Below are 70,906 nucleotides of genomic sequence, written 5' to 3'. Positions count from 1 at the left end.
GGGTTTCGGGGAAGGAGTGGGACCCCTTGGAGAGAAGAAGCCGAGGGTGTTCCTGGTATAATCCATTGGGGAAAATAAGAAGGTAAAAAGGGGGGGGGCCTTTAAAATTTTTTTGCTAGGTTGAATTGAATGGGCTGGGTTGAGGGATTAATATTCAAGAGCACCCAGGGTTGAATGAAAGTCTGCTGGGTTGAGATATTAATCTTCAAGAGCACCCAGGGTTGTTGCTGGGTTGAGATATTAATATTCAAGAGCACCCAGGGTTGAATAAAAGTCTGCTGGGTTGAGATATTAATCTTCGAGAGCACCCAGGACTGAGTAAAATTTTGCTGGAGTGAGGGTACACCCGAGAGAATCTGGGGTTGGTAACAATGCAGCCGGATTGAGGGGTATCCAAGAACACCGGGACTGGCCAGGGACACCTAAACGTGTAATAGGTGTTAAAATTAGAAGGTACCTTGTTGTTGTGATTGTTTTGTTGTGTGTGAGAGTAGGTGAAAAATAAAGTTGAGTAAATGTGGACGAATGAAAGTATATGTAATGTAGATTGTTTATTTTAGGCTTTATTATAGTTCCTTGGAGGAAAGTGTATTGTATTGAAAAGGAGTGTGAGAAAAAGGAGGTTTTTTTAATATAGTTGAAAGAAAAGTGGTATTTAGGTAGTGAGAGGAAAGTGAAAAACAGAGGCAGGGGGTGAATAGATAAGATCTTGAAAAATGGGACAGAAATCCAGTAAAGAGAATACAGGAAAGAAAAAAAGGAGTAAGAAATTATCAACAGAAATACCACAAGATAGTCCTCTGGGAGTTATGATAGCCAACTGGGAAAAAAACCCATGTACAAAAAAAAAAAGACAAAGTCAAGATGATACAATTTTGTACGCTTGAATGGCCAACAAAGGAAATAAGATCCGACCACGTTTATTGGCCTAGATATGGTTCTTTTGAGAAATGGATTTCTCAGGCTTTAAATGTATTTGTAAACTCAAAGGAACCGTTTAATTCAGAAGAGAGAGAATATGCCACGTGTTGGACAGGGGATTTTAGAAAAGTAAAAATCTTTAAGGTATCAGAAATCCCCGAAACAAAACAAGAAAGGAAAAAAGGGAAAGAGAAGGGAGGGGAGCAAGAGGAAAAAAGAGGAAAAGAAAAAGAATGGGATCCTTTAGAAATGTTACCTCCTCCCTTCCCATTCGCGCCTGCACCGCCTGCGGCCCCAGCACCGGTTTCGGGTCCCAGCGAGCCGCTCCCCTCAGCTCCGCCGGCCCCGGTGCCGGTGCCTGTCCCGGTGCCTGCGCCCACCCCGGGCTCTGGCTCGCCGCGTGTTCCTGCCCCGGTTCCCGTGCCCGCGGCGGCGGCTCTGCGGGTTCCCGCCCCGCTGCCTGCGGCGGCCCTCCCGGTCCCTGTTTCGCCGCCTGCCGCTTCGGTACCGGCCCCCGCCTCGCTGCTCGCGGCTGCCCGGCCGGCCCCCTCCCCATCCTGCCCGGTTTGTCCGCGGCTGGTCCGCTGGCCGCGCCCGGCGGGCTCCCGTTAGTCCCGGCTGTCCCGTCTCTGGCCGCTTCTCCCGCAGCGGTTTTCTCGGCCCCATCCCCCGCGGCTTTGCCCATTCCTGCTACACTGGGCGCTGCCGCCGCTGCCCTGCCTCTGCCGGGAGCGGCCGGCTCAGCCGCCGTGAGCCACGTGGAGGCTGACCGCACTCCCATCCGCTATCCCCCGGACATGCTCCCCCCTTCAGCAGCTCCGGCAGCAAACCCCGCCCGTGCTCCGCCTCTGGAGGACCTGGCCTCTATGGTCTGTCCTCCTCACACCGCCCTTCCTGCCCGGAGCTCCGTTCCCTTGGAAACCGCAGCTCCGGCTCCAAGGAACTCCCTGTCCCTGGAAGATGCTCCTTATAAAAATACTAGAGGTGCAGTTAGGAGGCAGCTTTCTCCTGATTTTTCCTCACCACACGAAAATAAGGCTACAGAAAAATACGGGGAGAAAGAAATTGGTCTATTTCCACTGAGAGGGCTCCCGATAGGAGGGGGTTGGACTGGATTTGTGAATGCTCCCCTGACTTCTTCCGAAGTCAGAAATTTTAAAAAGGAAATCAAAGGGATTTTAGAAGATCCCATTGGCACAGCTGAACAACTGGACCAATTTTTAGGTCCAAACGTTTATACCTGGGAAGAAATGCAGTCTATAATGAAGATACTATTTTCTCAGGAAGAAAGGGAAAATATAAGAGTTGCAGGCATAAAAGCCTGGAATAAAGAACATCCACAGGGGCCCTCTGGAGAAGACATAATGCCAACGGAACCTCCGGGGTGGGGTCAGAATAGTGAGCAGGGGAGAAAACTTATGAATGACTATCGCAATACAATAATCCAGGGAATAAAACGGGTGGCACCTCGAGGGCAAAATGCTAAAAAGGCTTTTGAGACACAGCAGGGGAAAGAAGAGACTCCAACTGAATGGTTAGACAGACTTAGGAAAAATATAAAACAATATTCAGGAATAGATCCTGAAACTGATGTGGGAAAATCTTTGTTAAGGATTAACTTTGTAACGAATGCTTGGCCAGATATTAGAAAGAAATTAGAAAAAATTGAGGATTGGCATGATAAACCATTAAATGACTTATTAAAGGAAGCTCAGAAAGTTTATGTCCGGAGGGATGAAGAAAAAGCTAAACTGAAGGCAAAAATTATGGCAGTCACCATGAGAGAAAACAAGTACAAGAAAAATCAAAAACACACAGACTCTACTCCTAACGGTCGTAGAGACAGAGGAACAGAAAAGAATAAAACCCCAATACAAACCAAACCTCAGGAGCATTCTAGGAATGTCTGTTTTTACTGTCAGGGCGAAGGACATTTTAAGAGGGACTGTCCTAAGCGGGCAAAAGATCTGAAAATCTTCAAAGAGATGAGCACAGAAGAAGAATAGGGGTGTCAAAGGCTCTATTTTCTAGGGGACAGATACCATCTGGAGCCTGTGATAACTTTAAAAGTAGGTCCCCAAGAAGAAGAATTGGAATTTGTGGTAGATACAGGAGCAGAAAGAACCTGTTTGTTAAATATTCCAAAAGGTTATAGTGTAAGTAAAGATACTGTAAAAGTAACAGGAGCAAAAGGAGAGAGTTTCACTGTTCCTGTCATCAAAAATGTGGTAATGGAGGGAGAAACTAGATTTTGGATGGGGGATGTCTTGTTAGTTCCAGGAGCAGGTAGTAATTTATTGGGACGAGATTTTCAAGTGAAATTAGGGATAGGAGTTATACCAGAAGATGGGAGGATGACAGCTAAAGTGCTAAAATTAGACCAGGAGGATGAAAAGAAAATTAAAAAGGAAGTTTGGGCTGGTGAAGGAAATAGGGGAGGATTAAATATAGATCCTATAAAAGTTACAATTGAGAGAGAAGATTGTCCCATACGTGTGCGTCAGTATCCTATCTCATTAGAAGGACGGGAAGGTTTGAAGCCAGTAATAGAAGGGCTAATAGAGGATGGGACATTGGAACCTTGTATGTCTCCTCACAATACCCCTATGCTCCCAGTAAAGAAGTCTGATGGGAGTTACAGACTGGTACAAGATTTAAGGGAGGTAAACAAAAGAACTCGGACTCGCTACCCAGTGGTACCAAATCCCTATACTCTCCTAAGTAAGGTCCCTCCCCAGCATCAATGGTTTAGTGTGGTGGATCTTAAAGATGCTTTTTGGGCTTGCCCATTAGCCAAAGAGAGCCGAGATATCTTTGCCTTTGAATGGGAGGACCTACAAACTGGGAGAAAGCAGCAAGATGGACGAAATTACCACAAGGATTTACAGAGTCCCCGAACTTATTTGGGCAAGCCTTAGAAACGATATTACAAACTTTCTCCACTCCCCCTGGGATACAAATTATCCAATATGCGGATGATCTTTTACTATCGGGGGAAATTGAAGTGGAAGTCAGAGAGGCTACTATAAAACTCTTGAATTTTCTTGGGGAAAAAGGATTAAGGGTATCAAAAGGGAAGCTGCAATTTGTGGAACCAGAGGTAAAATATCTTGGACACTTAATAAGTAAAGGTAGTCGGAAGCTTAACCCAGAAAGAATTGCTGGAATTTTATCCCTTCCCCCTCCCTCTTCCAAAAGGGAGATCAGAAAACTACTTGGGTTATTGGGATATTGTAGATTATGGATTGAGGGATACACACAGGCAGTAAAATTTTTGTATGAAAAATTAACAGAGGGAGATGATATAAAATGGACCAAGGAAGATGATGATAAATTAGGAGAACTAAAGTTAAAACTGGCCTCAATACCTGCTTTAAGCTTACCTTCACTAGAAAAACCCTTTCATCTGTATGTGAATGCAGAAAAGGGGGTGGCTCATGGAGTTCTGGTTCAGGAGTGGGGGGGAGTAAAGAGACCAGTGGCTTATTTATCAAAGATGTTGGATCCAGTGAGTCATGGCTGGCCAGTATGTATTCAAGCTATAGCAGCTACTGCAATTCTGGTGGAAGAAAGTCGTAAACTGACTTTTGGGGGCAAACTAATTGTGTGCACACCTCATGCAGTACGAAATGTGTTAAATCAAAAGGCTGAAAAATGGTTGACAGACTCTAGGATGTTAAAATATGAAGCAATCTTGATAGACAGTGATGACTTAACACTAGAAGTAAACAGAAGTTTAAATCCAGCTCAATTTTTATATGGGGAACCAACAGATAATCTAATACATGATTGTCTAGAAATTATTCAATACCAAACAAAGGTTCGAGAAGATCTTGAAGAACAAGCCCTTTCAGAAGGGGAGATAATTTTTGTGGATGGTTCCTCCAGGTGTCTACAAGGAAAAAGAATGTCAGGGTATGCAGTAGTGGATGGGAAAAACATGCAAACTATTGAAAAGGGGAAATTACCTTCAAACTGGTCAGCTCAAACCTGTGAATTATATGCTCTAAAAAGGGCACTAGAATATTTAGCACACAAAAAGGGAACTATATATACTGATTCAAAGTATGCCTTTGGAGTAGTACATACCTTTGGGAAAATTTGGGAAGAAAGAGGATTGCTTAATTCAAGGGGAAAAGGATTAGTACATGAGGGGCTCATTTTAGAGGTTTTAGAAGCATTAAAATTACCAGAAGAGATAGCTGTAGTACACATTAAGGGTCACCAAAAGGGAGTGACTCCAGAAGTAAGAGGAAATAACTTGGCGGACCAGGAAGCTAAGGATGCAGCAGAAAACGGAGCTGAAAGAGTTATGCTAATATTAACTCCAAATGAGGAGAAACTGGAAATTCCAAAATTTAGTGAAGCAGAGGAAAAAGAATTAAAGGAGATAGGAGGTGAACAAGATGAATCAGGGAAATGGAAACTTCCTGATGGAAGACAATTACTTAATAAAATATTTACTAGAAGAATATTAGAAAACATGCATCAGAAAACTCACTGGGGCACTCAGGCTTTGTGTGATCATTTTCTAAGGAACTATGGGTATATTGGGATTTTTGGGATAGCAAAGAAGGTTACTGAAAAATGTATAACTTGCCAAAGAATAAATAAAAAGGTAATGAGAAAAACCACATTGGGAGGTCGGGAATTAGCTCTTAGGCCATTTCAAAGTATTCAAGTAGATTTTACTGAACTCCCCCAAGTTCAAAGATGGAAGTATTTATTAGTAATAACAGACCATCTAACTCATTGGGTGGAAGCGGTTCCCACTGCCAAGGCCACAGCCAACGTGGTAAGTAAAACCCTTTTGGAACAAATTATTCCAAGATATGGAATGGTTAATAGGATAGACTCAGACAGAGGAACACATTTTACGTCAAAAGTGTTACAACAATTAATTCAGACCTTGGGGATAAAATGGGAATTACACACCCCATGGCATCCACAGAGTTCTGGCCGAGTAGAGAGAATGAACCAGACTTTAAAAAGAACCTTAACTAAATTAATAGTTGAAACCCGAATGTCATGGGTACAATGCCTACCTTTAGCCTTACTGAGGATTCGAACACAACCCAGGTCAGACCTGGGAGTGTCACCTTATGAAATTATGTTTGGATTACCTTTTTTGACTACTCTACATGAAAATGCTACCCATGAGGTAGGGGAAGAAAATGTTAAAAAATATGTGAACACTTTTGCAAAAACTCTTGAAAATTTAAGGTTAAAAGGAATAATCCCCCAAACCACACCTTTAGACTTTAAAATCCATAATATTCATCCAGGGGAATGGGTGTTGGTAAAAACATGGAAAGAACAATCTTTAACTCCACAATGGGAAGGTCCTTTTCAGGTATTGCTGACGACCGAGGCTACGATCCGGACCAGGGAACGAGGGTGGATCCACGCCAGCAGAATCAAAGGACCTGTGGAAGAACCTAAGGAGTGGACGATAACATCTTAACCGGGTGATATAAAATTGACTCTTAAACGGGGAATGGGTGGTAATGAACTGAGAAGACCCAAATGATCCAAGAAATATACACAGGATCACACCTGACTGGGGAGTAAGACCAAGTTTACATCAGTGGTTTCAAATACCGCGTGGACAAACTTTGAGGCCCCTCCGGTACCCTCCTTGGGAAGGAATACTGCCACCACAGACAGGAGGGTCGGGACTGTTTCGGACAGAAAACTCCTGTATTTTGGCCTTAGCCTGTGATTTATACAAAGAGGAGGGTGAATTACAATCTCAATCAGTGCCACGTAATATATCCTGTTTGATTCATCCAAATGCTGGACACGTTAGTTGGGTTAAATGCAAATGTTTGAATTGTGGGAAAAACTGGTATTGTAGTTCACACAAGCTACACCCTTGTTGCAGGAAGTGTCGAGTGCCAACTAGATCCCCTATCCAAGTAGAGCTCGAAGCAACTGAAATAATAACTTTGTTTTGTGGATGGGAATTATTAGTGCCTGTTGAATGGGAAATAGCTGAGGAACAGTGGGAGACCACCATTAAGGAGTGTCAAAAACGATTTGCCTGGAAATTAGCTAAAAGAAAGTGACAAAAGAAGAGAGGGCAAGACCAGACTGGCCTCTATAATCGCCACCAAGAAGATCACATACACCTGCTGTGGGTTGCAACCCCATAGGCATGGGAGGTGGGAGTATAAGCCATACTGGACCTCTCCTTTTTCTGTCACTCATTTTCTGTCTTTTCCCTTTTGGGATATTGGCAAAGCCATGCTACAGGTGTTACCAGAAGCTGTATATGGAAAGACACCGAGGTTCCTTCTTTATCTCTCACACTCATGTCAACAGTCACTGTTATAACCCATCCAAATTAGGAAACTGCATGCACAATGGACAAAAGTACTGGATAACTGAGAACCTAAGAATAAGTGGTAACAGGGCGGGAAGTGAATGCCCAAAAGGGGAGAAATGGATTTGTTTCACATACGCTATTGGGAATAAAGCCCAGGATTTGGTAAAAGAGCAATTGATAAACAAAAAAGCTAAACCGGCACCACCACCTAAACCTGTACCAATCTCACTTGACAATTTGTATACAAAACTGGAACAACAATTAGAAAAAGAGATAGATATTTCAAGGATGGGTAAAAATCAGTTTGTAGAATTGGGGGAAAGAATAAGTAAGGAACTTAACATAACCAATTGTTGGGTCTGTGGAGGGGCTCTGATGTCAGAAGAATGGCCATGGAAAGGCAGCAGCTTAGGCCCAATTGAGCTCCTTAAGTGGAACCAGACAAGTATAAAGGGAGAAATCCGACCAGAGGGGTGGGTTTTGAGTTCAGTAGTCATAGGGGAAGAATGTCTTTGGTGAAATGGGAAAAAGTTCCTTCATGAAGTAGGAAAAACTCCCTGTAAAAGATATAAAGTCAGTAATGGAACTTCTGTATGGTGGCTCCCAGAAGAACCCACCATGTATTGGACCCAAGAAAAAGTAAAAAAAGGAAATTGTAAGTATAATAATAAAATCAGACTTTTTCAGTGTAATGACACAGGAAAAAATCCTTACGTTGGCATCCCAGAGATTTCTAAATTTTGGGAGAATATAGATGAGCAAAAATTTGATTATTGGAAAGCCCCAGATGGCTTATTCTGGATATGTGGAAAAAAGGCATACCCAAAACTTCCCTCTCAGTGGAAAGGGAGTTGTACTCTGGGAGTCATACAGCCAGGATTTTTTCTTTTGCCAGGGCCTGAAGGGGATCACTTAGGGATACCAGTTTATGAAGATCTAAAAAGAAACAAGAGAGACTTAATTGGAGGATTCCAAACATGGGGAGACGAGGAATGGCCCCCTGAACGTATATTGGAAACATATGGGCCAGCCACCTGGGCACAAGATGGGAGTTGGGGATATCGAACCCCAATTTACATGTTAAATCGCATTATAAGACTCCAAGCCGCTGTAGAAATAATAACAAACAAAACTGGTCGGGCAATGGCATTAATGTCAAGACAACAGACCCAAATCAGAGCAGCCGTGTATCAGAATAGGTTGGCTTTGGATTATCTATTAGCGGAAGAAGGGGGTGTTTGTGGAAAATTCAGTACATCAGATTGCTGTTTGAAAATAGATGATAACGGGGATGCTGTCCTAGATATAGTCAATGATATCAGAAAAATAGCCCATGTACCAGTTCAAAAGTGGGAATCAATGCTGAATACTAGCTGGTGGGATAACATGTTAGGAATAGAGTGGTGGAAAAAGCTAGGCTTCTTCCTGTTATGCGCTACAGCTGGTCTAATATTCCTTCCTTGTTTGATCCCCTGTTTCATTCGACTCATCACCAGTGTAGTTCAAAGCATGCAAATAGTGACCATGGATCAAAAATTGGATACAACAAAAACAGTGCAAAGGATTATGGTATTAAAGAAACAAAATAAAGAAGACCCCTTTCAGGAAGCTAGATTAATTTATGAAGAAAATGAACGAAAAATGAAGGCTAGAAAGCAGTAAATATTGCTCGAGCCAAAGTAATTATAAAAAGAAAGAGGAAGGATTGTGAAAAATACATATTATATGGCTCTACACAGATATTTACTATATGTATTATGCTAGGTTGGAAAGTTATGTTGTATTAACATTTTAATAATATAGTAAATGTAGTTTTGTAAGCTTTAGCAGTTAAAATAGAAATTATGTGTGTATTCTTTTAATTAGCTCAAGAAAAGGAGAAGATAATAAAAAATTCTTTGCACAGAGATAACAATTACAGAAACCCATAAATTTTCCAAAGGAGAGGAGTTTATGGTTTTCCTTATCAATGGAAACGAACTTTTTCAAGCTGGACTTAGACTGGAAGGCACCTGGGGATTATAGAAAATTTTTGACACGTACCAGATGGATTTCTTGTTTTAAATAAAATATATGCATATTCATAAAGTGTTTTGTATATGCAACAGATTACCCTTTTTAAGAAGTAAAATTTCTTTTAACAGGGTCCCCCCTTTTCCTGGCTTACTTTTGTCCAGAGAGGGGTACCCAGCCCGGGCTGTAACTCTTTGCTGTTATTGTCTCATTAATTGTCCTAACTCTAATTGTGTAACCTTTATTACTACATTTGTATTATTTTTTTATAACTATTTTATTTTTATTAAACTTTCTAAATTTTTGAAACAAGTGATTGGCGTTTATAACAGTTATAAAAATAGCAATACAATTAGAGTAATGAAAATTTAGAGTTAGGACAATTACAAGACAATAAAAAGCAAAGAATTACGGACGTCCGGATGCTCTCGGGCACTTAAGCCCGATAAGCATGCCTTGCGAACAAAGGAATAATCTTTAAAAGCAGTAGCCCGTTGCATATTCATACATCTCATACATGATGCATAAATTCCTTGCAAATTAAGAACTTTTCTGGTTTTTGTCAACTTCTTCCCCTTAATCCTGGTAGTTCCATAAAGACGGAGAGAAGGTGGAAGAATGTTTGTCTTTTCCGATAAGGAGGCAGTAATTCTTTATGGGCCCCCATCATTGTCATCTCTGTGTGAAGAGTTTCTTCATTATCTCATCTCTTGCTTGAGTTAGTAAAAATAACCCCCACATACATAGGTTCTATTTTAACTACAAAACTACATTTACCATACTATTAAAATGTTAATACAGCACTTCTAATCAATATAACATAATACATATAGTATTCAATTTAATATTTGCGAAAAGCCAATCATAAAAACATGCATTTTTCACAGTTTCCACTGATCAAATTTTACCTGCAAAGTCAACAATTCGTTTTCGTATCCCTGAACATGTTTGTGGCCTATACCCTTCCCTGTCTCTTGGTCTCTTTTTCATTTAAAGAAAAATAGTTTTCTTTGCAGTCATCATGTGGCCAGATGAAAAAACCAAAACCGTGCCTGTATAGTACAGCTGCTTCATTTCCTTTGGTATCTTTGCCACCCTACTCACTATCTAATTAAGTTTTGTTCAGTGCTTTTTTTTCTTATTCCTGTGAAAAGAAGTGATACAGCACCAGCACCAATCTGTTTTATCTCTAACTGGAAACAGGTATTCTGAAACGGTCTACAACAGCATTTCAGTTTACATAACACATTATGTTTCTTACTCCATCACGTCACATGATTAATTTGGGTGAACTAAGTTTTTTCCTAACCTATTTCTTTTGAAAAAAAAGACCTTGTTATTAAGGACATGCATTTCCCTCATAGCATCAGGTATTATTCCTTTCCTATTAATTAAGTCTTTGAAGATACCCAGTTCACACTACAAAACATTTTGATCTTCCTTGTTGCTGTCAGGGATTAATGAATATATAAATCCAGCAAAGTTATCACACTTGTTGCACAGTGCCTTTAAAGTACATTAACTGATGGCAAGAGTTCTAATTGTTAATATTTATTGTACCTTGATTACATAAGTCATTACAAGGTAAAGAGTTCCTCTGGCATTTTATTAACTAAAACTGCTTGCAAGTGTAAGCATGCATACACTCACTCTCATATGGTCTCGGTCTCTGCAGATTTCCAAATTACATCGCTCACATTAGTTCTTGCTGGATGACCAGGGCACTGGTAGTATGGAGGCAACACACTTCCATACTCTTTCAAGGCATTTAAACCAGAAAATATTCCAACTACCCTTTCAGATGTTCCATCTCCTGACCTACAGTGGTCTGACTCTAAGTCTTTTGGATCCAAAATACAGCAATGAGAATCTCCAAGAACACTCTCCATCCTGATGCTATCTGCCAAGCCTCACAGTTGGCCAGTTCTCAAAATTTTTAAACTAATCTCCCACTTCTCGTCTAATCTAGATAACACTTTATCTTTTGTTCACATCTTAGACGCATGCTTCACACACCAGCTTTCTTTGTGGATCAGAAATTCACCCATTCCTTATCTTCTCCCTGCTCATTGTGAACAATTTTTGGGTTGGTTGAACTGAATTTTTCCTGCTATCTCTTCCTTCTGGGGATCAGCTGTAGTTAACTTTTTTAACTACATTTGTAGTTAAAAAATTTGTACCAGTCCCAAGATTGGGACTTTCCCTGATAACAAAGCAAAAAATGTGAATTTCAGATGGCAAAACCCCCACACTTAAAACACAAACTATGCTGTGCAACAGAAAGTACAATTCTGCCTGAAGCATCCCTGGTGTGAGAGGTATGTGGTGCCTAGAAAGCTGTGAAGAGAACAAGGAAGGAGGGCAAGGAGTGAGAGTTCTGAACTGCTGTGAGTAGCAAAATAGGTTTGATATTTCTCAAAAGAAATATTTTAAAAGTTTGTATGTTTTCTGCTTAAGACTGTGGGTTTTAACTGTCAATCCGTTGGGTATTTATCTTCTTATGTAAGTTAAATAAATCTTTCATTTTTCAATATAATTTATACTGTACAATATAAATTTTCCATAATGCCCTGATTTCTAAATTCAAATAAGCATATACAAGACAGTCAATGCAAATGTTAATAACAATGCTGTAGCACTACTAGCTGCACTTAATCACCAACATTTTTATACCCAAAATCAGACATCTCTGAAAGATGAGAAGGAGACACTTGATTTCCAGAGATGCTGGACTTTTCAGAGTTTTCACCAAATCAACAGGACACCTAACTTCATGTGATCCCTGAAAGTCAAGTCTACCTCAAATCAGATGTTGAACAATAGAAAAAGAAAAGCACTGTAAACCTCTCCAAATTTACCTATAAGTGGTTTTGCAGTAGAAAACAGCTTAAGTCACTGCATAAAAAGCTGCCAAATGACCAAAATCAACTGACAAAAAAAGATAAGAACTTCCTTCTAGATAACATTCAGCCATAGCATTTTCAATTAACCTCTTTCAAAACCCACTAACAAAACATTAAGTTAATTTGCAAGCAGGAAGTTTTAATTTAGTAATATTCCTTTGAGAAAGGTAGCCAGGGTGTGCAATGCAGAACTTTCTCAGCACCCAGAGTACAACTGTCCAGAAGACCATCTCTTTCAATCTCCTAAATACTACATCCAGCCCTTTTCACACACTTGCTAAAAAGTTCCCTGTTGCTCCATGAGGTTCTCGGTTAATAGACATGTCAGGGTTATCCAAGTGACACTGTCACCCACAACACAGGTGGGCTCTCTTGGGGATATTGGCAGAGTGAGGATGGCACTAAACCATAGGTACAATTAAAACTTTGTTTTCTTAACAGGATGTTATGGTTGATATAGAAGAGAATTTATTATTAGAATGGCATAGGATTTCTACAAGTAGAGTTAACCTAGTACAATCTGTAACTAGCATGGTAGGGAATTTATAATACAATTTAACTTATAATTTCTCATCACCTGAATCTCTGCAGCTCAGGTCAGATCACAATCCATGGTTTGTTGTATCAGTATTACAATCAAAATCTCGAGGGGCTGGGGAGCCAGAAGTTGCAGGGGCTGCCTGGGAAGGCACAACAGGGCCTGGCAGCCAGGACCACCCAGCCATCACAGCCAGGTCAGCCCAGGGTATCAGACAATTCCCTGGAACAACAAAGGGCAGGCTGGGACATGGGACCAGGGTGGAGCTGGCTTGGCCACCAGGCACTCACATAATGTGACTATGCACATGTATACCAAGCTACTAAGATGTAAGTATGCTCAGATCTAAATCTGTGCCTAGCCTAAATAAACCATGCCCAGGTAATATAAGGGCTAAATAGAAGTAATTTCCTATGTAAACCTACCTTTTTTTTTTTTTTTAAGGGAAATGAAATTAAAAACATAATTTATTTTCTATAATGTAACTTACAAAATGCATATTTTTGATGTTGCTGTAAGATAGATGGGAGAGTTAGCTATTCTAATTGCTGCCAATGCTTAGGTATTCAGACTGAAAATTTTTATGTACACTATGATCAAAAGCAATACCTAGTGGTGTCAAAGGAGAGATTATACCATGTTTCAGTCGGCTTCAGATAAAGACCATCTTTGTTTACTGACTTTCACTGTAAAAAGATTTTAAATAACAGACATATAATGTGAGTTCAAATTAATGTTATTTAAAACATCATTGTGTACAGCAAACTGCATCTGCTGCTAGCAGAGCAATGGTTTAGCTAGGAAATTGCTAAGTTAAAGTCTCATCAAAATCTTGTGTCTGAAGTTACTGTATTACCTTCTTTGTTTAGATCCACTTCTCATCACAGACCTATGCTTTCAAGATCCATCTAGAAATATAAGTCTTGTGCAGCCTTTACTGTGGAATTCTTAGCAAGTAGAGCTGTTTGAAAACTCTTACAACAGTATATTCAAAATTTTTTTTTTTTTTTGTGTGGCAGATTTTTCTGATTTTTCTCCTCCTGCTCTCAAGAGTGATCTGCAAAACTATACTTTAGAGAGAATATTAATTTTTTAGATAGAATATTAATGCCTCTTTTGAGAAGCCTCCTAATAATTTTTCGCCTTTATAAATGCTCAACCACTTTGTAAAGCTGTTCTGAAAAGTGTACTTTTTATGATGATGATGATTAATAGAAATGAGAACAGGTTTGCCCCTTTTTTCAAAAATATTCTAAACTGCTCTCCTACTCAGACAGGTTCCTATTCCTGGATCTTACATAAGGATCCACATTTTGGACACAGAAAGTTAGAAATTCATTTCCTCATTTCTTGTATATACATGTAAACAAAGATATTGAATATTCCCACTATTTTTTTGTCAAAGTAGGTTATTTGAAGCTATATCTCGGTTAACAAAATACTACTTTGGTCAAAAAAAGTGGGGGCACATGTAAAGATAAATGGTCTTTTTGTAAACTGTGACTAGGAAGTAACCTCAAAATCTTTTCCTGCAAGCTGCTCATGACTGCAATAGTTAAATGTGTTCTGTGCTCCAGAAAATTTCTGCAACATAGGTTTTATTTTCGTCAAAATATTTCGGTGAAACAGCATTCTAATAGGAAATTACATTCTGGATGAATTAATCTCTCCTGGGAGCGCATCAGTTCCTGTTTCAGCAAAGACACAAGCACATGAATCACAGGTATGAAATCCTACTGCCTTCAGTCTACTCCTAAGCTCACAAGACATGGGATCCCTGCAGTTTTCATGCTGCCTTTATAACATGTTGTAGACACAGAAAGATCTGTTAGCACAGGATCATTCGACTCTCCCTCCTGTCCTCTGTCATTTGCTCACCCTGGAAACTAGAGTTTCTCGATTTAGGAGTGAGGAGTAAAAAAGCTGTGGGAAGAACTGGGGCATATCTGGAATCAAGGAACTGAAAAGAGAAGTAAATCTTGTGCTCTTTCATTAACTTGATCTTGAAGAATTGGCTCACTAGCGATCCTTGCATCACATTTCAACAGCTAATAAATCTTATAACACTTAAAATCTTTAAAAAACTCCCAAACAAAAACCAGAAAGACTAATTATTTTGCAGTCAAACCTGACACAATCTAACACAGTACAGAATAGATAATACTGTTTCACCAACTTGCTTTGCAGTTCTTTTTCTCGTAGAACAGCATCTTTTGTGGAACGTAAGAGTGTTTACAAGAGAGAAAATATTCTGCAAACTGAAAAGAAGTCAGAAAAAGTGCCTCTTGGGAGGGTAAAATAAGAATACCTAATTGTATTTAAACACGCAGATGTATTTTTGCATAAAACTGTGCTGCTTCTTAATTCTTCTTATAAAAAAAAATACATGGGCATTTGGACATATGTTAATACAAGGAAATAATTCTCATTCCAGGGGCTATTTGTTTTGAGTAAACATTAGCCAGAAGACATTTCTGAGGCCAATCATGAAAATGGAATTTTTAAATACTTACAGATTGTTATTTCTAATATGAAAATCCACAGCTAGTAATTTTTGTTAAGAGAATACGTATAAAGAATAAAACCTCCATGTCTAAGAGCTTGGGTAAGCACAATTCTTTGCTTATTCATATGCTGAGTGCAGACTGCAACTCAGTATTTAGCAGGGCTGCAGCAGGCAGTGTATGCCTGACCACACTCTCCTATTTTTTTCACCCTTCTAATAGCATTGGGCAGTCAAAAAAGCAGTGAAAGAAGAAAGGCATGTATTAAGGAATTCGTTGTGCAGGATGCACTCAGGCTTCATGCCAGTCTTAGCCATATAGATGAGACTTAATCCAACAGTTAATTATCTCTGTGCGCTGCTGTATTTACAGGATTGCAAACTGAGAGCAGAATTGAGCCTGAGGAATAATTTTTCAGAATCATGGGCCTTTTTGTCTATAGGAAGGCAAGATGATGCTGTTAAGAGGCAGAAACTGTTAAGAGATCTGGGTTCATGATTAAAGATTTCTGATGTGACACTTTCAATCAAATTAGTTATGAACTCTCATTTTGTACTGTTGATACCAAGGATGATAAGAGGAATGCTCATCTTACTCAGCTGAAGTGTTTAATTTTCCATAATAACTGTGATGTGCTTTGAGGTGGCAGTACTGAACGTCACAGGAACAGCTATGAGGAACTTAGCATTATGTACTTTGATTGAAGATACATAGTCAGATACTTGAACTGAAAAACTAAAAAAAAATTTTGAAGTAACCTTAGAAAAGATCAATTGTTCTGCTCCAGTGCAGTGATCTCTCAGTGCAGAATTATGCTGAAGTGAGCCTTGTAAAAGCTTTGGTAGAAGTCGCTTAAGAGCTATTTTTTCAGCCAGCTACATCAGACAGTGAGTGTTTATCTTCTATTTATTTAATTGCCCACTTCAGTTCACAACTAAGGATGTTTGTTCAAACTGAGGAATAGTTTGTTCTTCCTCCAAGTATTCTCCTTCTGACCTATGATGTTTCCGAAGCAGCAGCCTTCAATACCGAGCCCTGTGTCAAGCCCAAGAGGATTTGGTTTAGTTTCTACCTCGCGTCCTCAGCGTGGAGTCCAAGGACAGCAGGAAAAGACGATCCAAAATCAAGGGCAAGTAACACTTTACAGAGTGAGGAGGCTGAGGGCCGAGATGACCCTCGCCACAGCTACGTTGAATACCATGCAATGAAAGCACGCAGTTTATGACCGGACACGGCAGCAGTGCCACGTTTTGGTCACAGCCATGCACGCATCTCGGTACTAGGCAGGCTTGCCCCCTGCCGGCGGGAAAAGAGCCAATTTCCTTCCGTTCGGTTCGCGCCCAGTGGGCTGCGGGTGACTCTACGCAGGCCCCGCCCGCCGCCAGCGTCGTCCCTCGGGCCGAGCAGCTGCGACACCCGATCCGTGTCGGTGTCGGGGCCGTGTCGGGGCCATGTGGCGACACAGGCGGGTCCCGCGGCGGGAGCCCGGCGAGGCTGCGGGGGACTGGGTTGCCGGCGCCGCGATGGGCGCCCGGGCCGGGGTCGTCAGGGTGGTCGGCGTGGACGAGGAGGTGAAAATGGCGGTGCAGCTCGCCCTGGAGCGGTTCCAGAGCGGGGACGAGGCGGGTACGCGGAACAGCCCGGCCCGGGCACGGCCTGCGGGTGTTGTGAGGGCGCTGGCAGCGGGTCAGGGAGGGGATCCTGCCCCTCTGCCCGGCCCTAGTGAGGCGCAGCTGGGGTGCTGTGTCCAGCTCCGGGCTCCCCAGCACCGGGACAGGGAGCTACTGCAGGGGGTCCGGCAGAGAGATGAGGTGAGGTGAGGTGAGGTGAGGTGAGGTGAGGTGAGGTGAGGTGAGATGAGATGAGATGAGATGAGATGAGATGAGATGAGATGAGATGAGATGAGATGAGATGAGATGAGATGAGATGAGATGAGATGTCTGGAGCATCTCTTAGCAGGAGAGGTGTGGGAGTTGGTCCTTTTAAGCCTAGAGGAGACTGAGAGGGGATCTCACTAATGCATCTGAATATCTTCAAGATGAGTCCCAGGAAGGCGGTGCAAACTTTTTGGTGACAGGATGAGGAGCAAAGGCCATAAATTAAAACACAAGAAGCTCCACCTGAACATGAGGGAGAATTTCTTTCCTTTGAGAGCAGCAGAGCACTGAAACTGCTGCCCAGGGAAAGCATTGAGTTTCCCCCTCTGGAGACATCCCAAGCCCTGGATGTGTTCCTCTGTCACCTGCTCCAGGTGACCCCCCTGCAGGGGGGTTGCAGTGGGTGGTCGCCCTTCCAATCCTAGCAATTCTGTGGTTCTGTAACATTGAGATGTCAAGATTACTGCCTGTTGCATCATTACTGTTTTCTCAATATTATTTATCATTCTAGAGATGGAATTTCCTTCTAGTTTCACTAGTGCTGAAAGAGCATTTGTTCACCGGCTCTGTCAGTCTCTTGGACTGGTATCTATAAGCAAAGGGTGAGTCGGGGTACAATTTTCAGTTTTTTGGTGCACACAAATAGTATTTCAAGGCTAATGATAACCTGATTGATGTTTTCAACATAGTCAACTGTGTTGCAAGGAATAGTATTAGAGAAAAAAGTGTAAAAGTAGCTACAGAAATGAGCATCTTTGTTCATTGCTGTACGCATGTTTGGAAAAACTTGTGATGTGTTTTGGGACAGCTTGCTTTTATACTTTGTGGATTTAATGGCTCCATTAAAAACGCTTCTCTCTGCGATTTCTGTTTTTTTCCCAAATATTTTGCATAGTGTCTCATACCTTGACAGATAAAAGTCAACCTAGAGTATGTTCCTTTTTCCTAAAATATGTTTACTTCTCCCCCCGGCAGAAAAGGAGCCAATCGGTACCTCACTGTAAGGAAGAAGGATGCATCAGAGGCACGCGCAGTCATGACTTGTGACTTGGCTCTCTATACGAAACACACCATTTGGAGTCTAATTCAGCGCTTTCCTGTCACAAATAAGGAAAGCACGGAACTCCTGCCGAGGACAGATCAAGGAAATGCCTGTGCTGTTGAATCTGGTATGTTCGGCCTGTGTTCTGATTTGGACTTGTCCATCGACACCACTTGAAAAAACCACCTGCAACCCAGTGACAAAACAAACCTCCTTCTGTTCTGTCCCCTCTCATGTCCTAACAAACACCTTCAAACAAACGCATTCATTTTCCTTACTTTTAAGGTCTTTTATAACTGGTGCTGTGAGGAATTGGGAAGTCATATCATGCACATTGTGATGTCCACCTTGTGTTGTGTTAATTTAGAATCTTTGAGCCAGTTCCAGCCAAATCTTTTTGGAAGCACATTTTGAAATGTGGCTTCATACAAGTACTATGAGGTGGGATTGAAGAGTCAATGTTACCCTGATGCCGTAAGAACACCTGTATGAGAAAATAATATTGTCTGTTCTGTTTATAGAAATTAATGTCCTTGATAAAGAATTTTAATTTTTATTTCTTCATCTCTACAAAAAAATATATTTGTTCCTTAAGAGACTACTGTCCAGACTTCTTGATTTCTTGAATATGGAAGAGTTCACTGAAAGACAAACTTCTGATAAAATGTTGGGTTTTTTTTTTCAAAAGCAAGGCTTTAATCTAGATTATTGCTTTATCAGCTACAAGTGGAAGTTACACTGTGTTTCTGTGTGCAGAGATGGGTGTAGTGAGCACAAAACACTTGTGTCAATATACCTTGTTTAATTTCATGGTTCTGATACATGGAGTCTGTTCTTGAAGTGCTTCCTTTTCTGTTATTTTCAAGTGTTTCAGTTGTTTTATAGGATTGTTTAATGAACAGAGGGAAGCTATAATGAAAGTACTGAAAGGCAATGTCTTAGGAATGTAAGGATAAGTTCATGAACAGTCCAATAGTTGCCTTTCTCTGCATCTCAAGAATGTATTTTTAGTTCTCCCGATCTCTTAGTCTGTGTTTGTCTTGGTACAACAGAGCTTGAAATTTAGTGTATGAATCTATTAATGACATTAAATATGTATAACTGAGTTTACAGCAAGCTTTTCATTCTTCTGGAAAATAATTCGGAAGGAATTACAGAGTAGCACTTGCAATGATGGATGTGAAGTAGCTCCCTCAGAAGATGTGCCCCTTTTTTGGCTACTTCTGCACTGCTTTCTAACACGTCACACTGCTGTGTGGGGGCCAGGATTCTTGATATAGCATGCTTGCATTAGTATGATTTCAGGCAAAGGTGTGGAATAGCTTCAAGGTTTAACTATGTGAGTGTGTGTTTCTAGGGAGAACTGCAGGTGTGAAATGTGGGCACAGATACAAAGGCCACCAAAATACACCAGGCTGGTTTTCTCTGGTTTGGTTTCTGTTTCTCCTTTTGTTCTTTGTAGGCTTTTTTGACTTGGAGCAATGCTCTGGAAGAGTCTGGTTTTGTTCAAAATACCTATGAAAGTAATAACTGTTTTGAAAAATGCCTATTTCAAGCACTGCAGCAGGACATGTTGCTATAAATATGACTTCTAAATGTGTGATGTGCTTGTCACTCTACCCACAGGGATGCATAAAAAGTCAGCAGTGTTAATTTTTCAGTACAATTTTTGAGCAGTGTTTTTGTGACCTTCCTCTGAATCTGCATAAATAACCTTTTAACTTGTCTTCACAGAAAACAAAGAAGTAAACAAGATAAGTTTTCGACTTAGTGATGGTGTCCCCCAGGTCCCAGTGAAAAGGGGGGAATCAGAGTTTGATTCCTTCAGGCAGTCACTACCAGTTCTTGAAAAACAGGAAGAAATTGTCCAAATAATAAAGGACAATAAAATTGTTTTGATTATAGGAGAGACTGGATCAGGAAAAACCACGCAAGTATGTTTCTACAATGAAATAAAAAAGATAACAGTATTTATTCTAAACTAATGCTAATTGTGTAACATTTGTGATATGGGATATTTTTATGCTATTTTAAGGCTTTTCTTTTCCTGTATGATTGAAAATCTTGTTCCAATTCACTTTCTTGCTTTTGAAACACTAAGCCAGTAGATAGGTACTAAAAGCTTAAATGATTCCTCACAATTTTCTGGTAGATACAATTTTTTCATTAAAATAATACAAAATATTGAAGAAAAAGTAGCTGTGATGTTTGTATAGCCCTTTTTCTTCTAAGGCTAGTTCTGTTCTTAGTACCCCGAGTATTTTTTGTGTTAAAATGAGAGATTATCTACAGGACTTTTTTTTTTAGATTTCTCTGAAGCAGGTGGGAGGCACTGCAAGTTTTTTCTTTAAAAAAAACCCAAATAGGTTATACTTAGAAATTTATTTTCCGCTGGTTCAGGTATGTATGCCATGATAATCTAATGAAAAGTATTTTGCAATGTGTAATTCTGAGATGCAGTTAAATTGTTTAACTTGTGCTAACAAGGCTGTGACTTTCTCAAAGAGTAAATTTGAACCACTTCTTTACAGATCCCTCAATTTATCCTTGATGACTGCTACAAGAATGGAACTCCCTGTCGTGTGCTCTGTACTCAGATGAGACGTTTAGCAGCTGTTGCTGTGGCTGAAAGAGTGGCAGCAGAAAGAAGAGAGAAGATTGGCCAGACAATTGGTTACCAGATCCAGTTAGAAAGCAGGTACTAATGGTATTTCTGAGTGTCAGTTGATCTTGTGTTGGTCTTGTGAATCTTGTGTATGTGTAAACTGCAGTATGTTTGGGTTGCAGCCTTACAGGTGGGATATGTTACTGCAGGTGAGGAATACGTAAGAGTGAAAAGGATGGCTTTCTTCCTGTGTTTTGGAATTTTCATGTGGTAGGTTGTCTTATAGCACTGAATCTCAGGTATTTTCTGTTGACTACTTCTGCAGAGTGTATGCATGGAAATCCTTGTCTGATTTTCAGATCAAGTCTACACTTTCTTTTTTTTTTCCTTTTTTTTTTTTTTTTTTTCTCTACTTTCAACATCCGAAAGTTCTGCAAGCTTTGAAGGTAGGTGTGAACACCGGCATGCTGTAACATATGACATAGGAGTCATAAAAGGGAAAACAACAAAATTGGAAAGTGACTGATGAAGCTGAGCATTATTTATCAGTCTAGTTTGGGCTAAATTTACTCTTCTTCAGCTTCTGTGTTTAAAACATGAAGTGTAAAAGTGGACATTTCAGTATCACTTGATGAATTTGTCTGTAAAGCAGCGCATGAATGGATTGTGTGCAGTTTTTACATCTTTGCACTGTGTAGCCAATGACATTTCAGGGAAGGGGCAGCAGTTGGGATATGAGTGACCAGAAGATGGCAAAAGGTTGTGTTGCTTGAGTGAACGAAGACGACACATAGCTGATGAAAATGAATGTGCTCGAACAACAAAGCCACAAGAAGAATTCAAATGTGTGTATGAAAGCTCACAAGGATATTAAGAGATTAGAAGAGCTAGTGAAGATGTATCACAAATAAACTGGGTGATTAATATATGGAAGTACTATGCTGGCAGAAGAAGAGCAAAGTCAAGTGAAAATGGAAGCATTACTGGAAGCAGTGGAGAAAATCCTGCTTGAGAAGAATCAATACAATTACTCCAGAGAAACCCTAAAAGGGGGAGATAACAATATTTTGACCTGTGGACAAAAATATTCTGGAGTGGAGATGTTTAGAGGTGTTTATAGTAACACAGAAATATAATTTTTAAAGTTTCTTAACTGTCTTCCAGAGAAGAGCTGTAGAGTACAGTACAAAGGAACTTTTCAGCTCCTTTAGGATGACAGTACCAGAGAGAGCAGTGACAATTGCTGCTTTTATTGGAACAGCTAACTCTGCCCCAGGTATAGAACTGTAACATTTCAGTATTTTGACCTCCTGAAGAACCAGAGGATCGAGCAGATGATTTTGTGATTTAGTCAGCTGTAATGTTTTGTGTCCTCAAGGCAAGGCTTTGGGAGCTGTGGGGAGGCTTCTGTGAGGAGGTGCCAGAAGCCTCTCCTGTGTGTGACAGAGCCAGTGCCAGCCAAGAGCTGCCTCTGGCCGAGGCTGAGCCCATCTGTGATGGTGGTAGTGCCTCTGGGACAGTGGGGAACGGGAGAGGAAAACCTGCACAACAGAGGCAGCAGTTCAAGAAGAGCAGTGAGAGCATGTGAGAGAAGCAGCTCTGCAGACAGGAAGGTCAGTGCAGGAGGGGAAGAGGTTCTCCAGGTGCCAGACCAGCCCATGGTGCAGCCCATGGTGAGGCAGCTGTGGCCCGGCAGGCCATGGAGGCCCATGGTGCAGGAGGGATCCTCCTGTGAAGGATTCTGCGTTGGTGCAGGTGGATGCTTGAAGGAGGCTGTGATCCTCTGGGAAGTCCGTTCTGAAACAGGCTCCTGGCAGAGCCTGTGGCTCCGTGGAGGGAGGCCACACAGAAGCAGGTTTGCTGTCAGGCTTGTGACCCTTGGGGGGTTCCACACTTGAGCAAGCTGTTCCTGAAGCACTGCACCCTGTGGAAAGGGACCCATGCTGCAGCAGTTCATGGAGAACTGCAGCCCATGGGAAGGACTCATTTTGGAGAAGCTCATGGAGGACTGTCGCCCATGGGAGAGACCCACGTTCTCCTTGTCCTTCTCTTGAGCCTGTGAGTCTTTTGTTGTGTTTCCTCTCCCCTGCCCACGGAGAGGACAGGTAGAGTGGCTTGGGTAGGCACCTGGCATCAGGCAGGCTCATCCCACCGTGTGTAGACAAATACAAAGGCTATATCCAAGCATAGGCTGAGGAATTGGAACCTGGTTTTCCACATGGAATTTTCTAGTAAATTGAATGACATGCAGAGTTTCTTCACGGTTCTCTTTTACTTCCTCATTTATTAAAATTTGAATCTTATTTTTTCATTTAATCCGTTGTCCAAAGTTTTGGGGTGCAAGTACTACAAATTGTTAGGAAATGTCTGGGAAAAGGCATAGTTTAAAAACAAGTGGTGTGCAGGAGTCTTTTGAAGAAAAAACTGTAATTCCTCTTCTGGTCAGCAGCTGCTTTAATTTTTGATCCATGGAAAGCTAGCTGCCTTTAAATGGTGCAAACCCCCTGAGTTGTCTCTGTGTGTGTTCCATAGGGTTTCTCCAAAGACACTGGTAACATTCTGCACTAATGACATGCTCCTTGGCACGCTGATGGCAGGAGACAGCACCTTCTCCACTGTGACCCATGTTATTGTGGTGAGCATCCTGTGGTCTTTCATGTGGGGTGGAGCAATATGTATTGCCCTGGAAAATGAGGTCCTCATTTGTTTTATTTAGATTTGCTGAGCACTTTAGGTGTTTTTGTTTGGTAGAAGCTGAATCAACTTTAAAGACTTTCTGAGTCCTTAGAGCAGCATGCGTGTTTTGCGGATTTTGGTGGTTTTCTATGTGTTTGTGTATTTTCCTGTAAAAATGTCTTATTTTATTTTCATGACAATGATTAATTGTGGAATCAGGAGGAGTGGAGAAGGATGAAAGTGTAAATTTTTCTGAACTTCCCCTGTTAGCAGAATATCCTTAGGGGAGGCTTACATTGATGTGGTTCAATGTAATCGTGTCAGAATTTCTGTTATCATTAGCTTTAGCAATACCAAGTTTTCAGTCCATTTGTTTGCCCAGAGTTTTCAAGATAATGTGGAATCTAATGGCTAGCAAATTATTCAGATGTGTTCATTTATGAGTATGTTAATATTCCTATTGTGGAATTTAATAAGTAAGGGGAATTAGAATGTTTATGGCAAGATTTAAGTCCTAAAGATTAAAAGGTAAGTTTAGGTGCCTGCCTGTTTATCAAAGTTAAAAAGGCTTGAGAATGATCTGTACATTCTTGATGTCAGCCTACAAACCTTGTATTTTGAGTCCTTATTTCCTTCATTCATAAGACAAATCAAAACAGAAGAATGACAAAGATGATTAATCAGTTATGTGCCTTAATTTATAAGCTTTGTGTATGACTTGTCTAAGCAATCTGTCTGTTTTTCTGATTATGTGGTGTCATACATTTCTTTAAATGCTCATCAGTGGTGAAGTGAGAATTTATGAAAATAAGATTTGTAGGATTTGTGGTTTGTGGAGTTTTCTTGAAATTTGGCTTCAAATACAAAATCAGAGAGGTTTCAGATATTCACTTTAGCCTCTAAAGTTAAGGTGCGTACAGCTTCAGCATTACAATGCTTTCAGCGCTGATAAAAAGTTTTTGAAGTACTTCTTTTGCTTATGGATAATTTAAAAAAAATCCTATTACTTAAATTAGACTTACACATTTTAAGGCCTCTGTAATGTGCCACCAAATCATCATAAAATTATTTGTTTTAGAAAAGTTTTTTTTTTTGTCAGAAGTTGTGATCCTGAATCTGTGATGGTTTTTATTCTCTTTTTTTTTCCTTTTGTTACAGGATGAAGTACATGAGAGGGATAGGTTCAGCGACTTCTTGCTAATAAAACTGAGAGATGTGCTGCAAAACCAGAATAATTTAAAATTAATTCTTTCTAGTGCTGCTCTAGATACAAATCTCTTTATTAGGTATTTTGGAAGCTGCCCAGTAATACATAGTAAGTCTTGATCTTATCTCTTAAATCTGAGTATACTTGCCCTGAGACTCACTGATCTTACTAAACTGGAGAAAACTATTCTGAGTGAAGGCACTGAGAGTTACAGGAATCCTTGTTCTTCGTGTATTCAGGTTTCTTGTTTCTTGACTATTTGTACCTCATTCGGAGAGAAGTGTTTTAGTCACTGGGAGTTCTGTAAATGCAGGTACATCCTGCCCTCCTCCACCATTAATTGAAGAAGTAGGAAGGTTATTGAAGTGCTATCTTCATGCTGATACAGGACTTAGGAGCTACATGAGAGTGATATATAGCAATATATTCCAGTAGAATCTCACTCTTCAGGCTTTGTGAAGGTTGTTACTGGTTACTGGATGAAACACAGATAACTGTACCTGTTCAGTTCAGAAATACAGGCTCAGGCAGATCGGGTTTCACAGGAAAAAAGAATCACACGATTCTTCGATTTAAAGAAAATCTGTAGCTGTTCATCTAGGTAAATATTCAGAAATGGCATCTATTTTCTCTTAGTTTGTGTTCAGACTCAGTTACCTGCGGTTAGATTGCTCTCAAATGCAAAGAAAAGTTACCATTATTGCTGTTTTAATTTCATGTGACTGATCTTTAGTAGAGGCAACATATAAATGCGTGGGAGATGGGGGGTTTTTGTGGGTTTGTGTTTTTTTCCCCATGCTCCTGGCTTGCAGGTTTTCTGCAGGGGCGACCTTCTCTGGCACCTTGCAATCCTCTTACTTTTTCAACAATAATGTCCAAGTTGAATGTGTTTTGAAAAGTAGCTTTTAAGATAAATGCTTTATTTGACAATCAGGTAGACTCTCTGCATGTCAGCCTTTTTTGTTTTTAATCTCAACAGTTTTAGGAAACAGGATTGCTTGCTGGTTTATTTTAGCAAATGTTTGTGAGAAGGAAACCTCTTTTTCCTTTCTTTTTTTGCAGATGGAAGTGTTTATTTCTAGTTCCCAGTTTTGAATTTCTGCCTAGTAAAATAAGGCTTGCAACTTGTTGGAGACAGGAATCTGGAAATTACACATGATTTCATGTTCTCTGAATTTTCTTTGCAAGCGAGAGCCTCAGTTGTGATTGTTATGTGGCTTTCCAGTTTACTCTTTTTGCAACTTCCTGTTCTTTCCGATCGGTCAATTTGTGTTGGAAATTCCAATGGCAGTCTCTCCAGTTGACCACAGTGCTTGTGCTGGTTATGTAACGGGCCAATAACAATTGAAAAGATGGTTTTTTCCCTTTTTTTTTTTTTTTGAGAATTTAAGAACTAAAAGAAGCATCTTTGTCTGTTAATGTAATGTAAAAGGTTTGATTCTCCTCCTGACCACGGAAACCAACATTTTGTAGCTGTGAATTGCTGTAGTACACAGAGTTTGTGATCAGTGCTGGAAGGCTTCCTCTTTGACAGCTTCTAAAAGTATGTGAATTGTGGATTGTTCTCTCTGAAGGAAAATCCTGAGTGATCTATAGTCAGTTTAAGGGACAAGAAATCAAAATGCAGAGATTTTAATTCTTCATGCAAAAAGCATCCTTTAATGTTCACAGATAAGGTCTAGAAAACAGTCATGTTGAAAAAGAAATCAGGATAAATTACTAGAAGGTAAAGGCCACTGGGATGTCTCATCGGTCAAGAAGTATTCAGTAAAGAAAGCTTTGCTGAATTAGTTGAGGACACGGAGATAAGTCTGTCTTCTCACATGCTTCTCATGAAAAGAAAGTAGATCGGTACATCTTTGTACTGATCCATGTGGAACCTAGCAAAAAGCTGTATTAATTGCTTATTAATTAAATTTAAAATCCAGGTGGCAGACTTACATGGCGAGTTCTTGTTTGTAACCTGAAACAAAAAAGGCTGTTTTCTTTTTCTCATTTAAAAAAATTATAGTTAATAACTGTCAATCTTATGAACATCTCTTGCTATAACACTTGATAAAATTGAGGAGGTTGAGGAGAAACAAGGTGGCATTTAACTTTGGAAATGTTTTGTTTTGTATAATTTTGAGAAAAATAAACTCCAGTGAAGATTGTTTTTGAAAAAATGAATGCTGTAACTGAAGCTAGTGGCTTCAGCTAATGTTATATGGGTTTTTTCTATTTTAGTCCAAGGGAGACCTTTTGAAGTTAAAGAGATGTTTCTGGAGGACATTTTACGAAGCACTGGGTATACAAACAAAGAGATGGTGAAGTACAAAGAAGAAAAGCAGCAAGGTGGGTGGACTTGTTAATTGTAAGGGCTGGCAATGAGAATCACTGATTGATTGAACAAACAATTAACAGGATTATTTTCTGCTAAAATTCCAAAGTCAGGAGATTAAATGAGATGTGATTAGATGACATGAAGTATCTTTAAGCTCTCAGGATTTACATTACTGAAATAGTTTATGCAGTTAAAGAAGAAAAGATCACCTTTATTCAGTGGTTGCTTTCTTTTATCTTTCAGTTGATAAATGTAATCTGTTTTCTAATTATTATGCTGTAGAGTTATATATTACTGGGGGCTCTGCCCACATGAATACTAAAGAAGCATAGGATGCTCTGTACCTTTGGGTTCAAATTAAAGTGCAGCTATTAAAGCAGGCAGGATTTTGTACATCTTGCACAAAATGGACAAGTTGTTCCCTTTAGTAACATTTTTCACTGCTTTCTTCAGGCATGGATGTATTTTTTGTAAGTGTTAACACTCTTGAGCTAAACATCATTGGTTTTCAGTTGATTAAGTAGATACTGCTTCAGAAGTTTTCCTGGCACCTGAAAGTAATGATCCCAGAGATTATTTAAAGAAAAATTAAAAGAAAAATGCAAACCCCAAAGCTATAACGTGCAATCTTAACAGGATATTTATCACAGTGCTCATCTCTGATCACTGGGGACAGAAAAGTTCAGTTAAGACACTGGTGTTTTCTAATGTTTCTTCCACTTGTGTACAAAAATAAGTTGTTACATGCAGGGACTGTATCACTTGTCTTCAGCATTCCATTTCTGGAAGAAGATCTGGGCTGAGATTGTGTGGAAGGTGATTACTCAAGGAAGACCCTTTAAATGCAGTAGTTTGGAATAATGGAGGCTTGGGGGGTTAAACACCAAAGTGGTGGGTTTTACCTCGTTCTTATAGCCCTTGTTTGCAGTGGTGCACTTTGGGTACTCTTAAACATGTCATTTACGTTGGACTGGTAGTAGCATTCTAGATTAAATAAAAGAGGTTGAATAGGTAAAACTTGGACCTGCTGTAACTGTCTTTTTTAGTACAAAACAATGGATAATAAAGATGACTCTAAAACTTTCTTGGGGAATATTTTGCATTCTAGAAGAGAAACAGAAGAACACGCTTGCTGAGTGGTGTTCAGCTCAAGGTAACAGTAACAAAGGGACATATCAGAGACAAAAATCGGTTCCAAGGGCAAATGAGAAGTGTGAATGGTTGGATGATGGTGGTTGCACAGTATTTAATCAACTGGTAAGATTTTTCTTTCGTTGGAAGAGACATTCATATTTGTGTTGTATTACTAGCCATTTAAAATCTGTTTTCTAAAGGTAGTTCTGTAGAGGCTTTCAGGATATTAACATATTTTAAAGATTACTTGATTAGGATGAACTGCTCTTGCTGAAGTGTGCTCTTCAGTTAGGGTGGTTGTACCCAGCTTTTCCTCAGATCAAATGGCTCCACTGCCATTACTTTAGTACTTGCATATGACAAAATCAATGCGTTAACTGATACCTGAGTGCTGGATTTCTGGTTGCTGCTGGGAAAAATAACCATTCAAATTCTTTGTGGGTAATGTATGAGAATAAAGACAGCTCTTGGAAGAGATTAATTTTTCAGTATTGTTTTTTATCTTCAGACTGAAAAAGATGTGAATTGCCTTGAAAGGTGGAGAGTAAAAGAAATGGATTCCTGTCTTTCTGACATCTGGTTGCATAAAGATACTGATTCATTTGCTCAGGTGTTAAATCTTATTTTCACTGAAAATGTCAGTGGTAAGTTTCTTGTACTATTACATAAGAAAAAAAACCCCTCAAATTTACTTTGATTTTTATGGCTACTTTTATCTCCAGTTTCAAATGTTGTTACCTTTGCATTCTGATGCCTACTGAAAAAATGGATAGGGCTAGCAGAATTAATAAGTTGTTTAGTTAGTAGTTGTTGTTGTTTTGATGTATTGACAAGTGTGTTTCTAAAACAGTGTGGAATTCACATGAACTGACTGCACATATAAAGTGAGGAAACAAATTCTCTTTGGGCTGGAATTTGAAAGCAATATTTGTACTATATTTAGATGAAGAAATAACATTTTTATTGGGTTTGCTGGATTTTTTTTTTTTACTTCTCAGTTGATTATAGGCACAGTGAAACTGGTGTGACTGCTCTGATGATTTCTTCAGGAAGAGGCTTTTTGAGTCAAGTAGAACAGTTGATCAGCATGGGAGCAAGTATCCACTGCAAATCACCTAATGGCTGGTAAAAACAGAGAAACCAAAAGACAGATTTATTTGTCAATATAGAAGAGAGAAAGAAAATTCTTTAACATCTAAATTAATTTGCTAACTTATCACACTGCTGTAAGAACTATAGATTTTGACAGCCTCAACAGTTTCTAACTCCTTTTAATCACATTGTTTTCTGTAAATTCTAAATCAAATTCTTAATTACATGGTCTTGATTATGAGCTATAAACTTTGCTTCAGTAGGTCTTTTTTAAGATACTGGTTAGCAGGACAACTGTAATCTACTGAATTGGACCAAAATGTTTCTCAATTCTTATTTTCATGGAGCTACCTATATCAGAAGATCTTTCTGTGATGTTTCTAAATATGTTGTAGCATGTAAAAATATTTGTGAATCTGGAAAAACTCAAGTTTTGTGGTCATGGAGTATGTCTTCATCTAAACAGGGAAGGACAGTAAATAATTGTCGTATGGCATGATAAGAATCAGGATTGCAGGGGTCTGATATTTGGTACTAACATTTGAAAAACTTGGGAAGAAATGCAGTTTAAAGGTAAAACAGTGAACTGCATTTTGAGGAGGACAGCTTCTGAAAGGCATGCAATAGCTGAATGTTACGCCTGGGGTGTGACTTTTGGAGATGACTTAAAAGGTACTGCAAACACGCAGGTCTGATCTATGCACGTTGTTGTGGGCTTTTGAAAGGAATGGCACCTCCTTCCTCCTCATTTCCTCGTGCATGTTTGCAGGTGCTCCTGTGTAAAAGTGACATTCTTTTGTGGTAAAGAGCTGTAGTTACCTAAAAGTCAGATAGCTGTTAACACCTATTTCAAATGGGAAGTTGAAGATCCAGCAATAACGGTACTGATAACAATACAGAAATGGGTACAAAAGTCTGGTGTCAATTACCTCGCCTGATGTGCTCTTCATACTCATCTTTTGAAGTGAAAAATATAATAAAAATACATGTGCAACTCTTTCAGGATGGCTGTGGACTGGGCTAGGCACTTTGGACAGACAGAGGTTGTCGATCTGTTGGAATCCTACAGGTAAGCTGTAACTGTTTTGCAGAACGAGTTGTATATGATAGTGATGGGGAATTTGAGGTTTGTGTTCTTTTAATCAGAACAGGTTTTAGCTTTTCATGCTGTAAAATCTGGACTGAATAGCAATACTTTTTTTTTACGAATAGGAATATTTCAAAACCAAAATAGTTTGTACTCAGTATCTTTTTATTTATGTTTGCACTAATTCTATACTATGTACCATTTTCACATGCTTACTTTGGAATCAAATCTGTCATGTGTTTTTATCTGTATATTTTTATATGCAATAAGCATATTAAAGAAAATTTACAGAAGTAATGTGTACACTAGGCCATTCACAAATGATTTTCTGATTAACTTACAGTTATCGTAGTTGAGGTAGTGTTTTCTAAAGATTATATGTATTATAATTTCTCTTAGTGTAGTTTCTGCTAGTGGGAAATTTTTGGAGAATACATATCTCTTAAATAGTTTTCCTTGAACGGATAAACGAGAAGTATCTTTACACTTTCATTTGCTTATGGTTGTGTTTCAATGAAGTTGAAGAAAACTAAAGTTAACACTAATAAATGAAGTGGCATCCTTTGTTGGGTTAACATTGAAATCAGTGAACAGCAATAGTATGGTGATTCCCTTCTGCTATACTTAAACATTAGAATTCAAGACCAATAGTCATGTTGGTCTTGGTCTAAGTTTGAGTTGATGGCTCAATGCAAACCTGAAGGGGCAGCCTTGACTCTGGTGTATTTTTCTGTTACAGCGCTTCATTCGAATTTGGAAATCTGGATGAAAGTTCCCTGGTCCAAAATAGTGGTAGTGACCTTAGTGCAGAGGACAGAGAACTACTGACAGCTTATCATCACAGTTTTGATGATGAAAAAGTGGATCTGGATCTGATAATGCACTTACTTCACAGCATCTGTCATAGTTCTGATGCAGGTAGGTAAATGCCTAACCAGTTGTTGTGGCTTCAGCTTCTGATGAATGAATCGTGCTCTTTTTTCAGCAATCCCCAAACGTTAAAACCTTCTGAGTGCTAATCGACATGTCGACATGTATTTGAATTTTCTGTTTAACTTTGCAAACCCACTTCCTTTTTAGGAGCAATCTTAATATTTCTTCCTGGGTATGATGAGATAATGAGCCTGAGGGACCGCATTCTTTTGGATGACAAGAGATTTGCTGATAATGCTGACAGGTAAAACCTTTAGTTACTGTGGCTTTTCATTGCTTCTTTTAGGATCCTTAAAATGTTCATTTTGTCTTACATTAGATACCAAGTTTTCATGCTTCATTCAAGTTTGCAGACTTTGGATCAGAAGAAAGTGCTTGAAACTCCACCTTTTGGCATCCGCAAAATTGCAAGTATTAGAGGACTTTGCCTGAGGCTACAATGTTCTATTTTGCCGTTGCTTTTACAGTTACTATAATTTTGGTGGTTTGGGTTTTTTTTCTTTGCAGATTCTTTCTACTAATATTGCAGAAACCAGCATAACAGTCAATGATGTGGTGTTTGTCATTGACTCAGGCAAGGTGAAAGAGGTATGACTGGCTTAAATTTTCCTGGTACGATTCTAAAACACACAGTGCATAAATTTTGGAGAACTTTTTTTGTTTTTACTTTACAGTAAAGTGAAAAAAAGCTTTTACTAAGAGCTAAGTGCCTGTCAGGCAACAGTCCTCGCTGAAAAGTTTCAACATCCATTTGTTTTAAGACAATACTGTAAATAGCTAGCTGTCTAAAAAACCTTGTAAAAGTTAATCTAGGTTGATGTATTAATGGATCTTTCTCTTTCTCAATTTAGTATTTCTGTTGGATTTTTAAAACAAGTCCTCAGTTTAGACCACCACCTTCCTGAGACTTAGAGAGCACTGGGAGTTCCTTTTGTTCTACTATTGTATCAAGTCCAAAAATAATCCAATAAGTTCTTAAGCAGTTTTTTTGGTGTGTTCAGTGCCCATTTCTAATTACTTGTTCAAGAAAACTGAGAACACATAATGAGGCAATTTGAGACCTCGTGTGCGGCTTTGAAAATGAAACTGGATTTCAGAGGCGATATGCACACCAAATTTCTGAAGTTCTCATAAAACAAACTTTTTTTTTTGTAATTTCACATCAGTCTAAGAAAATAAGTAGATAATTTCCAAGTGAGATAAAAAGAAAAACTTTATTTGGTATAATAATGTATTTTTACTTGCTTTGTGATATCTCAGAACACAGATTTAACATACCTTTTACTGACTTGCAATTACCTATTGACTAGAAAACATTGAATTTCAAAACCTGTGGAGCATTAAGATACTACAAAGGCGATACCATCATAAATTCACTAAAACTGAGAAGGTACCTTTGTTGCAGAAGCTGCTGTATATATTACTGTTTCATACTTTTTAGAAAACTTCTGTTGGTAATCTAAACAACTAGTAACTTTTATTTCATGTACCTTTTTGAGTTTTCATTTTATATTAATTTGTTTTTCTAGAAGTCTTTTGATGCACTGAGTCGTGTTACAATGCTAAAAATGGGGTGGATTTCAAAAGCCAGTGCTGTCCAGAGAAAAGGCAGGTAATAAATGCCTCATACCAGTTTCCATTTTGCAGAAATCCACAGTCCTTTACGTTTAGAAAAAAGCACACAACATAGTAACTATTTCTAGCCTAGTCCAGTGTGTAGGGTCAGTATGTATTTCCTTGGAAGAATTTCCCAAGTTGTAGAAAAGTGATGCTCAGGCATTTCCAAAAGGTCTGGGTTGTTTTCCCCCCATTAACTTGTTCTCCTTCCTCTTTCTCCCATGTAGCACCAGCAGTCACAGTGTCCAATGGGGTGTTTTCACATCTTGGCTGTGGGCAGGGGACTGCCTATTTCACTTTCTCCAACCTATCCATGACTTAACAGGCCATAATTATATTCTTCCCAACACTGTGGGCGAGGGCTCAGAAGTTTATGTAGCAACAAATGCCTGTTTAATCAATCATACTGGCATTAAGCTGCACGTATGCAGAATTTGCTGTCTCTCATTCACTCACAAGTTATTTAATCTTTATTCTACCTTTTACTCCAAGCATCACTTGTGTTTGGGGGATGTGAGGGGAAGCAATAAAGTTTGCAACTGATTCCTTACAACAAAGGATGATTGAGATTTGGACTGGTCTTAGGTTAGCGAAAAACTAACAGCACTTTACATTAGATAAGCCTTATTTTTCTTTTTCCAGATTTCTCAGTGTTGGGTTAAAATTACAGTAAAAAATAGCCACACTCTCAAAAATTATTCATGATTGGAAAACTCTCATTTTGCGTGTGACTTACAACACTTTCTTCATAGTACTGCCTCTTCTTTTCCATTCTGAGTTTCTGTGTCTGTTTGTTGGCTTTTGGTTTTGTTTTTAGACAGAAATCCTCATTTTCACAACTTCCTCTATTTTACTTTCAAGGGCTGGGCGCTGTCAGCCTGGAGTCTGCTTTCGTCTCTTCAGCAGGCTCCGATTTCAGAATATGTTGGAATTTCAATCTCCAGAACTTCTAAGAATGCCGTTTCAGGTGCATGTTCAGTTAGAAATTATAACTTTAAAAAATATAATGTCATCAAACCATACTATTAATTGCAACAAGTCATGTGTTAGGAGGTTGTTTCCAAATCTTGGTAATCTTCTTTGTTTTGCCTTTTACATTGCAGGATATTTGTTTGTACACAAAAATTCTGGCTCCAATTAATTGTCCAATTGTAGACTTTCTTATGAAAGCTCCTGATCCTCCGCCTGCTGTGACTGTGATAAATGCTGTGCGTATGCTTAAGGTCAGAAAAGGAATAGGTTTAGATGGTAATTGTGTTTGATCCCAAATTTGTGGTATAGCAGTCTGTCTTACTGACTTCAGTTTGTACTGAAGCTGGTTTTAATTACTTTAGGATGTTTTGAATTTTTGTTTATTGTCTGTTTTCATTTTGTGTGTGGGGATGTGTTTTTCCATGTCGAGGGAAGAGAGTGCTTCAAAGTCTTGTCTCTGTTAATAGTCTGACTTGCTTTTTTAATGTTTGGAAACAAATCTAGTTAATGTCCAGTATTCACATCCTTTCTGCTTTGACTCTGATTTGATTTTGTCCACTGTACCCGTCTCCCTCTCCTTTGTTTGTTTGTTTGTTTATAAACAGACCATAGATGCCATGGACCCTTGTGAAGATCTCACTGAGCTTGGTTATCACCTCACTGAATTATCTGTAGAGCCACACCTCGGTAAAATGGTGTTGTATGCTGTAGTTCTGAAGTGCCTGGATCCTGTTCTGACCATTGCCTGTGCTCTTGCCTACCAAGACCCTTTTGTGCTGCCCACGCTGGCCTCCCAAAAGTGTGCAGCCATGCTGTGCAAGAAGCGTTTTGCTGCTGGGACGTTCAGTGACCACATGACCCTGCTCAGGGCTTTCCAGGTAGTATTTCATTTCACAGAGTACTAATCACAGCACATCACCCAAGCAATGCAAATGTACCAATCCACTTGGATGTAGAGTGGTGGACTGTGATTAAGTCCTCGGAGAAGACTTTCTTTTTGCTTAGCGGCTTTCCTGGGTATTGGACTCATAAATTTGTGAGGGAACCCTTTTTATAGTATGTTTTGTTGATATTTTTAAACCTTATAAAATTCTAAATGTTCTAACAATGTGCCTCTTTATATCCTACTACACTGAATTTCAAATCATGATCTTAATGTAATGATCTTTATTTATTGTTTTAACTTGACATAGTCATCATTCTAGTGAACACGTAAGGAGAATCTAATTCTTGAACAGAAAAAAGTATCTGGTTTGATACATTAACTTTTAGAGTGGGTTTTGCATTTATTTTATTGACATAAATATAATCTTTAAAAAAAAGTGCAGTTTTAGTTTAAGCCCTTCAAATTAACAGGCAAATGTAAAAATGTTTTCAGGCATGGCAGAAGGCACGCAGTGATGGCTGGGAGAGAGCCTTCTGTGAAAAGAACTTCCTGTCCCGAGCCACAATGGAAATCATTGCAGGAATGAGAACACAGTTGCTTGGCCAACTTAGAGCCTCAGGTAAAGAAATTGGAAACTATTTTAACATTGTTTTAAAGTCAAGCATGTAGAAATTGTAACAAAATCATGTTTACTGCTGTAATTTTCCTTACTTAATTTGAAATACACCTTCATGCACACATTCATGCAGGGTATGGTGTAGATGAGGAAGTGTGGCTGATCTAACTGAAAGCACCCTCATCTTCACATGCCACTGCATTTCATGTTTTAATAAATCATTTCCATAGGAAATGTCTTTAAATTTTAGGAAATAGTAATATTCTGTGTTAGTATAAAACCCCTTATCAGGAAGGATTTCAGTGTAATGGTTTCTTCTTGGTGCTGTTAAGGTTGGCAGTGGTGAAAAATGCAACAAATAAGTCGTTTATTTCACCATTAGTTTCTAACTCCTTTTGAGAACCAAACACAAGCTAACATGGCCCTGTTTTGTCTTTTTCATTCGTCAGGTTTTGTGAGAGCCAGAGGAGGAGGTGATATTAGAGATGTTAATGCTAACTCTGAGAACTGGGCTGTAATTAAAGCTGCCTTAGTGGCCAGGATGTATCCCAATCTTGTGCATGTAGACAGAGAAAGCCTGCGGTTGACTGATGCAAAGGAGCAGAAAGTGCAATTTCATCCTACCTCTGTTCTTGTTGAGTCTCAGTATAAAAAGGTAAAATCATTTGGATCTCATAGTTCAAAAAAAAGGGCCCTAAAATCTATCATGTGTTTTAGAAATGTCTTTTCCTAGTTGTCAGTACTTTAAAAGCACTATGGGCATTTTACACTACAGCTTTAGAAAATACTGTTCTACCCAGCTGATAGAATTGGAGGTGATTAATTTTCCATTGTTTCAATTAGTCCTTTCTCTAGATGGAACAAGGCAAAATGGCAGAAAAACGTCCCCAGTTATAAAATTGTTTTAAAGATACAATAATCCCTACTCTTAAAAGCAAGTTTTTCTCTCAAACTTTTTTTTAACATTTCTTTTTAAAGCAAAATATTTTGTTTTATCATGGTAGGATAATTTGTGAATGTGGTTGAATTCTCTCATGCTTTTTTATTTGCATGTATATTTTTATATGTATCTAATTATACATGTATTTATTTCTCAAAATACACAATTACAGAACGGTTTGGCTTGGAAGGGACCTTAAAGCTTATCTCATTTCAACCCCCTGCCATGGGCAGGGACACCTTCCACTAGTCCAGGTTGCTCAGAGCCCCACCCAGCCTGGCCTTGAACACTATCAGGTTGAGGCATCCACAATGTCTCTGGATAAAATGAGAAATACTTTCAAATTTATATTAATTACAGGTAGAGGGTATAATAGCCTGGTCTTACCTGCTCTTGTACAGATTGCCTCAGCAAAAGGACAAGCTGCAGCCATCCAGGCCCTCCCTACAGACTGGCTTATATATAATGAAATGACGAGAGCTCACAAGACAGCAAACATCAGGTGCTGCTCTGTTGTGACACCTGTCACCGTGTGTCTCTTCAGTGGACCAGCCAGACTGCCAAGTAATGCCTTGCAGGCATCTTCATCCTTTCGAGGTACACTGGAGTCTGGATTTGGAATGTTTTCTTTGGTATACATCAGTGTGTGACATGGAAAGCTTATTTTTCAGTAATATTTAATACATATATTGGCTGATTCTGAAAACAGCGCTGTCATAATTCCTGTAGCTAATCAGGAAGAGTTTGTCGGTTCTGTAAGAAATCTCTCGGTTTTGGGATTCCTTGCATATTCAAGTCCATAAATTACACAGTTCTAGGGTCTCAGAAATTGCAGTATACTTTGTAAGGAAAAAATGCAGCCACAATGTCTCATGATCATACTGGTACTGAGAAGTGCAGTATGTATGTTCTTTTTCTACAGACTACTTTATTTGATACATTGAACCATATTATTCAAACGGAATAATTTAGAAACAATCAATATGGCAAACAAGTCATGTTGCTTCTAGCTGACACATACATTTTCAAGATATGTTCTGTTAATAATTTTTAATGTCAGTTAACTGTACTATTAACTGTAAGTAATGAATTGTGGTGAAAAATCAAGACCCCGCAATTTCGATAGATTTGTAAGGCATGGTATGTTTATTTCCACACTGGATGCATGTGAGGGATCTTTTCCCTTCAAAGGACATGCACGCCCCTGAAAACTCCTGATCCTTTTTTATTACTCTACCTAATTTTCATATTCGTAGAATTTCACAATAGGTTCATGCATATTCATTCTGATTTCACGTTACACTTAGAGCTAGTTACACTTGTACTCAGTTTTTGTCAGAAAGTACAGAGAGAACTCCTGAGTCACTCTGCGCTGTTTGCTTCAAGGTCTGAGGAGTCTTTCTTATCTCTTTAGTTGGAAATTTGCATTCTTTCTCCTTAGCTGGGGCAGTTTCGCTAGTGCTGCAGTTACAGACTAAACAGCATAGTCTGTAATATTTTACTTACGTTAGGTAGCTCAAAGAGGCACATTTCACCTAAATCCAAATGGATTTCTACCCTGTTAAATTTTTACTCTGTCTCATTAATAGAGAATATATACAAATTTCCTTTTTTTTTTTTCTCATTTAAATTGAGTCCTGTTGGAATGGAAGCAAAAATAACTGCTGGTAGTTGTTATAGTTTGAATCAAACTAAAAGTCCAACTTATTTCTGAAGCTTTCCTGTCTTGCTTTTAAACTGTGAACCTTAGAGTAGTGTTCATGCTGATTGAATTGCATTTTAGAAAAATCAGGAATCCTAATTAATAGCCATATGTATATATATATTTTTCTTAGGAGGTCTTTAAATCTGCTGTTTTACTAGGAAATAGAGCTGCGTGTGGTTTTGCAAACAGCTTTAGGCAAAAGTTGGTTAGTGGCCTGTGAATGCTGGTGAAGGTACATGAGTTGAGTCACATCATATCAGTACAGGTTTTTACATAGTAGGACCTTCACCAGGTCTGGCTACTTGATTGCTGCTATCTGGAACAAAGACTTTTCAGTGTATTTGCAGAAAAGAAGAGGTAGTTTTACAAATGTTTACATTTTAAAGTCAATTTTAGAAGGAAAAATACTATTGCTGGTAACACAGTAGTATGCGGATTTTTGTATGTAAGTAGAAATAATACAGAGATGCTAATGCATCTTTTGTCTTTAATTCAGGGGGAGGGGTATCTAATGATAGCAGTGACAGTGAGATGGAGGACAAAACTGCACAGCTGAAGCTGGATGAATGGCTCCATCTCAAACTGGACCCTGAAGTAAGTAAGAAATTACTCCTGGGTTTGCTTAATGTAGAGGAATTGTAAAAAGATGTGAAAATGTTTTTGTAACATTTGAGCAGCCCAGAATTTTCTCCAAGAACGTGATGGTCCATTTGGGTCTCTCAAACTGTGTACTCTGTGATTTAACCTTTATTTCATGAGCTCATCAGGAATTAAAGGGCTTCAATCCCCTTTGGCACAGAGTTGTCTGTTGTGTGAATTCGTATATTCAACATCCAAGTTGCAATGCTTCATCACCTATCACCCATACCTTTCTATTCTTTTGCCTGTGAGCAAAAAGAAAGAAAATAATTGGTCACCTGAGTCAACAGTGAGAGTGCTCATCCCTCTTCCTCCATCTTGGTGTGGGTCTCCTGTCTCTTACACAAGGGAGCAGGAAAGCCTCAGCAGTCCAGATGCTGTTGGATCTGCTTCACAAACTTTCTGGGCAGTATGATGTTTTATAGGTCTGAGCTTGGCAGTTTTGTCCCTTTCCACAAGTCAGCAAATTCTGAAGAGACTGCCAGACAAAAGATAATGGCTGCAAGGGACAGCAAGCTGCAGGTGACAGTGGCTGCATAAGGGCCCTTCTGCTCCTTCTGGCCTCCTGTCCTGCCTGCATGGTGCTCCATCAGGCCATAGCATGAGCTGGGATAGCCAAAATCTGAACAAGAGCTGAGAGAACAGTCACATTGGCATATTGTATTCTTCTTTCTCTGAGACGATAAACAAAATTGGATCAAAAAAGGAGGACTTGAAGCTGGAGTTGCTGAAAGAAAGTTGCTGTCGGATTTTGGAAGGATAAATTTCAAAACCTCTTTGAAATAGAAGTCTTTATGTCATTGAGGAGCTGTGGCGATGGTAGGAGGTAGTTTATGGGTCATGAAACATACAGCTTTACCAGCTCTAATCATAACACAGTCTCTCCTAGACATGTCCAAAAGAGTGTTTTTTTAAAATTTATTTTAATGGAAGCATTTCTGATAACATGGGAATTAGACTATAGTCTTCTGAATTTAGTCATCACATTTCAGCAGATGTCTCTGTAAGAAAAATGTCACTTAGAGCTCTTTTCCCTCAAGTATGACTGAAGAGTGCATGAGTTGAGACTGATTTGAGAGGAAGGGCATAAAGCGTGAAAGGATTGGGTTTTCTTGAAAGATAAAAAGGAAAAAAAGTCTGTGGTTTTACAATACAAAGCTAAGTTTAGTACAGAGCTAAACAAAATGTTTCAAAAATTACCTTGCACCCAAGGAAAAGAAAGCAAATTAATATCTTAGTTTAAATATGGATTATTCCCCTTCCCCAAGACCTTAGTCTTGCCTTTCATTGTGGACCCTGTTTATATTAGAATGCCAGGTGCTGCCTGATACGAAAAAGACAGGGTCCTCTTACCTGCGTGATAAAATTTTCATCAGTGTTTAACAGAATTAGAACTCATTGCAGGCTGCTGGTATGCTGCTGCAATTCAGGCAGAAGTGGCACAGCTTGTTCCTGCGTCGTATGCGAGCTCCTGCTAAGCCATGGTCTCAGGCTGATGAAACAACTTTAAGAGCAATTACAGCTGCTCTGAGTGCTGAAGAACAGTCTGCAGGTCTGCAGCAGCCTTCAGGAATTGGCCAGAGACCAAGACCTGTGACTTGTGAAGAACTTCCTTTGACATCTACATGGAAGTCAACCAACAGCAGAAAAAGCTCAACAGAAACTGAATTGTCTGAGTCCTCTCATGCTGAAAAGTAAGATGTTGAAGTCTTCTGCTCTTGCTGTAGGTTGCATCTGATGTATACAAGCTTCACTTAAATTTCTGCTAGTAATAGGAGGTGGAAACAGTGGAAATACAGATGAAAAGTGTTATACTGTTGTATGCTGCTTTCTAATCCCATAAAGAAGTATTTCATACCTGGCCCTGCTGTTAGAGAGATCAGTCAGGAATATTGTCCATGAATTGTGATGTTTGAGAAGTAGCAGAAGAGGTTTAACAGTAGCATTAAAAAGCAGTGCATGATCAGTATGGGTTTTTTAGTTAGGGTTTAATAGATTTTGTAGTTGCTGTAATACATGTGGTCATGCAGTAGGCTGACAGGTCGATGTAAAATGTTCAGTGACTGTTTGTGAAACTCAAGGTATGTCCTTTTTAGTGTTTCAGTGAAATCTACTACTCCTGCACTCCACCAGCCAAAGAAGTACAAAGAAAAAGACATTTTGCTCTCCAAACGATCCTCACATGACAGATCAGCTCAGTCCTCGGTGAAGCCTGCAGACAGCAGTAGCTATTCCAGCCCCTGTGCTAGTCCTTCTTCTCCAGTGTCTGGAAAGGTAGCGTTCTCTAACATATCACCCTGCTCTTCCAAAGTAATAGAATTTCTTGTTGATATCATTCTGCAGTTAGGTATTTTACTGATAAATTAGGAACCTAACTTAACTTTTCATTTATAACAGCTGCATAATATTTCCTTCTGGAATTTACAATCTAGACTAAATATCCTTGTTTCACTAGTTCAATACAGCAAAAATAATCTGTGGACTGCTGAGGTAAAGCTATGCAAAGTAGAAAAAATTAGATTAAAAAAAAAAACTTGTTCTAAGAAACGAGTATTATTTTTTTTTCAACTAAATGATTATATTATATGCACATTTCTGAAGTTTTTGGATTCTGCCTTTCTCTGTTTCTGTAATAGATTTTCAGTATTGATATACTGATTCTGTTTTATCTGCCTTTCTATGACTGATTGGAGTTTTTGTGATGGTTATTTTAACAAAGCACACATTGTTAATGAGATTATTGTGACAGTTTTCCCTATATACTTGAACAGTAGACTGCAGTAGCACTAAAGAGATCATTGAGAGGAAACTTTATGGACTCATTGGAGGATTTAGTAATTCCTCTTGAATCTTTCAGCTTTTAAATTAAGACAGTGTAAAAGGAAGAAAATATGTTTCCTGAATGTAGAAATACAAGTAGTGGGGCTGTAGGCTGCACTCTAGGATGATTCATTTTGGTGTCATCTCAAGGTGTGTCAGACCTAAACCAATTCTAATTAATCACTAGACTTTTTAATCCTGTTCTGCTCTACTTGTTTACTGCCCCTCATGGACGAATTACTGCAGAAGGGGCTAACAGCAGGCCTGTCAGCTAAAGGAGCGAAAAGAAGCTGAGAAGCAGGAAGAAGCTGATAAGGAGCTCTCTCCAAGGCTGTTACCAAGAAGACTGAGAGAAGAGAGGAATTGGAAGAAAGAAAAGGAGAGAACTTTGCAGCTGGACAACGTATTTTTAGAAAGTTAGCTGAAGTCAGTGTTACTTTTCACAAGTGGTGTTATGTTGATTTATTGTGGCCAATAGTTGAGGTAGAAGAAATATAAACAATTAGAAAGTGTATAAAAGGTCAGCCATTTTCAATAATAAAGAGTTGCCATCTGTGACTGTGTGTGGTCTCTGCTTTGTGTCGCGACCGCCTCGACAGCGACATTTGGTGATCACCGAGTAGAACAACCCAGTGTATATGCTCAATCGAATCATCCATTTACAAGCAGTACTTGAAATAATGTCAAATCAAACAACTCTGACCACTGATCTCTTGAACACCAGCAACAACAAACACCAGTGATTTACCAGATTCAATTGGCAGTAGACTACCTCCTTGCAGAGGAAGGAGGGATCTGTGGAAAATTTAATACTTCAGAATGCTGCCTAGAGATCGATGACCTCAGTCATGTAATTAAAAACATTACTCAAAATATTAGAAAACTAACCTATGTTGGAACACTTGTTTGGAGAATCTGATTGGTGGGACAACTTGTTCACCTGGAATGGTAAATGGTGGAAGAAATTGGTCTTCACTGTGGTGTGTGCACTAGCAAATGTAATATTTCTACTATGTGCAATTCCATGTCTAGTCCAGATAGTAACCAGCATTGTCCAAAGCAGCATCACGCTGCAAGGTAACCTAGAAGGGAAAAGTGGTGAAAAAGTAACCTTAATAAAAGAACAGAGTGATCAGAATGCCAGAGATATGCTTGAACATCTCATTGTCCACAAGAAACTGAGAAAAGTAGAAGTTGAACTTTAAAAGGTTGATGCAGGCTAGAAGCCTGATCAAATACTTAGAGGGGAGAATTGTTAAAAATAGGTTAAAAAGGGTTGCAAAATAGTTAATAATTGTTAAGCAGGTACTGTTAGTTTGGTTATGGTAAAAGGGGTTAAAAGGGTATTTATAAGAAATATGGAACTCAAAATAGTGTATTACACCTGTGTGAAAAACGCCAATCACTTGTGTTAAAATTTTAGAAGTTTAATAGGGAAAAAATGGTAATAAAAACAGGACATTAAGAATTTGGACAATCAAAGTTAGGACAATAAAAGACAATAAAAAGAAAAGAATTACGGACATCTGTATGCTCTTGGGCACTAAGCCACAAAAGCATACCTCGCTAACAAAGGATTAACCCTTCAAAGCAATAGCCTGTTGCATATTTATATATCATACATTATTCAAAAATTCTTTCCAAACAAAGGGTGTTTTCTGGTTATTGTCAATTCCCCCCCTCATCTTGTAAATCAATGTTTTGGCTCCTTGAAGTCTGGAAGAAGTCTTGTTCTTCCTGAGAAGGAGGCAATAATTCTTCTTTTGAAATTTTGGTGTCTTATTGCTGTTATCTCTATGCAAAGAATTTCTTGATGACCTTATCCACTCCTTGAGCTAGTTAAAAAAAAGTATCTTACATTGCATGGTTTCTATTTTAATATTATCTTACAGCCTAAAACTATATTTACCACACTACTTAAAATGATTCATACAGCACTACAAAAAATTAATACAAAATTAATAAGTTAATTCACATAACTTTCCGGCATAACATGTATAGTATTCACTTTAATATTTGTGAAAAGCCAATCACATAATATGCATTTTTCACACACCTAAGTGCACCACCCCCCAGGTGAAACGAGCCAGCCAGGACTGAACTGTAATGGGCCAATGAAACACCTTAAACTTTCATACAAATGAAGGATCCAAAAGAAACCAATCCAAAGGGACAAAAAACAGGATAAAAAGGGGCATCTGACCCACTGAATTCGTGTTGCTCCACCTGGAACATCGAGGACATCGTTGTTCAAGAAGACCCAGCGCCAGCAGTGCAGCATCCTCAATGGGAATGCTCCTGCTTGGCCTGTGGGCCCCCTTGCTTTAGGCCTTTTTATTATAATAAATGCTGAAATAACTTTTAGCACCAGGAGCATGGTCCCATTTTTAACTGTACCATATCAAAATAATTTACTAAAGCCAGTAATAGTGAAAGCCAATAACTACATAAATTATTCATAACAATCAGTTAACAAATGGTTTCTGAATATGGGACTGTGAAGGCAGTGGACTTGGATGCATGTCCTGGTTTGGAATGGGAGGAAATTCAGGAAAGTGATGCAAAGCTTGTTTGTAACTGACAGTCTGTTGAATCCCTGAGAAGCTGGACACACCTCTGTGAAACACACATGTTAAAGACAAAAAAATGTGGGGCCACCTACAAAAAAAGCCGGGAACTGTCTCTTCCGATTGGTGAGGAGGTGGAGGGCCCTGGTCCCCCGTCTCGGCCAGGCCGGGCCGGGCGGTCCTGCCGCGGGCCAGGCCCCTTCACCCCTCCCCGGCCACCCGCCGGTCCCCTCATCGGCTCCGGTCTGGCCAGGCCAGGTCCCAGCAGCTGCCGGGCAGGAAGACAGGGGAGGCTGCAGAGCCCTGGCCGGAGCAGGGCTGGCCGCGGCTGTGAAGATCTTCCGGCAGATCCCCTTCCCCCAGCACGGCTGAAAGCAGAGCCCCCTGCAGCCCGTGCAAAAAACCAAAGAGCAACCATGAGGCCGATCCTGACTCATCCCAACCGCAGCTCCCCGCCACAAGTTGCCGGCGGGTCAGGCAGGCCTCAGGCGTGATGTTAACCCTCTCAGTGCTTCAGTCCTCCCTCGAGCGAGAGAAAAGAACAAGAGGCAAGCATGAAGACATCAAGGTCAGCGAGGAAGGAGCTAAGTCCCAGATGGGAGGGAGGAGGAGATGCCTTGTTTTTGGAGCTGAAATCCTCTTGTAAGCTATGGAAAAAAGACTCCTTTTTTCCTTGTAATGCATGAAACTATGGGGAGATGAAAGTGTTCAAACTGATATCAAGCGAAGGCCTCCATGCTAAGATAAGCAGATGTTGAAATAGCTGTGATCCTGACACGCGGAGCTAGACTCTAAAACTCAGAGACAGAGTGAGTTTTAAAGTAGGTATGTTTATTCGGCCGGACGCATGTGGGACATTTCCCCAAATACATGCGTGCCCCTTGCTTACACACGTGTTCTTTTATCCCCTGGAGTGTTACATATGCATTAAGTTTCCCCATGGGTCATTTCCTGGCTCCCCTCCCTCTCCGCTCTGTTTGCTAATCAGCTCGTCGGTCCTCTGCGCCTGCGCAGCTGTCTCTGGTGGTCGTCCCAGGCTTCGGGGGTCGTAAAAGGGATGAAGTAAGAATGGTCTTCTTCAGGCTGACTTTTCAACCCCACCGCTTTGCACATGCCCATTGATTCTTTGGCCACGGTCCAAGCCAGGGGCCAGGATCCATCTGTTTCCAGAACATAAGGGGCCCCATTTTCAGTTGTCTTTACACCCTGTATCCTGTTTTCCATATACATTCCTTCTCCTTATCAGGTCTCTCCTTGCTGCTCTGCACAAAGTCTCTTCCTTTCCCATAGGCCAGGATACAGTATATTCTCACGTAACCTAAGGATGTGGCCCTAAGCAATATCCATTATTTTATATGCCTATTACTATTCAATACCTTCTAATTTCTATGATTAATATCTTCTAGTTCTAACCCCATGTTTCACTACAACACACATTCCTTGACAAGAATCCAAAAATTACCCTTGAAAAATCTCCAAGAGGCCAAATACTCACGAGTTAACTCCTGATTTCAGGACTCCTTGCTGTGACATCCAGTGGCCTGGATATCCACACGTATCACACACATAGATGTGCAAACTCATAGATTTGAGGACTGGGGGAAAACTCAGAAACCATTTTCCACCACTCCAGGCAGCCATTCAGAAAGTTCAGTGAACACCACCAGACTCCTTCCCTGCATTCCTCTCTTCCGGCCTCACAGACCATGAAAACCGGCTCTCACCAGTGCCTTCACTGCCCTGGTACAGCCAATAATAAGTTCAGTCAGTTAAGAATTACTTACATTGAACCAGCATCAATAAAGCTATAGTGTGGCAAAGGCACTTCAGGCAGGTTTTGCAGGGGCATAACTAGGAGTGATGGGCTGAAATGAAGCCAAAGGAAAATGCTGGCTGAATAGCAAGAGAAACTTGCTTTGCTAATGGGTCAATCAATTAGACCAAGCACACAGCTCTCAAGGGAAGCATGCAGGGAAACCTGTCACTAGGATCACTTAAAACTGGAGTGAAGGAGCTCCGGAGGTTGCCACTGCATAAGCAATTCTGCACTCTGCATTTCACCAGCACTGCAATTCCGTGTAGCCAATGGCACCAAGGCTGAAACTGCCCAGCTTACACCACCTCCCGAGGCAGGAACAACCCTTGCACAGCTCTCTTTACCCTTCTCTTGTATTTAATCCTCCCATACTCCCAGAATGGCATTCATTGTCATTGAATTTTGGGGTCTTAATCATCTGAAATCTAGCTATCTTATCAGCAAGCACTGATAGAGCGAGCTAGTGAAATAGGAAGTTTTGATAGAAAGTACTGAGGTCTCTCCTACAGCTATCCAGAGAGTCAGAAATAATAATTGTCCAATTCTTTGAAAGCTCAACTTTTACTGAGTTACCTGCTAGACCACAGCTCCTTAAAAACATCAACATGATTAGCTGCAATCACGTGAATGTAACAAAAAAGACCTTTGCTTGTTTACCAAGCAGAACAGAGGATACAAAACAATAGGACTTTTGTTTCTACTGTGCAAATACCACGGAGTGAAAATTAAAAGACTGTGCTGTGAGAACAGCAAATGGATAAACAAGATCTTAATAGAATTACCCTGAGTATTAAGGAAACACTTTTCAATGGACACATCAGACACTTGAAGTCCTCTCCAACAAATATGGTAGGGCAAACAATTTAGAACCAGCAGTATGGCAGCTCTTGCTCTATCAGTGCAGGGCTACAGGTTTCCCACAGCAGCACACATCAGACCTTTTTGACTTAAGGAGACCATGACCTGCTCTGTTCTTGTCGTGGCATTCCTTATCAACAGTCGGATTTGAGCCTTGGCCTGCCAGCATGGTGCTTCCATCAAGACATCAGTTGTTACTGAAGGAGGAGCCAGGGACAACCAAAGCTACAGGAACATCACAAAACTTCAACAGGCAAGAGCACTGGAGAAACAGAGAGAGGTCCATAAGGCAGCACAGGAAGTGAAAGTGAGGAGCTCAACAGGGTCTAGATGGACAAGTGACCTGAAACATGGGACAGAGGACACTGCTCTGGTCAGGAGTCACAGCCATCAAATCATGTTTGTCCTGAAACTACTCCAGATCATGGATACTCTCCAGCTTGGAGATGTGCCTTGAAGTCAGTCTTCTGCCAATAATAGTGCTTCCTCTGCTTTTTCTTCAAGTGATATGAGTCTTCCTCATCCTATCAAGATCAAAAAGGTCAAATATCCCATTCTTCGCCCAAACGTCTCAGGCATGCTAGCCCAGATTGACTCTAGGCTCTAGACAGGCCTATCTTGCCACAGCCAAGGTACCATTTTGACATTTGAATCTTTGCTTGCCCTCTTTTAAATGGCTCACTGCATTTCTTTAAGGTACATTTTGAAACAAGGCACCATCTCCCAAGCACAGACTCCAGGCTGCTGTAAGTTAAAAGACAAGCAGCTTGTCTGGGCACATTCTCACTGCATAGTCAGACCTGTGAAGAAACCAGTATCTCTATTTCTCCCATAGATGGTGCTAATAATTTCTCTCTCAGATATTCATAAATAAAAAGGTGAGTTTCTTTTGTGGCAATGCTGCAGTGAGAGCTGTGAAATGGGGCAGAGAAAGCAAACTGCAGAGTCCCAGAAGGACCCCTAGGGATTCCCATAATAAAGATGTGAAATGAGAATCCTGGCTCACCCCAGCAGTGCTTTCTAATCTCTTTCCTGTAAGTGTTAAGTTCCTGAAACCTTTCCTGAGTCTTTGCAGCACCCTTTTCCTCGTGTGAGCAAGGATGAAAAGTGTGAAACTGGTAAAGGCTTTTGAGGAAAAGTGAACGGGCTTATCAAGGCAAAACAGTGGGAACAGCAGCTTCCATCTCCTCTCACTCCTCTGGAATGAATACAACACCGAAGTTCTAGCAACAACAGTTGCTTAGCATTATGGTTATCAATCAACAGCATGTTTTCACCAAGGATGGCTGGGGTTAAAACCATTTCCCAAATTTCCTTGTTTGTTTTTCCCCCAAATGCATAAACAAAGATCTGCTTAAATATGCCTCAAAGTGTTAGAAATCTACATCAGGGCTTGAGAACGGGGTAATTTAGAAAGAAATTAATTTCTGTACTTGAAAACAAAAAAAAAAAAAATAAAAAGGAAGAAAACAGAATTTGTAAGTACAATAAAATTACTGAGAATAATTAACATTATTGTTATATAAAATCATTGAGAATAATTGCAATGTTAACAATTTCAGTTGTTTCAAGAGCTCTTAGGAAAATTATTACCTTGGCTGAGTACAACCATCTTATTTTTGATTTTAGCACACCAGAGCTGTTGCATTTGTCCTACTCATCCCAGGCTAGACCAGGAAAGTGAGAGCAGGAGTCAGGCAGAAAACATCCCTGTAGAACACAAAGCAAATGAAAACTGCGTCCAGCCAAGCACGTTCTCTGCAGAGGAAGCAGCACTCACGGACAGCGCCCAAGCAGTCTGGCCAGAGAGCCTCTCTGCAGAAAACAGACAGCAAGGGAGCAAGAGATGAGACTAAAGTCACCCTCTGCCTGGCGTCTCAGAAGGAGCAGTCTGGAGATTCACAGAGAGCAGATCTTCACTGCCCCCCATGAATGTGCTGAGCACAAACATACTGAGGGGGAAAAAGGAAGACCAGCAGACCCAGACGGGGTGTGTGCCTTGCTACATGTGGTACCCCTCGTAACACAGGAATTTGTATTTGCATAGCTCAACCTGTGAGCCCCAGGAGATCTTCCCCATCTAACTTGGGATCTTAAGAGGGTATTTTAGTGCACCACAACCTCTGCAGAACCCAAGAACTGATGGATTCCACGAGGAGCAAGGAAAGGATTTTCACGCTCACGCTACGCTTGAAGGAACTGAGTTGACTTGAGGCACAGGGATTCTCTGCTAAGCACAGGAACTCTGCAGGAGAGGAGGGAACTGAGATTTCCTGAGCCTCAGCTTAGAACCACAAGCACATGAACTATCCTGCCTCACTTCTGCCTACAGTACAGCTTCCCCAATAAAAAATACATACATCCCTGAGTACGAAATCAGATGCAAATCCCTTGCTCTACAGAACTCTGAAATTAGCATGAGGGAAGAGAAGAATACTCTTGAGCTGCAAGTGAATAGAAATCAAGCTAATGTACAGCATCTATTGCTGATTCTCTCATGCTTGAGTTTAAGCTCTGAAATATTAACCACAGCCACTATGGAAGGCTCTCTTTTGACAGTGTGTCTTATGGTTCATTTACCAAGAGAAAATGGGTGCAATTTGAGCCAGTGTTAATCTGCTTTTATCAGAGAAAGGAAACTAATTGCACTTTACCAGCTCTTTGGCACTCTGAGAGGAAACTAACAGGGACACAACGATTTAAATAACCAGGCTTCTTTGCTGAACCTGGGATTCTGTAGCTATTCACTCATCTAGGTTGAAAGAACTTTTCTCACTTCACCCAGACAAGCACAATTCCTACAAGGCCAAGTACAGGGCTGACCCTGATCTGTCTCAAATTGGGTGCCTACAAGACTTTGAATATTTTTTTTTTTTTTTTTTCTGGGAAGGTCAGTTCTCTGAAGCCAGTCAAATCTGTGATATCTGGGAAGAATAAAGGCAGCAGTAACAACCTACTGTACACTCAGTATCATCCACACACAGTGCCCAGAGTCACAGTCCCAGCTTTATAAATCCTTTTACACACACTGAGTTCACCCAAACTTCTCTCTCAGCTCTTAAATTGCTCCTCCAGCCCTGCTTAAGGAAGAGACAAAATTCCAACTGTTGCATGCCCCCAAGCCAGAAAAGACAACCCACTCTGTGCTGTCACACAGCCCCTCTCTGACATCACAGCTGCGCTGTGCCTCCATGACACAGCCACAGAGGTGCTGCTGTCACAGATTGGGCTATGACATCACAGAGTTTGTTGTGTGAGGTCATCAAGCAGCTATGGCATGAGAGAGGGGACTGTGTGACATCACAGAGCAGGCTGTGACATCATGGCATGGCTGTATGACATCACAGAGCAGGCTGTGAGGTCAAAGTGTGAGCTGTGACATTACAGAGTGGCAGTATGACATCACAGGGAGGGTTTTGTGACATCAGAGAGTGGACTGTGACATCAAAATCCCCCAAAGCCCAAAAATGCCACCAAAATCCCCCCAAAATCCCCCCAGAGCCCCCCAGACTCACCAGGGGCTTTCCTGGATCAGGGGGCACCGACCGGCGGAACAAGAGCCGCTTCAGGGGGCCCTCAGAGCTTTTTGGGGAGGGGGCACCAAAAACAGGGCGGGGGGGGAACCCCTATGGGGCCCCCTCCCCCAAATGCCCCCTCCCCCAGTTCAGGAATAGCCAAACTCAAGAAAATGTAAACCAGGCTTGACTTTCCAGAAATTATTTTTGGCTGGCTTTAGCTGCACCCTCCAGGCTCAGGATCACCGGTGTATTTGCAGGTTTTGCTCTGCATCATCAGCCTGCCCAGACTCTGCTCGGTGTTTCACAGATGGAGAAGACAATGGATATTGTGCCAAGCTTCCTTGCAAAGAGCAACACCTGCATCAGCATGACAGAAAAGGAGAAGATAAAAAAAGAAAATATTCACCGGTTAGAACAGAGGCAGTGTCCCACCATCTTCCCCTCCACTGTTATTACAGAGGCAAACCTGGGCCTAAAGCTTCCATCTCTCAGCTCCTGATGCTATTTGACTTCAGCCTTGACTCCCCCTGCTCTACCTGACTGCTGTCCAAGTGGGGCTGGGGATGCTCAGCCTGGAAAGAGGAGACACTGGGGAGGCCTCACTGCAGCTCTGCAGGACTGGAAGGGTCCCACAGGAAAGACGGGGACAGTGTTCAGCCGGGCCCGTGGCAATAGGGCAAGGGGGGATGGCTTTCAACTGCAGGAGGCTGATTGAAGTTGGATCTGAGGAAGCTGCTCTTTTACAGAGGCTGCTGAGGCACTGGCCCAGGCTGTGGATGCCCCATCCTTGGCAACAGGGCTGTGAGCAGCATGGTCTGGGGAAGATTGCTCAGCTTGGAACAAGAAGCTCTTTAGATCCACTGTGATGTCACAGATGGGATGTTCCAGATGGAACCTCCAGTGTCCAGCAAAGAGCACAACACAACCACTGGCCCTTGTGTCAGACCAGCCTGTGCCAGCCCTTGTGCCAGCTCACCCTTCACCATGCTCCCTGTCACCCTTCTCGTCACCTGCGCCCTGATACTCCCATCAGTCCTGAAAGCTCTCTGTTGCCTGGATTTTGTCATCCATCCCTGCAGGATGCTCACATTTGTCCTGAGAAAGGTACAGTCCCATTCCGTGGAGGTGGACCCCCCCCAGCTGCCCGGCTGGGCTGGAGTTCTGTGGGGATGGTGTGGGACAGGGACCCCACGCTGAGGTGTTGCTACCTCTGCAGGCTGTCACAGACAGAGAGGAAGAGATGGAGATGGACATAGAGATTGATGCAGAGGAGGAGATGGAAGTGGCTGGAGAAGAGAGTGGAGAGGAAGAGATGGAGGTTGACATGCAGATGGATGCAGAGGAGGAGATGGAAGTGGATGGAGAAGAGAGTGGAGAGGAAGAGATGGAGGTTGACATGCAGATGGATGCAGAGGAGGAGATGGAAGTGGATGGAGAAGAGAGTGGAGAGGAAGAGATGGAGGTAGATGTGGAAGAGGAGATGGACGTGGAAATGGAAGAGTACCTTGAGGACATGGACATTGATGAGAAAGATGAGGAAGAGGCCATGATCTTGGGATGAAGACCAATACCAGCAGCAGGACAGGCATGTGGTCCCCACAGGCAGAGCGGGTCCCCTGCTGCCAGGCTGGGACTGGGCTGGGTGGTCCCTGCTCAGGGATGTGGTACCCGGTGCATTGGATTCTGGTGGCCATCCCCAGCCTGTGCTGCGCTTGCTGGGCCAGCCTGGGAGCACATGGAAGAGCCCTCTCTGCCTGATTGGAGTGATGGTGGCACTTGCTTTTCCTCAAGGACCGATGGAGATCCCGGACAGAGATGCCACCCTTGTGTACATACGTTGTAGAGTTTGTTGTTGTCTTTAGGCTATAGGTTTTAGGGCTTCTTTTTGTCTTCTGTAAATACGTTTCATTGACTTTTGTTGGATATGTTGTCGTGGTTTGACATGGAAGTGAATTCTTTCAGGAAGTTGGGTCAAACCAATCAGTAGTCAAGTTTGGATATTGGCACCTAAAGTAGCCACTAAAGGTGTGGATTCACCTCTGAGAACACAGGGGGTTCGCTCTCTTTGGTTCCAGTCGGGGTGCTGTGCAGACCTCCCCTGCCCAGCCATGAGGCTGGGTGGGGGAGGGGAAGCCATGAGGCCTGGTCGAGGTGAGCTGAGGGGTAGAAGGACTGGAACCGAGCCAGCTCCTGTGGATGGAAGGGTGGAGAGAAGTGGAGATGTCTTTGTCATCCCCCCCCCAGAGGGAAGAGACAGAAAGTCCAGACGGCACCTGTAACTTTGCCGGCGCGGAGGAGAAGGAGGCGGGGGGGAAGGTGCCCAGCCTTGGCCTTGGGAATCGGCTGCTGGGCAGAGATATCAGCCATCCAGGGAGTCTGAACTTTTAACCCTTTCCTGAGAAATGAAGGCTTTGTAAAATATTACTCCTCCTTGATTTGAAGTAGAAGAAAGACAGTCTGGGATCCGAAATGATGGAAGTAGAAATTCTTGAGTTGGAAGATGATGGAGTGGCTTGTGGCTGGACTTTTCTTGTTAGCCATAGACTGAACCAAATTCTCCTGACAGAAGCTGCACTTAGGGGGGTGTGTTGGTGAGCCAAGAGACCTTTTTCAGTGATTACCAGCAGAGGAGTAGAGAGAACAGAGGAGAGTTGGAGAAAGTGGGGAGAAGCCCTCTGTCTTCGGGAAAGAAGAAGAGGAGAAGAAGACCTCTGTTCTTGGACCCTCAGCCCCAGGGGAAAATTGGGGGGACTGTAGTCCCAAGATGAGAAACTGAACTGTTGTCTCTTTTGGTCCATGGCAAAGCATCCTTAAAGGAGCCCTATGAGCAGTCTGTCCATGCACAGCGGTGAGAGCACTGTGACATGGAAAGGAGAGTGTCACCATGGCAGATCTTCTCCGGGCGGTTGCCATGTGTGACATGGAAACACAAGGGTGGCAATTGTGTTTCCTGGGGGGTCTGTGGCACAGGAGAGACTCCTATCTCCCTTGAAAGATTGAGTATTTGATTATCTGAAGGGTGGCAACTTGATCAGGATCCCGAGTGGTGTCTCACTGTGGTTTCATTTGGAAATTAGGTGGGAATTAGGTGGGAGGAAGAAGAGTGTTTTGGAAGGTCTTCGTCCAGGATTTAGTGTCTGTGTTTTTATAGTAGTAGTAGTTTAATAAAGTTCTTTTCTTTGTTATTAAGCTTGAGCCGACTCTGCTTTGTTCCTGATCACATCTCACAGCAATTATTTCAAAAAGTACATTTTCATGGGAGCGCTGGCATTGCGCCAGCGTCAAACCGAAACATATGTTCTTAAGTATATACGTTCTATAGATTGTTGTTGTTACAAATATTCTTACAATGTAAATGTGTTCTGTGTTTTCATTGCTGGTTTTCTGAAAATAAACAAGCTTTATTTTTCACACCCCAGTTCTCTTTCCATTTGCTTCAGGCACAGGTAGCATTTGCAAAGTTGTGGTTTCCGCTTGCTCCAGGTTCCCAGGGCTGGAGGTTGGTGGGGGCGCTGGCACAGCCACAACCATGTGCTGCTACCCAAACCAGGGTAAGCTGGACCACATGGTGTCGCTTAACGGGGTTTCTACAGCAGCACACAAAAATTAGGTTACTCCAGAACTGTTATTCCCTTTTCCTCTCGATACCCTCGTGCTGCAGGTTGGGCACCAAAATCTGTCTTGGTTTGAAAAGACAGGTGTCTGCTAGGGAAGGCAGGAGCCTTCCTGGAAGTGGAAAATATAAACCCCCTCCCTCCAAAGTATTATAATTTTGAAATTAAAAGGCTCTCAGGCAAAGATATGGGAATAGGAATAACAGTTCTTTACTAGGAAAATTAAAAAGACAACTGCAATAATAAAAACAAACAAAAAAACCAAACTACTGACAGAGTCAGAATACGACCTGACACCCTGTGGGTCAGGGTGTTGGTAGCAGCACCCCCAAACCCAGCTGGGGGAGCGGAGGTCTGGGGGAAACAATGGGAAGGGGGGTGGGAGAGGGGGCACAGGGGGAGGTGGGACCCACTGAGGCTCCCCCAGGTCACCCCAGGACCCCCAGGCCCCGTCCCAGCCCCCCCAGTTCCCTCCGCAGCCCCGGCTGAGGGGGGCTCAGCCCAGGAGCCGCCGTCGTTCGGGACTCCCCCGAGGGTGGCCAACGGGAGAGCTCCCGGCTCGGAGAGGCCCCAGCAGAGGAGGGGATCTTGTCCCTCCTCGAGGGCCCTGAAGGGTCTTCAGGCCTCTCTGAAGAGGAGTTTTTCTCTTTTTAGGGATTTTTGGGGGGACCTCACCACTCCAAGGGTGTTTTTTCCTCCCCATTTTCGGGTCTTTGTGGGGCCGCAGCCCCACAAGCCCCTTTTCAGGGGTGATCATGACGGCTTTAAGTGACATTTTTATGGGGGACTCACTGCAAGCCGCTGTAGGGGATGTTTTGCCCCCCAGGGTGGATTTTTGGGGTTTAAGGGCCCCCACCCTGGTCGGGTCCCACTCTAACTCCCCTTAAGAGGCCAACACCACTCCCGCTGATTCCGGCAGCGGAGCCATGGGAGGGTTGGGAGTCCCAGGAGGATTTAGGGGTACCTGGGAGGGTTTGGGGGTCCCAGGAGGGTTTGGGAGTCCCGAGAGGATCTGGGGGCACCCGGGTGATGCCGATATGGCAATGGGGACCCCGTGCTGGGTAGAAACTTTCATGATGAATTCCTGGGGGGTTTTTGTCTTTCTCCAGGGTTTTTGGGGTCCCGGTGGATTTTGGGGGAGTTCCCAGCGGGGTTTTCAGGATTCCCGTAGGGGGGGATTGGGCGATCCCAGGGGGAACCCAAGGCTGGTTTGGGGTACCTGCCAGTGACAGAGATGGGGACCCCCTGCCAGGTATGAACCTTCTCAGGGGAGTCTGGGGCGTGCTGGGAGGTCTTGTGGGTATTTTGATGTCCTGGGATGGTTTGGGGGGGGGGGGGTCTGTGTGGGGTTTTGCGGTCTTGGGGAGCTTTTGGAGGGCCCAGGGATGGTTTTGGGGTGCCGGGGAGGTCGGGGTGTCCCGGGGGGTTTGGGGGTTCCCGGGAGAGTTTGGGGGTTCCTGGGCGATGCCGGTGACTGAGCTGGGACCCCGTGCCGGGTATGAACCTTCTCACAGTGCACGGGCAGCGTCAGCGTGTTCAGGGAGATCCTGGGGGGCCCGGGGGTCACCCCATACTCCAGGGGACCCCAAATGCTCAGGACCCCCCAAACTCCCCTCACCGCTGGATCTGCTGCAGGCAGGGGGCACCAGCACTCGGCCCCCACCCCCACCATCACAGGGGGCTGTGGAAGAAATCTGGGGGTGCACGGACAGGTCAGGGGGACCCCCAAAGTCCTGGGAAAGGGGGAACACAGGGGAACTCCCAGGAATCCCCACTGGGGGCTTAGGGGAGATCCAGGAGGAGTTTGGGCAAGCTTAATTGTGTCACTATCGTCAGGAAAGGGGACTCCAAGGGTCCCCGGTGTCCCCATTCCCAGCAAAAGGTGGGAAAACCCAGGCTGGCTGGGAATAGGGGTCCCGGGTGTCCTCGGTGTTGAGGAAAGGAGAGGCTGGGTGCTGGGAAAGGCAGGAATAGGGGTCCAGGGGGTCTCTGGGTGAAGGAAAAGGGGGCTCTGGGGGCTGGAGGGGCGGCATGGCCGGGAAATGGCTGTGGGGCTCCCAGGGCCACCGGGGGCTGATCCCAGCAGGAGCCCAGTTGCTGCCAGTCATTCCCCATTATGATACAATTTGCCCCCAGCACAGTCCCCGTTGTTCCCAGTGCCATCCAGTGTGTTCCCCGTTGTTCCCAGTTGCCCCTAGAATAGTCCCAGTCACTCCCAGTATTATCCCAGTATGAGTCCAGTATGATCCCAGTCTCTCCCAGCAGGGCCCCAGACACTCATCCTTGTCCCCAGTTGCCCCCAATGTGGTCCCAGTTGCCCCCAGCACATTCCCAGTGGCTCCCAGTGTGTCCCAGTCCTAGTGCTTGTTCTGGTGCTTTCCATGAACTGATTGAACTCTTGATTTATGAACCAATGCACTAGATGTGGAATCCTCTACACTGAACTCAGAAACAAATGCCCTCTGTCAGAGCATTTTCATCTTCTAGATCACTTTCAAGATGCCCATGGGGATGTTGCAATGATTATCACACAGCTCTCCATTTCTGGATGCAGGCTCTGCGGATTCTTTCTCTGCATTCAGTCTGGCTTGCATTCCCTGACAATTCCTGGTAGCCCGTCATGGTTTCTTAGGGTAGAACAGTAACAATGAAAACCTTACCAATGGCACAACTGCCCAGCCCACAAGGAAAAGAAAGAACAAGCTGTCAAGATCTTCAAACATTTGCCCAGCTGTGCTGCAAGAGTTGAGCTGCACGCAAGGTGTGGAAAGCCAAGAGAAGCTGCAGTTGGTGGCACATCTTGTGACAGGAGCTGCACCTCGTTCTGCAGGAAAGGTTCTTGGAAAGAGTAAACAGGAGTGTGGAGAAGATTCTGGGAAAACTGAAACAGCTTTTAAGAAATGAAATGAAAATGGAAAGAAACAACTGAAGATGTTTTTCTCTGTTTATTTTTATGCTCTTTTCCATCTTGAACTACTGCTTCATCCCCTTAATCCAAATAGATCTCATCTCTAAGATCCATGACTTGGCAAATTTCAGACACTCTAAAATACCATGAGCTACACAGTTTGCCTTCCCCGTGTTTTTTTCTATTTTTTTTTTTTTAATCATTCCTGGAGAGGTAAGTGCAGTGCTTGGGTCAGGTACAAATTCTGCATTCAGGGAATATGCTCCCATAGTGTTTGACCTTCAGCAGGGACAATGCACGGCAGAGACCGAGGGGATTCCTTTGCCGCTGTGCAGGAGTCCAGACTCTGGGTCTGGGCTGAACACGGCAAAGTTCCCGTGTTTGGACAGGCTCAGGGGCTGCCCCGGGGAGCGGGGGCTGGGCGCGGGGGTGAGCGGGCAACGGACAAACGGACACGGGGACAAACGGCCCCGGAGCTTCAGTTGCAGCGGCGGCAGCGGCAGCAGCGGCAGCGGCAGCAGCAGTGAAAGCAGATACTCTGTCGAGTCCCTCTCGCATCTCCTCTCCCTCTCCCGCTCTCCCTTTCCCAGTGTCCCCTCCTCTCCCAGTCTCCCTCTCCCCCTGCCGGGCCATGGCCCCAGCCCGCCCCCGGCCGGGGCTGCCCCGTCCTCATCCCCGTCCCCGTCCCCGTCCCCTCCCCCGGCCGTCCCGCCGGGGTCTCGCCTCCGCCCGGCTCTGGCCGTGCTGGCGGTGGCGCTGCTGGACGGGCATCAGTGCCTGGGGCTGGGGCGGCATCGCCTCCCTCTGGCTCCGCCTGGCCCGAGCCCGCCCCCGGTCCCGACGTGGGCTCCAGTCCCGGCCCTGGCTCCTCCCGGGCCCCACAGAGGACACACGCGGTGCGGCCGCTCCCGCCGCCTCCGCTGCGGCTTCCCCGGCCCGAGCGCCGCCGCTCGGCAGCGCCGCTGCCGGCCCCGAGCCGCCGCTGTCCCGTTCCAGGGACAGAACGCCTGGGGAGGGCCGGCCCGGGGCGCTCGGGGGCCGCTCCTGGCTTCGGGCCGAGCGCTGACAGCTGCGTCCCGCCCGCAGGGAAGGCGCAGGAGGCCCTGCAGGAGCGGTACCGGCTGGGTTCGCCGCTGGGCAGCGGCGGCTTCGGCAGCGTCTTCGCGGCAACGCGGCTCTCGGACGGCACCCCAGTGAGCGGCGGGGCCGGCGGTGGCCGGGGCCGGCGGCGGGCGGAGAAGGAGAAGGAGGAGGAGGAGAAGAAGGAGGAGGAGGAGGGAAAGGAGGAGGAGGAGGAGAAGGAGGAGGGGGATGGGGCTGCGCAGGGCAGGCGGCGAACTCAACCCGCTGGTCTCCCTTGCTCGCAGGTGGCCATCAAAAGGGTGCCACGGAACCGCGTCCGGCACTGGGGCGAGCTGGTGAGTGAGCGGGGCCAGCGGCAGAAGCCGGGCCGTGCCGGGCGGCGAGGAGCCGGAGCCCGGCAGGGTGGGAGCCGCCGGGAGCCCTGCAGGGAGAGCGGGCATGGGCTGAGCGGGGCATGCAGAGCATCCCGGGCTGGCTGAGGGGTTCCCCAGCCCTGGCACAGCCTTAGCGCAACTGACGGCATCACGCTCCTCCCGCAGCCCGACGGCACCAGCGCACCCCTGGAGGTCGTGCTGCTGGCCAAGTTGTCCTCTGGCTGTGCTAGCATAATTCAGCTCCTTATGTGTTGAATTTTAACCTTTTACTTGAGAAACCTCTGCCATGGTACAAAGGGCATAAGAAAATGCAAATCTCTGAAGCTTCTTGCATAAAGGACAATGCCAGAGAAGACCAGGAGATGCAAAGAACCCAGATAAAGGGGCTCCTCTGTCTCCAAGCTTATCAAGACTGACAGTCCTACTCAGATAGGCACCAAAGGACCAAAAGTGCATGCACAGAGGAGAAAAGTTCAAGAGTTCAAATAGGAGGAAGACCCCAATCTTCAGCCTCAGAGACCACCAGAGACCACCCGCGCCACCACCACAGCAAACCAGGCATGCCCAGAAGGGCGGGGACCTATTTAGCATGAGAGGCGAGGACAGGCGGGGCCAGGGGTTGAATATGCATGAAAAAGCCGTTTCTGGCAGTTTTAGGATCATGTTGGCCAAGGGAGCAAGCCTGAGGGTGCCATCACGCTGGGGATATATCTGGCATGGTGGAGGTGGCTTCAACTCCAGACCTGTCACGTGTCCCCACTCCTTGGTGATGAGCAGTGACACAGCCGTGGCTTTGCCTGTGGATTTCTGGTTTTCCAACCTTCCTTTGCTTGCCCTTAGAAGAAAGACATGAGATGGTTCTCGTTCTAGAATTAAATAGCTTTGTTCCATTGCCAGTGAAGAAAAAAGCAAGAGTTCATTTTTTTCATCTGCCTTAAAGGATGCCAAACATGGCCTAAATTCCTCAGGGCATCTGTAGCATTGCCACTCTGTCTTCTTGTTACTCTGACCATCTTCATCTCTGCAGAGAGCGCGGGACTCCAGGACTGTTTGGATGGATGAGAGATCTCTGAAGTCAGGTCTTGGAAGATGTGGTTTATTAAAAGGGGGGAAAGGCCCTGCTTGGAGATGCCAGGAGCAACTCGTGGCAGGCCCAGGGAGAGAGGGAGAGGGAGAGAGAGGGAGCGAGGGTTCCAGGTGAGGGTCCCAGGGGAAGGTCCAAGAGGGAGTCTGGTCCCTCGGGCACACCTTATCAGGGGGCTTCAAGGTGGGCTGGAGCAGGACTTGGGCCAATGGGGTCACAGATATCTGATACTTCAGGGGAGGGCGACAGGTGTGGGATGAACCATACATTGGGGGTGAGACAGAGCATTCCATTTGACCTTTGGACCTATCTGCAGGTAAAGGGCATTGTTTAATCAGAAGGGGGATTGCTTTCAACCTGGCCACACTATTGTTTTCTAGTTATTCAGTAGTCAAGGTTTGTTATTTCAAATCTAGTTCTCATCTCAGTGTCTGTATTTTCCAAATCTTTTGCCAGGCAATGGTATTTATAAGGTTTTCCTCTTTCATCTTCCCCAACAAGTGACCCCAAAACCTGAGGGGCTGAGGGGACTTGTGGGATTTCAGAGAGGTTTTATGGGATTTTAATGAGAACTTAAGGGATTTTAATGGGATCTTATGGGATTTTAATGAGGTTTGATGGGATTTTTCGGGGGATCTGATGGGATTTTAATGGGATTTAAGGGATTGGGATTAGGGACCAATTTTTTTGAGGGGAATTTCTGTATTTTGGGGGGAAAATACCAGATTTGAGGGGGGGGGAGGAAATACTGGACTTCTTAGGGGGGAATTTCTAAGGTTTTGGGGGGCAGTTACTAGGTTTTGGGGCGGTATTTCTAGGTGTTTTTGAGGGGGAATTTCTGGATTTTTTTGGGGGGGGAATGTTTCTGGATGGGGAACGGGGTTTGGTTTGGATTTTTTGGCGGGGGAATATTTCTCGATTTTCTGGAGGATTTTCCTAGTTTGTTGGGAATGTTCCAGGATTTTTTGGAGCATCATTTCTAGATTTCTTTGGGGAAAATTTCTGAATATCTGGGGGAATATTTCAGGATTTTTTTTTTTTTTTCTGAGAGCATTTCTGGATTTGTGGGGAACATTCCCGGGTGTCTGGGGGAACATTCCCGGGTGTCTGGGGGAAGGTTCCCAGCTGTCTGGGGGAAGGTTTCCAGGTGTTTTCGGGCTCTCCTGACCCCGTTCCCATGCCAGGTTCCCGGGTTCAGGAGCTGCGCTGGTGCCCGGGTGCCGCGACATCGCCTTGATGCAGTTGGACACCGAGGTGCAGGCGGGCGCTGCCCGCGAGGCCCTGCAGGGCTTCAGCATCACCCAGAGCAACTCCATGGAGATCTCCTTCGGCAAAAAGTGACCCAAAATGCCCAAACCCCTCCAAAATAACCCCAAACTAAAAAAAAAAAAAAAAACGGGCCTGAAATACCCAAAAGTCCCGAAAAACCACATCAAACCCATCCCTAAATAGCCAAAAACCGCCCCAAACACCCCAAATCCCACCAAACCACCCCAAAATCCCATAGAAATGGCCTGAAATCCCACCAAACCACCCCAAAACCCCTCAAAACTGCCCCTGAATAGCCTAAAGCTGCCCCAAATCCTTCAAGCTGCCCCAAAATCCCGTAGAAACACCCTAAAGATCCTCCAGACCAGCCCAAAATCCCATGGAAATACCCTGAAATCCCTCAAAACCACCCCAAAATCCTGTAGAAACACACAAATGCTATAGGAGTGCTCCCAAATTCCATAGAAACACCTGAAAATCCCTTTTCCCACCCCAAATTCTTCCCTGTCCACCCCACATCCCCTTTTCCCACCCAGGATCTTTCCCCATCCTGAATCCCCCAATTCCCAACCCAATCCCCCTTTTTTCCCCAGCGTTGGACCCAGGGTCTCTCTGCAGACATTGCACCTGGAGCTGCCCCAAACAAACACCAAATAAACCCAAATAACTCTAAACAAACCCCAAACAACCCAAACAAACCCCAAATCACTCCAAATAAACACCAACAAACCCAAAATAACCCCAAACAAACCCCAACAAACGCCAAATAAACCCCAACAAACCCCAAATAAACCCCAAATAACCCCAAGCAGAGCCCAAATGAACCCAAACCCCACTGTGCCCCCCAGGGCTGGAGTGGGTTTTGGGGTGGTGGGGGATTGGGGACTGGGGGGGTCATGACCCCAAACTCTGGGGATTGGGGGTGTTTGATCCTAAAATTTGGGGTTTGCGGGGGTTTGACACCAGGGTTTGGGATTTGGGGTTTTTGACCCCAGGATTTGCAGATCAGGGGGTTTGACCCCCAAACTTTGGGATCAGGGTGGTTGGGCACCCCAGATGTTTCAAACCCCAGGATTTGGGGTAAGGGGGATTTAACCCCATCGTTTGGGAATTGGGGAGTGTTTGACACCCCAGGATCTGGGATTTGGAGAGTTTGATCCTAAAATTTGGGGTTCGGGGCTGAGGGGGTGTGGGGCTTGACATCCCAGAGTTTGGGTTTGAGGGTGTTTGACCCCCCCCCCAGTGTTTGAACCCCCAGGATTTGGGGTCGGGGGGAGTTGACCCCAGGATCTGGGGTGTTTGACCCGCCGGGTTTGGGGTCGGGGTTGAGAGCAGAGCCATTCCCTGGAAACAGCGGCGGGACCGGGACTGGGAACAGGATCGGGATCGGGAATGGGAGTGGGATTGGGGTCGGGAATGAGATCGGGAACGGGAACAGAAATGGGAATGGGATTGGGCTCGGGAACAGGATCAGGAACGGGATTGGGCTCAGGAAGGGGAGAGACCCTGACCCAATAATGGACCCCTCCGTCAGGGAGCGACCCTGCCCCAATCCCGGCATGGACCAATCCCCTCAATCCCAGACCCCTCCCCAGTTCCCAAACCCTCCCCAATGCCAGCCCCTGTCCCACTCCCAGACCCCTCCCCAGTCGCTGAACGGACCCTCCCTCAATCCCAGCCCGCCCCGATCCGGATGGGAGCCATCCCCGGAGCCTCCCCCATTCCCGGACCGGACCCTTCAATCCCTTTTTGGGGCGGCTCCTGCCGCTTCCAGCCCATTTTTGGGGGATCCAAACGGCTCCGGGGACCCTCCCTAGTTTGGGGGTGTTGGGGTGGCCCCAGGGAATCCTGAAAACCCCCCTGGGAACCCCCCAAAAATCCACCGGGAGCCCAAAAACCCTGGAGAAAGACAACACCGCCCCCCCAGGAATTTATCATGAAAGTTTCTACCCAGCACGGGGTCCCCGTCGCCATCATTGGCATCACCCGGGTACCCCCAGATCCTCTCGGGACTCCCAAACCCTCCTGGGACCCCCAAACCCTCCCAGGTACCCCTAAATCCTCCCGGGACTCCCAGCACTCCCCCGGCTCCGCTGCCGGAATCAGCGGGAGTGGTGTTGGCCTCTTAAGGGGAGTTAGAGTGGGACCCGACCAGGGTGGGGGCCCTTAAACCCCAAAAATCCACCCTGGGGGGCAAAACATCCCCTACAGCGGCTTGCAGTGAGTCCCCCATAAAAATGTCACTTAAAGCCGTCATGATCACCCCTGAAAAGGGGCTTGTGGGGCTGCGGCCCCACAAAGACCCGAAAATGGGGAGGAAAAAACACCCTTGGAGTGGTGAGGTCCCCCCAAAAATCCCTAAAAAGAGAAAAACTCCTCTTCAGAGGGGCCTGAAGACCCTTCAGGGCCCTCGAGGAGGGACAAGATCCCCTCCTCTGCTGGGGCCTCTCCGAGCCGGGAGCTCTTCCGTTGGCCGCCCTCGGGGGAGCCCCGAACGACGGCGGCTCCTGGGCTGAGCCCCCCTCAGCCGGGGCTGCGGAGGGAACTGGGGGGGCTGGGACGGGGCCTGGGGGTCCTGGGGTGACCTGGGGGAGCCTCAGTGGGTCCCACCTCCCCCTGTGCCCCCTCTCCCACCCCCTTCCCATTGTTTCCCCCAGACCTCCGCTCCCCCAGCTGGGTTTGGGGCTGCTGCTACCAACACCCTGACCCACTGGATGTCAGGTCGTGTTCTAACTCTGTCAGTAGTTTGTTTTTTTTGTTTGTTTGTATTATTGCAGTTGTCTTTTTAATTTTCCTAGTAAAGAACTGTTATTCCTATTCCCATATCTTTGCCTGAGAGCCTTTTAATTTCAAAATTATAATAATTTGGAGGGAGGGGGTTTATATTTTCCATTTCCAGGAAGGCTCCTGCTTTCCTTAGCAGACACCTGTCTTTTCACACCAAGACAGATTTTGGTGCCCAACCTGCAGCACGAGGGTATCGAGAGGAAAAGGGAATAACAGTTCTGGAGTAACCTAATTTTTGTGTGCTGCTGTAGAAACCCCGTTAAGCGACACCATGTGGTCCAGCTTACCCTGGTTTGGGTAGCAGCACATGGTTGTGGCTGTGCCAGCGCCCCCACCGACCTCCAGCCCTGGGAACCTGGAGCAAGCGGAAACCACAACTTTGCAAATGCTACCTGTGCCTGAAGCAAATGGAAAGAGAACTGGGGTGTGAAAAATAAAGCTTGTTTATTTTCAGAAAAACAGCAATGAAAACACAGAACACATTTACATTGTAAGAATATTTGCAACAACAACAATCTATAGAACGTATATTCCTAAGAACATATCGAACAAATGTCAATGAAACGTATTTACAGAAGACAAAAAGAAGCCCTAAAACCTATAGCCTAAAGACAACAACAAACTCTACAACGTATGTACAAAAGGATGGCATCTCTGTCCGGGATCTCCATCGGTCCTTGAGGAAAAGCAAGTGCCACCGTCACTCCAATCAGGCAGAGAGGGCTCTTCCATGTGCTCCCAGGCTGGCCCAGCAAGCGCAGCACAGGCTGGGGATGGCCACCAGAATCCAATGCACCGGGTACCACATCCCTGAGCAGGGACCACCCAGCCCAGTCCCAGCCTGGCAGCAGGGGACCCGCTCTGCCTGTGGGGACCACATGCCTGTCCTGCTGCTGGTATTGGTCTTCATCCCAAGATCATGGCCTCTTCCTCATCTTTCTCATCAATGTCCATGTCCTCAAGGTACTCTTCCATTTCCACGTCCATCTCCTCTTCCACATCTACCTCCATCTCTTCCTCTCCAGTCTCTTCTCCATCCACTTCCATCTCCTCCTCTGCATCCATCTGCATGTCAACCTCCATCTCTTCCTCTCCACTCTCTTCTCCATCCACTTCCATCTCCTCCTCTGCATCCATCTCCATATCCACCTCCATCTCTTCTTCTCCACTCTCTTCTCCATCCACTTCCATCTCCTCCTCTGCATCCATCTGCATGTCAACCTCCATCTCTTCCTCTCCACTCTCTTCTCCAGCCACTTCCATCTCCTCCTCTGCATTCATCTGCATGTCCACCTCCATCTCTTCCTCTCCACTCTCTTCCCCATCCACTTCCATCTCCTCCTCTCTATCAGCCTGCATGTCCACCTCCATCTCTTCCTCTCTGTCTGTGACAGCCTGCAGAGGTAGCAACACCTCAGCGTGGGGTCCCTGTCCCACACCATCCCCACAGAACTCCAGCCCAGCCGGGCAGCTGGGGGGGGTCCACCTCCACGGAATGGGACTGTACCTTTCTCAGGACAAATGTGAGCATCCTGCAGGGACGAATGACAAAATCCAGGCAACAGAGAGCTTTCAGGACTGATGGGAGTATCAGGGCGCAGGTGACGAGAAGGGTGACAGGGAGCATGGTGAAGGGTGAGCTGGCACAAGGGCTGGCACAGGCTGGTCTGACACAAGGGCCAGTGGTTGTGTTGTGCTCTTTGCTGGACACTGGAGGTTCCATCTGGAACATCCCATCTGTGACATCACAGTGGATCTAAAGAGCTTCTTGTTCTAAGCTGAGCAATCTTCCCCAGACCATGCTGCTCACAGCCCTGTTGCCAAGGATGGGGCATCCACAGCCTGGGCCAGTGCCTCAGCAGCCTCAGTGTAAAAGAGCAGCTTCCTCAGATCCAACTTCAATCAGCCTCCTGCAGTTGAAAGCCATCCCCCCTTGCCCTATTGCCACGGGCCCGGCTGAACACTGTCCCCGTCTTTCCTGTGGGACCCTTCCAGTCCTGCAGAGCTGCAGTGAGGCCTCCCCAGTGTCTCCTCTTTCCAGGCTGAGCATCCCCAGCCCCACTTGGACAGCAGTCAGGTAGAGCAGGGGGAGTCAAGGCTGAAGTCAAATAGCATCAGGAGCTGAGAGATGGAAGCTTTAGGCCCAGGTTTGCCTCTGTAATAACAGTGGAGGGGAAGATGGTGGGACACTGGCTCTGTTCTAACTGGTGAATATTTTCTTTATTTTCTCCTTTTCTGTCATGCCGATGCAGGTGTTGCTGTTTGCAAGGAAGCTTGGCACAATATCCATTGTCTTCTCCATCTGTGAAACACCGAGCAGAGTCTGGGCAGGCTGATGATGCAGAGCAAAACCTGCAAATACACCGGTGATCCTGAGCCTGGAGGGTGCAGCTAAAGCCAGCCAAAAATAATTTCTGGAAAGTCAAGCCTGGTTTACATTTTCTTGAGTTTGGCTATTCCTGAACTGGGGGAGGGGGCATTTGGGGGAGGGGGCCCCATAGGGGTTCCCCCCCCGCCCTGTTTTTGGTGCCCCCTCCCCAAAAAGCTCTGAGGGCCCCCTGAAGCGGCTCTTGTTCCGCCGGTCGGTGCCCCCTGATCCAGGAAAGCCCCTGGTGAGTCTGGGGGGCTCTGGGGGGATTTTGGGGGGATTTTGGTGGCATTTTTGGGCTTTGGGGGATTTTGATGTCACAGTCCACTCTCTGATGTCACAAAACCCTCCCTGTGATGTCATACTGCCACTCTGTAATGTCACAGCTCACACTTTGACCTCACAGCCTGCTCTGTGATGTCATACAGCCATGCCATGATGTCACAGCCTGCTCTGTGATGTCACACAGTCCCCTCTCTCATGCCATAGCTGCTTGATGACCTCACACAACAAACTCTGTGATGTCATAGCCCAATCTGTGACAGCAGCACCTCTGTGGCTGTGTCATGGAGGCACAGCGCAGCTGTGATGTCAGAGAGGGGCTGTGTGACAGCACAGAGTGGGTTGTCTTTTCTGGCTTGGGGGCATGCAACAGTTGGAATTTTGTCTCTTCCTTAAGCAGGGCTGGAGGAGCAATTTAAGAGCTGAGAGAGAAGTTTGGGTGAACTCAGTGTGTGTAAAAGGATTTATAAAGCTGGGACTGTGACTCTGGGCACTGTGTGTGGATGATACTGAGTGTACAGTAGGTTGTTACTGCTGCCTTTATTCTTCCCAGATATCACAGATTTGACTGGCTTTGGAGAACTGACCTTCCCAAAAAAAAAAAAAAAAAAACCAAAAAAATTAAAAGTCTTGTAGGCACCCAATTTGAGACAGATCAGGGTCAGCCCTGTACTTGGCCTTGTAGGAATTGTGCTTGTCTGGGTGAAGTGAGAAAAGTTCTTTCAACCTAGATGAGTGAATAGCTACAGAATCCCAGGTTCAGCAAAGAAGCCTGGTTATTTAAATAGTTGTGTCCCTGTTAGTTTCCTCTCAGAGTGCCAAAGAGCTGGTAAAGTGCAATTAGTTTCCTTTCTCTGATAAAAGCAGATTAACACTGGCTCAAATTGCACCCATTTTCTCTTGGTAAATGAACCATAAGACACACTGTCAAAAGAGAGCCTTCCATAGTGGCTGTGGTTAATATTTCAGAGCTTAAACTCAAGCATGAGAGAATCAGCAATAGATGCTGTACATTAGCTTGATTTCTATTCACTTGCAGCTCAAGAGTATTCTTCTCTTCCCTCATGCTGATTTCAGAGTTCTGTAGAGCAAGGGATTTGCATCTGATTTCGTACTCAGGGATGTATGTATTTTTTATTGGGGAAGCTGTACTGTAGGCAGAAGTGAGGCAGGATAGTTCATGTGCTTGTGGTTCTAAGCTGAGGCTCAGGAAATCTCAGTTCCCTCCTCTCCTGCAGAGTTCCTGTGCTTAGCAGAGAATCCCTGTGCCTCAAGTCAACTCAGTTCCTTCAAGCGTAGCGTGAGCGTGAAAATCCTTTCCTTGCTCCTCGTGGAATCCATCAGTTCTTGGGTTCTGCAGAGGTTGTGGTGCACTAAAATACCCTCTTAAGATCCCAAGTTAGATGGGGAAGATCTCCTGGGGCTCACAGGTTGAGCTATGCAAATACAAATTCCTGCGTTACGAGGGGTACCACATGTACCAAGGCACACACCCCGTCTGGGTCTGCTGGTCTTCCTTTTTCCCCCTCAGTATGTTTGTGCTCAGCACATTCATGGGGGGCAGTGAAGATCTGCTCTCTGTGAATCTCCAGACTGCTCCTTCTGAGACGCCAGGCAGAGGGTGACTTTAGTCTCATCTCTTGCTCCCTTGCTGTCTGTTTTCTGCAGAGAGGCTCTCTGGCCAGACTGCTTGGGCGCTGTCCGTGAGTGCTGCTTCCTCTGCAGAGAACGTGCTTGGCTGGACGCAGTTTTCATTTGCTTTGTGTTCTACAGGGATGTTTTCTGCCTGATTCCTGCTCTCACTTTCCTGGTCTAGCCTAGGATGAGAAGTTGTAGGACAAATGCAACAGCTCTGGTGTGCTAAAAACAAAAATAAGATGGTTGTACGCAGCCAAGTTAATAATTTTCCTAAGAGCTCTTGAAACAACTGAAATTGTTAACATTGCAATTATTCTCAATGATTTTATATAACAATAATGTTAATTATTCTCAGTAATTTTATTCTACTTGCAAATTCTGTTTTCTTGCTCCTTTTTTTTTTTTTTTTTTTTTTTTTTTTCAATTCTGGAAGTTAATTTCTTTCTAAATTACCCAGTTCTCAAGCCCTGATGTAGATTTCTAACACTTTGAGGCATATTTAAGCAGATCTTTGTTTATGCATTTGGGGGAAAAACAAACAAGGAAATTTGTGAAATGGTTTTAACCCCAGCCATCCTTGGTGAAAACATGCTGTTGATTGATAACCATAATGCTAAGCAACTGTTGTTGCTAGAACAACGGTGTTGTATTCATTCCAGAGGAGTGACAGGAGATGGAAGCTGCTGTTCCCACTGTTTTGCCTTGATAAGCCCGTTCACTTTTCCTCAAAAGCCTTTACCAATTTCACACCTTTCATCCTTGCTCACACGAGGAAAAGGGTGCTGCAAAGACTCAGGAAAGGTTTCAGGAACTTAACACTTACAGGAAAGAGATTAGAAAGCACTGCTGGGGTGAGCCAGGATTCTCATTTCACATCTTTATTATGGGAATCCCTAGGGGTCCTTCTGGGACTCTGCAGTTTGCTTTCTCTGCCCCATTTCACAGCTCTCACTTTGCAGCATTGCCACAAAAGAAACTCACCTTTTTATTTATGAATATCTGAGAGAGAAATTATTAGCACCATCTATGGGAGAAATAGAGATACTGGTTTCTTCACAGGTCTGACTATGCAGTGAGAATGTGCCCAGACAAGCTGCTTGTCTTTTAACTTACAGCAGCCTGGAGTCTGTGCTTGGGAGATGGTGCCTTGTTTCAAAATGTACCTTAAAGAAAGGCAGTGAGCCATTTAAAAGAGGGCAAACAAAGATTCAAATGTCAAAATGGTACCTTGGCTGTGGCAAGATAGGCCTGCCTAGAGCCTAGAGTCAATCTGGGCTAGCATGTCTGAGAAGTTTGGGCGAAGAATGGGATATTTGACCTTCTTGATCTTGATAGGATGAGGAAGACTCATATCACTTGAAGAAAAAGCAGAGGAAGCACTATTATTAGCAGAAGACTGACTTCAAGGCACATCTCCAAGCTGGAGAGTATTCATGATCTGGAGTAGTTTCAGGACAAACATGATTTGATGGCTGTGACTCCTGACCAGAGCAGTGTCCTCTGTCCCATGTTTCAGGTCACTTGTCCATGTAGACCCTGTTGAGCTCCTCACTTTCACTTCCTGTGCTGCCTTATGGACCTCTCTCTGTTTCTCTAGTGCTCTTGCCTGTTGAAGTTTTGTGCTGTTCCTGTAGCTTTGGTTGTCCCTGGCTCCTCCTTCAGTAACAACTGATGTCTTGATGGGAGCACCATGCTGGCAGGCCAAGGCTCAAATCCGACTGTAGATAAGGAATGCCACGACAAGAACAGAGCAGGTCATGGTCTCCTTAAGTCAAAAAGGTCTGATGTGTGCTGCTGTGGGAAACATGTAGCCCTGCACTGATAGAGCAAGAGCTGCCATACTGCTGGTTCTAAATTGTTTGCCCTACCATATTTGTTGGAGAGGACTTCAAGTGTCTGATGTGTCCATTGAAAAGTGTTTCCTTAATACTCAGGGTAATTCTATTAAGATCTTGTTTATCCATTTGCTGTTCTCACAGCACAGTCTTTTAATTTTCACTCCGTGGTATTTGCACAGTAGAAACAAAAGTCCTATTGTTTTGTATCCTCTGTTCTGCTTGGTAAACAAGCAAAGGTCTTTTTTGTTACATTCACGTGATTGCAGCTAATCACGTTGATGTTTTTAAGGAGCTGTGGTCTAGCAGGTAACTCAGTAAAAGTTGAGCTTTCAAAGAATTGGACAATTATTATTTCTGTCTCTGGATAGCTGTAGGAGAGACCTCAGTACTTTCTATCAAAACTTCCTATTTCACTAGCTCGCTCTATCAGTGCTTGCTGATAAGATAGCTAGATTTCAGATAATTAAGATCCCAAAATTCAATGACAATGAATGCCATTCTGGGAGTATGGGAGGATTAAATACAAGAGAAGGGTAAAGAGAGCTGTGCAAGGGTTGTTCCTGCCTCGGGAGGTGGTGTAAGCTGGGCAGTTTCAGCCTTGATGCCATTGGCTACACGGAATTGCAGTGCTGGTGAAATGCAGAGTGCAGAATTGCTTATGCAGTGGCAACCTCCGGAGCTCCTTCACTCCAGTTTTAAGTGATCCTAGTGACAGGTTTCCCTGCATGCTTCCCTTGAGAGCTGTGTGCTTGGTCTAATTGATTGGCCCATTAGCAAAGCAAGTTTCTCTTGCTATTCAGCCAGCATTTTCCTTTGGCTTCATTTCAGCCCATCACTCCTAGTTATGCCCCTGCAAAACCTGCCTGAAGTGCCTTGGCCACACTATAGCTTTATTGATGCTGGTTCAATGTAAGTAATTCTTAACTGACTGAACTGATTATTGGCTGTACCAGGGCAGTGAAGGCACTGGTGAGAGCCGGTTTTCATGGTCTGTGAGGCTGGAAGAGAGGAATGCAGGGAAGGAGTCTGGTGGTGTTCACTGAACTTTCTGAATGGCTGCCTGGAGTGGTGGAAAATGGTTTCTGAGTTTTCCCCCAGTCCTCAAATCTATGAGTTTGCACATCTATGTGTGTGATACGTGTGGATATCCAGGCCACTGGATGTCACAGCAAGGAGTCCTGAAATCAGGAGTTAACTCGTGAGTATTTGGCCTCTGGGAGGTTTTTCAAGGGTAATTTTTGGATTCTTGTCAAGGAATGTGTGTTGTAGGTACAGGAAATGGATAATGTCTGAGGGAAGTTCTTACCTGAAAGTGTTTGCCTGAGGAAACCTGTTGTGTGATAGGCATCGTGAGAACTGACTCCCAAACTTCATATCCTATGATCCTTCCCTTTCAATGTCTGTTCTAGGCTATGTACTCCAGAAGCATTGAGCATGCTAAAATACCCACAAACTGAGGGGGATAATCACCCTGTGGCTTGCTCACACCCTGTTTAGCACTACCTAGATAGATATGTGTCTCAC

At 43.6% G+C, this 70,906-nt stretch overlaps 2 protein-coding genes across 2 annotated transcripts; both read left to right on the top strand.

Moving 5' to 3' along the window:
* The first annotated feature begins 16,634 nt into the window (after positions 1 to 16,634).
* LOC137467003 (3'-5' RNA helicase YTHDC2-like) lies at positions 16,635 to 42,583 on the top strand. The gene is made up of 27 exons (XM_068178580.1): positions 16,635 to 16,833; positions 17,596 to 17,686; positions 18,060 to 18,253; positions 19,861 to 20,060; positions 20,658 to 20,824; positions 23,264 to 23,366; positions 24,566 to 24,722; positions 26,841 to 26,948; positions 28,046 to 28,194; positions 28,580 to 28,715; positions 29,070 to 29,196; positions 30,167 to 30,232; positions 30,990 to 31,168; positions 31,331 to 31,427; positions 31,503 to 31,590; positions 31,691 to 31,771; positions 32,713 to 32,795; positions 33,662 to 33,767; positions 33,904 to 33,996; positions 34,378 to 34,650; positions 35,151 to 35,277; positions 35,724 to 35,929; positions 36,616 to 36,811; positions 38,416 to 38,513; positions 39,963 to 40,252; positions 40,655 to 40,832; positions 42,416 to 42,583. The coding sequence occupies exons 1-27, from the start codon at positions 16,659 to 16,661 to the stop codon at positions 42,581 to 42,583; spliced, it is 3,936 nt and encodes a 1,311-aa protein (XP_068034681.1). The 5' UTR covers positions 16,635 to 16,658.
* An 11,083-nt stretch (positions 42,584 to 53,666) lies between these two features.
* On the top strand, positions 53,667 to 60,541 carry LOC137467019 (serine/threonine-protein kinase pim-2-like). The gene is made up of 5 exons (XM_068178592.1): positions 53,667 to 53,688; positions 57,434 to 57,852; positions 58,027 to 58,077; positions 58,282 to 58,364; positions 60,385 to 60,541. Exons 1-5 carry the CDS (start codon positions 53,667 to 53,669, stop codon positions 60,539 to 60,541), a joined length of 732 nt encoding a protein of 243 aa, XP_068034693.1.
* The last annotated feature ends 10,365 nt before the right edge of the window (positions 60,542 to 70,906 follow it).

This window comes from Anomalospiza imberbis, unplaced genomic scaffold (genome assembly GCF_031753505.1).
Source record: "Anomalospiza imberbis isolate Cuckoo-Finch-1a 21T00152 unplaced genomic scaffold, ASM3175350v1 scaffold_50, whole genome shotgun sequence".
In the NCBI taxonomy this organism is placed as follows: domain Eukaryota; kingdom Metazoa; phylum Chordata; class Aves; order Passeriformes; family Viduidae; genus Anomalospiza; species Anomalospiza imberbis.
This window is presented reverse-complemented; position numbering and strand designations above follow the sequence as displayed.

Excerpts from the sequence above, each read along its gene's own strand:
- LOC137467003 (XM_068178580.1), top strand. The coding sequence starts at position 16,659 with ATGTGGCGACACAGGCGGGTCCCGCGGCGGGAGCCCGGCGAGGCTGCG. Across the intron at positions 24,723-26,840 it reads AAGCTGCCCAGTAATACATA|TCCAAGGGAGACCTTTTGAA; the intron begins GTAAGTCTTGAT and ends TTTCTATTTTAG. Across the intron at positions 28,195-28,579 it reads GCACAGTATTTAATCAACTG|ACTGAAAAAGATGTGAATTG; the intron begins GTAAGATTTTTC and ends TTTTATCTTCAG.
- LOC137467019 (XM_068178592.1), top strand. The coding sequence starts at position 53,667 with ATGTGCTGCTACCCAAACCAGG. Across the intron at positions 53,689-57,433 it reads GTGCTGCTACCCAAACCAGG|TGCCTGGGGCTGGGGCGGCA; the intron begins GTAAGCTGGACC and ends GACGGGCATCAG. Across the intron at positions 57,853-58,026 it reads GGCTCTCGGACGGCACCCCA|GTGGCCATCAAAAGGGTGCC; the intron begins GTGAGCGGCGGG and ends CCTTGCTCGCAG.